At 40.1% G+C, this 72,089-nt stretch overlaps 1 protein-coding gene across 2 annotated transcripts; it reads left to right on the forward strand.

Annotated features, from left to right (window-relative positions):
• Positions 1 to 4,913: 4,913 nt before the first annotated feature.
• On the forward strand, positions 4,914 to 34,762 carry LOC126188823 (39S ribosomal protein L16, mitochondrial). Of its 2 annotated transcripts, XM_049930438.1 has the most exons (6): positions 4,914 to 5,075; positions 5,183 to 5,254; positions 12,169 to 12,326; positions 12,423 to 12,554; positions 12,627 to 12,737; positions 34,491 to 34,762. In XM_049930438.1, the coding sequence occupies exons 1-6, from the start codon at positions 5,042 to 5,044 to the stop codon at positions 34,704 to 34,706; spliced, it is 723 nt and encodes a 240-aa protein (XP_049786395.1). In that variant the 5' UTR covers positions 4,914 to 5,041; the 3' UTR covers positions 34,707 to 34,762. The 2 variants fall into 2 exon arrangements, with proteins under 2 accessions (XP_049786395.1, XP_049786402.1); XM_049930445.1 differs by lacking the exons at positions 4,914 to 5,075; positions 5,183 to 5,254 and adding an exon at positions 11,196 to 11,215 and having other exon boundaries at positions 12,152 to 12,326.
• Positions 34,763 to 72,089: the final 37,327 nt, after the last annotated feature.

A 72,089-nucleotide genomic window follows, 5' to 3' on the forward strand; every position in this document is an offset into this window, starting at 1 on the left:
AAAGGAAGCAATATCTTGGCCTACAAGAACTTTATTTCATTCGAATTAAATGGTGAACTTAATGAAATTTGTGGTGTTGTTTAGTCTTGGTGTTAATGAAACTTTCTATATCTGGATTGAAGCTTGTTAGCTTTTGTCATAAATCGTTTTCCCGCAAAGTTTGTTTTTATATTTGTTTTTTAAAACAACCAAGCTAGAAAAAGCACATTCACATAAGTAAGTAGTTGTGAAACCCATTAGTTTCTTCAAAGTTTTTTTTGCAAACACTGGATACTCTCCCTTTAATTTGATCCAAAATGGGATTAGGCTTAATTCTTGAAATAAAGTTTTGAAAGAAGAATCACTCGATAGTTCTATCAGGGAGTCTTCTGCAGATGCCATCAGTTTTTACTTTTTAAGGTTGCCCTCTTCAGACGGATTTCTTATCCATAGCAGTTCATCATGAATTCTTTGAAAGTAATACCTACAACAAGAAATCAATATTAAGTAACAATATTGAATAACCAAACACCTGTCAGTAGGATTAACGTGAAACTATGAGATTCTCTTGAGTTCGCTATGTGGGGACGGCCTAACTATCATTTTGAAAATGGAGGAGGTGGAACTTAATTGATACATTTCTATATTGGGAGAAAAACAATAACATGAAAATTATAAACATATTTAATAAGGAATTTTCAAATTTAAGTGCTAACTAGAAAAATTATTTCAGAATAAGTACTTGAAACTTTTGGCCAGTGCTTCAAGACGTTCCTTCATGGCAGCTGCTGTTTCCTCGTTAACTTCGATTCTGTATGTTTCTAAGAAAGCATTGAAGAAAGGGAATGCATCAAAACAGTTCTCTTTCACATTACTGGACCATCTTTCAAGTTCTTTTAATATTTGCTTCTATTTTATCTTGAACATAGAACTTGTGGACATCCTTCCCTTGCAGTGATAAATTGAGGCTATTAAGAGCACTGAGTATGTCACTCAAATGTGAAAGATGTGTTATACAGTTTTCGTCATTTAACACGTCCAAGAAACTGCACACAGATTTTGTATAATTTTTGTGCTCCAACAGGAAGATTCTCAGCTCACCTCGAAGTTCATACAACCAGCGTACTTCACATTGCAGGAGAGGTGTTTTGTGCTCACTGCCCATCTCATTGCACAGAGTGGCAAACAATCTTGAATTTTTAGGTCTAGATTTCATAAAACTAACAATTTTCACTGAGTCATTAATGATTATCTTTAGGCTTTTGGACAGACTTTTATCTACAAGATTTCTTCCTCTATACTCCCCCATCGAATTCAAATCTAACAAAAGCTAAAAGAATAGCCTCGCCAGCTATATGTGTGCTTTCATCAAGCTGAAGTGAAAAGTAGTCACTTTGCTTGAAAACTGTGATCATGGATTGTTTTACAAATTCTTACATTTCATCGATCCTTCTCTTCCTTGTTTCGTTTGATAGGACTATTTCATCAATTAGTCTTGCTTGCTTTTCCGCTAAATAAAGAATCATATCTTATTCTGGCTGCTGGTGAAATAATATCCTCTCCTATGATGTGAGCTGCCCCCTTTTTGGCTATCAATAATAACAATCGATATAAAGCTATTGTAGCTTGCTTATTTTGTTCCCCAGAAGTCGATTTTGTTATCACACAGTTTGACTTTAAAAATTCTCATTTTCTGTTTTGGAAAAAATCGATTGACTTACTTGCATATTCTGGATGTTTCTTCAATAAGTGTAGTTTCAGTTTTGATGGTGTCATATTCTCATTAGCAAGTACTTCAAAGCACACAACACACTGAGGAAGTGGCTCTTGAAATGCTACAGTGAGTCCACTGAGCAAATGGGCCCTAACTTCGGCAGTCAAACCTGAATATACGCCAGACCTAGCAATGACACCCTCAGTCATCACTGCAACATATTTTGTCCACTCCATTTCATTTTCTATCATAAAGCCACCAAGACATATAAAAATTTCCTTCCCCGTTGCTGTCATTCTCAAACATTTACAAAAGGGCATTTCTTCCTCTATACTCCCCCATCAAATTCAAATCTAACAAAAGCTAAAAGAATAGCCTCGCCAGCTATATGTGTGCTTTCATCAAGCTGAAGTGAAAAGTAGTCACTTTGCTTGAAAACTGTGATCATGGATTGTTTTACAAATTCTTACATTTCATCGATCCTTCTCTTCCTTGTTTCGTTTGATAGGACTATTTCATCAATTAGTCTTGCTTGCTTTTCCGCTAAATAAAGAATCATATCTTATTCTGGCTGCTGGTGAAATAATATCCTCTCCTATGATGTGAGCTGCCCCCTTTTTGGCTATCAATAATAACAATCGATATAAAGCTATTGTAGCTTGCTTATTTTGTTCCCCAGAAGTCCATTTTGTTATCACACAGTTTGACTTTAAAAATTCTCATTTTCTGTTTTGGAAAAAATCGATTGACTTACTTGTATATTCTGGATGTTTCTTCAATAAGTGTAGTTTCAGTTTTGATGGTGTCATATTCTCATTAGCAAGTACTTCAAAGCACACAACACACTGAGGAAGTGGCTCTTGAAATGTGCCAGCAAACACAAACCCAAATTTCAAATAGCCATCATTGTATTTACGAAAGCAATATTTTGCCTTCTTCTGGATAGAGTTAAGTTCACTAACTTCACCAACACAGTCACCTTTAGTTGTATTATATGATGCACTGGTACTGGATGTGGAAGGCTCATTGTACTTACATGAAGTCTGTATTTTAAGGCACGATCCAGTTTTAATCTACACGTCCATAGTGAAATTAAATGGTGCAAGCCACCTTAATAAACACGCATGCACACACTATACCAAGAAACAAGCAAAGCATGCTCTCACAGTCATGAGTCACACTGTCCCAAGACCCCTAGTAGAAGGGAAGTGGTGTTGCATTATTGCAATTACCGATGAGTCCTGCGCCTGTACTGTTCTCGTTTTGCCACAGCACGTTATTAAGCCACAATAGTGGCTTGCTTAGAATGATTTTGTATATAATTTTTCAGATTATAGAACTTTCCTTTTGAAATAACATTTCATATTTTCAGTCGGCAGGATATTTTACTTAGTTATTTTAAAAATTGTTTGGTGACCCACCTGAATAAGTCTCGCGGCCGACTAGCGACTCGCGACACAAAGTTTTTGAATCACTGACCCCAGAGATCTCCATGCTGAAATCACTGATGACCCAGAGTGCTCTTCAGTTGTTGCTAACTTCAAAAATGGCTCAAATGGCTCTGAGCACTATGGGACTTAACTTCTGAGGTCATCAGTCCCCTAGAACTTAGAACTACTTAAACCAGACTAACCTAAGGACATCACACACATCCATGCCCGAGGCAGGATTCGAACCTGCGACCGTAGCGGTCGCGCGGTTCCAGACTGAAGCGCCTAGAACCGCTCGGCCACCTGTGCCGGCATTGCCAACTTAACTCGACATGAACTCTATTCTGGAAATGACTAACCGAGGAATAAAATAGCGACATACAACGCGTATTCCAAGTTAACAAGTGGTTAACCTGTTCCTTGGTTTGCTAGCGCTGGATGTATCCCGAGATTTTACCACTGGCGCTATGTTCAGTTCAACAGAACGGGACGGAAGGTGACTAGGCGCCAAAACGCGGTGGTACACACTAGACGGAACGCCAACGCGTAACTTCGCTCAATCAGTTACCGAACCGCGACAGAGAGGTTTCGAGATACCATTTGTGGTGTAAAACTAGGAATATAATATCACATCAACTTTGTTTGCGCCGACCGTAGTGAGAGCACACGAAAGCGTAGTACACACATTTATAAAATAAATGGCGCGCAGTCTCACCGTTATATCCAAGAACTATAGAAACCTCCTAAGGGGTGTTTCCTTCTCCTTTGTTGCCAGAACTCGGATGACGCGAAAGCCTGGTACGATCGTCTGCAAACAGATGGCGTGATGCGCTATTGGCAGTTATTAAAATAATGGGTGGTGTCAGATGAGCGGCAATAACAGTAACCACTACTTCTCAGTAACCGGTTATTTCTATCTTGTTAATTTATTCTGTGCCACCTCTATTAGACAGTTGTTTAGAGTTTTGTTGGGAGTATGGGTTATTGCCAAACAGGATGTGAGGAATTGCGTCGTCTGCTATGGGAGGCTGCTGTGACACTCTGTAAGAAGACCACAGATGTAATGAAATTACTAGTTTCCTTTGAGAATAACTTTAACTTGGAAAACATTCATCACTTGTTGCCGCTCTTGTCAAATCTGCAAACTGTATCCACACTTGCCGCCTTGAGAGCCGCACGCTCGATATGTGTCGGTCGGAGGCGACTTCGTTATGTAAACTCGAAAATCGATTTACGAAATCCGGTTTTGGAAGTCCAATGTAAACTAGACGACACATTGGTTTGCGAACGTCGCCTTTTTGGTGTTTTGCGAACAGAAATCTGACTGTCACCGTGTTTTTTAATCCTGTCTGTCTATTTCCTAAGTGTTTCTAATCAACACCACTGACTCCGGTTTTTCTTCACAACTTTTTCGCCATATACCAGTTTTAAACATTACCCCTTTTGTCACTTCTTTTTATTGTTATATCTCCTCATTATGTTTTTTTAACTTTATCTGTAGGCTGCAGAGCGATGTATTACGCTGCTGCCAGCCCGCACCCCTCTGGGGGAATCAAAATATAATAAAGAAAAAATAAATTGATTTCCGGAGTGTTGATATTGATGTAGAAATTTCCGGAGTGTAGATATTGATGTAGAACTTAGCAGATAATAGCACTCAAACAGCAGCGTCCCCTCACCAATGTCAGTGTTTCAACTTCCTGTCTGAGGATAAATGACGCTTCGTTCTGTTCGGCGTGCGTGAAATTTTTGCACCTTTTATCGTGTGTATGTTGGCTGCTCTGGGGTTTAAGCACTGTTTTGTTTTGTGCTATGAAGTTGTTGTTATAGTGGTAGTGGTAGTGGATGTTGTGTGTTGTTTAATATAACAGTTAATTAAAGTAACATTTAATGTTCTGCGAACGATAGAAGAAGCAAAATGATGCGATCGAACTTGGTTAAAATTTTAAACAGTATGTGCATTTTTTTCTGTAACATACCTTATTGGGTGTAATTTGTATTTATCAAATGGGAAACCTAAATGAATATAACAGTTTTAATAGTTTCCTTTGTTTAACAGGCTCATTTTCAAAGATTTGCGCAGAACAGACTGCAGGCATGAAACATTTTCCTCCACCTCCAAAATACGATGGTAAGCAGGATATTGATTTTGTTTCTCTGTTGCTGTATGTGCCAGAGACATTTTAAAGTTGTTAGCAGAATGTCGTTCATCGCACGCTCAACCACCAATTCAGTTTTTCTTTCGCAAATGTCATCCTATTTTGCTCGAACTGTTAAAGTGTGTGTGATTCACACAAACTATATGTATAAAGTGCAAATCACTATTATTTGGTAAAAATTACTTTCGTGCGAGAAAGAGCTTCTCTCTTGTTTTGTTAATAACGGATGTTCAGTTACTGTTTATTTTTTGACTATCAGCTCGGAGTAACAGTCATTCGTTCCTCCTGTTCACAGGTTATAATTATGCTTTTACTTGTGGAAGCTTGTACCACAGTTTTAATGGTTTCATCCCATTTTTGTGTGTGGACATTGAGAGGAACCTTTAGCTTTCGTTTTGATAAGGGACTGCTGTGAGTGAATTGGTAAATGTCATTTTGTGCTTTCATGAGAAATAGAAAGCTGTTACATGTTCTGTTATCGTATGAAGACTTTAAAAGCTCTTGCCACTGAATATGTATGGTGCCATGATATATTTTCCTCGAGATTCTGTTTGGGTCTCGGACAAATGAGAGAACAGTTGAGGGAGGCAAGAAATGTTACGTTTATTGTGTTACACTTTAAAGAAAGCAAGAAATAATGTGGGACTACACAGCTCAGTAATTATTCAGTTCTTGCTTATTTGATGGCATATACACACTTTCATCTAAGGTAATCTTAACTTAAACTGGTACTTTGGAAACATAATTAGGGATTAAAGGCTTGTTGATGGCGAGTCGTATTGGATTAAAGAAGGGTGAAACAGGAATCTTCCCAGCATTTCCTTTTCAAAGGTACCATGCCCAGCATTTACCTGAGCAAGTTAGAGCTACAAGGGATAATCCAAATCTGATGCCTTGCTTTAGTACATGCATTTAAATGGAACAAGATATTATGCTTTATTAAAGTCATTCATTTCTCATTATTAATACCCAGACCGAAACTAAGAGTGTGAAGGAAACTTCTTTCAGCTTTTAAATGAACATAATGTGAATGAATGAAGTAGAAGAAAAACATCTCAGTTTCTGTGGCAACATGCGGATCAAATGAACATTGAACATGGTTACTAAATTTCACAGTGCCACCTGTCACAGTGGTATTAACACACTCCTTCTTCTGAAGTGTTAGTTCAGAGGCAGACCTATCAATATTATGAACTTGAGGATTTGTTTCTATGGATATAGGGTTAAATCTCATGCTTGAAAGAAGAAACATGCTTTGAACTAACAAAGAACATACAATGAAAAGCAATGGACAGGCATAACTATCACAATGTACTCAACAGAATAGTGAACTGTGGTATTTATTTCCATTTAAATTAAATTGATTTAAAGCTGCATCCCATTCTGAGTAGTTTCTGTAAGTCACATTCAATAAAGAGCAGCCCTCTTTCGTTTGCCATGATGAAAATGTACATTCTCTAAGTTTAAGTGCAGTGCACTGCCACAGTGTCTGGTGCTTCCTACATGATTCTCTCCCTCTCCCTCTCTCTCTCTCTCTCTCTCTCTCTCTCTCTCTCTGCCACAACCACTGCACTGCTGAACACAATACCCAAATCAAAATACAATAAAATTAACTGCATTCAAAACAAAAAAGCTGAGCCATCAGGAAACAAAACTAAATAACACCTCAACTTACCCTAACTGCCACCAAAACATGCCCCATCCCCCACAAACCAAATCATGAACACCCTCGCCCCAACCCAACCTACTCAGTTCACAACCCTCGGCCTATCCATTTTCCCCACTGCCCTCAGAAAACAACGAATTGCGCAAGAATCATAAGGGACAATCTTTCACCTGCAGTATTCATCCAAGGATGACAGCAGGGTGGAAGAGCACCTTTTCTCCATCTCTATAACTGATTTAATAAGCCCCCAAAACCCCTCTATTAAATTGGAACATGCCTCAGTACTGTAATCTTTAAACTCAGTATTGTGATTGACAACAGAATTATCATATCCCCGTTTGACAAACCCTTATATGATGAAAAACCATCTGAAACTACAGTAGTTGTCTCATTAATGTATTCTTCAATCAAGCCCACTAAAACCCTTTTAGTTCTGTTCTGAGGCACCTAAAAACATCATCTGAAACCCCCCACCTGATATAACAGCTCCCCATACCCACAAAGCTGCATGAGGAACACCCCTCCTGTACTTTCCTTTTCCTGAACTATGACATTATTTCCAGCACTACCCCCCCCCCCCCCCCCCTTATAAATGTAGACTCTTTTGAATGTTGTTAGGCATACTTGTTACCAGGTTGCCCAGATAAGTATAAGCCTGTTGGATATTGTCCCATTCATTCACAGCAGCCCCTTTGATGTCCTGTAAGGTTTCTGGTGGAACAGGTTGAATGACAGTTGCTTGTTTTAGTATGGGCCGTGCATTCTCTGTGCAATTGATATCTGAAGTCATTCCATTTGACCGATTGATATGTAAGCCATTCTGTTTGACTGATTCTTTGCTCCACTAGGAAGGTGCTCACAAGATTGTGACGTTGGGGGTGTGCATTGTAGTCTATCAGTGTGATTCCTACTTGAGTATGTTCAGCAAATGGAGCCTCAATGCATGCAAGGGTGTCATTCTGATGTTTTACAGTGGTCATCCTCCTATGTATTGGCACAAGAGGTGTCCTGAAGCCATACATGATTCCACCCCAAAACATGCACCTTGATAAGGGGGACAGTGTGTGATACATTTAGGATGTAAAAATTGTCCTCGTTGCCTCCCCACACAAATACCAGTATTAATGTGGGTATCATCAGAAAAGAGTGTTGTCCCACTGCTGCCAAGTCCAAAAACTTGTTTTCTTGCTCATGTGAGCCAAGTTAGAGGAGGAGCCTTGAGAGGTCTCCTGGCATGTGATCCCTGCTCATGAAGCCTACTATGTATCCTTTCTGTTGATACCTGCACTCCTGTGGCTACTTGCAATTACTGCCATAGACATATGCTATTGTGTACTGCTGTTATACACAGATATTGGTCCTGCACGCCTGTTTTATTTCTCCTTGTCTATTTATTTGATGATCCTCAACTAATCCTGTTGCTAGAAACTTGTTCCAAATTCAAGAAACATCACTTTGACTCACAGTGACATTCACTGCAATGTCCAAATGTCTCATTCCATGCTTCATCAGAGTGACTTATATGGAGTTTCTTATTGTACGTAATTGTTGTCCAGACCATCCTGAATCAACACAGTATCAATATTCCAATATTTACAGGTGGCATGGTGGCCATAGACTGCACATACTGCTCCCTCATGGGCTGTTTCCACTAGAATTACATTACAAACAAATCATTGTATTGACATCATAATGAAGTTCTCGGTCACAACATTCAGAATTAAAGTTTCAGCAATATGCAACCTTTATTTTGATCGCTGTACAATAATGCATGTCTGAGAGCTAAAGTTTGAGGTGCCAATCCTGTTATATATTAGTCAGTCACATTACAGCACAGTAAAAATAAGTAATGCTTACAATTGTGCATGTTATTGAACATCTTCCACTATCTTGACATTCAGCTTGAAGGATACTCCCTGGGGTGAAGGGGGAGGGAGGCAGTTGAACTCTGTGACTGTTCCGTTATTGTGTATAGTCTGCACACTGCAATGTTTGATCCCTGAGATTACAGACCTGGAAAAGGCAATTAATGTTATAGTATAATGCGGAGTAAGGTACATAATATTAGCAAGTTAAGTTTGAGATGCAAGTGTACTGACGTGGTGTCAATAGCGAAATGGGAAACAGAGCTGCCCAAACGAACTGCTTGATAAAATCACATTTTACGTGCTTTTGGGTTTTTTATGTTTGGTCTATAGAAAGTACAAGATAAACAAAATGGAAAGCATATAGTGCGTAGCTTCTTCATTCTTCATATTTTCTTCAGAGGCCTTAGGTATCAAGGGCCATTTGCATATTGTGAAAATGGGAGTCTGTAAAGTGACCAGTAAATTGCTTATTTTGTGCCAGTTATCTGAAGTAGCTCCATTAATGTTCTGATGGTTACCTCTGGTTTTTTTCCCAGGCTCGGACTGGTTTTCTCAGACACTTCTTTTTGTGACCACCTTTTTGTTTTGGATGAAAGAGGCAGCCAGCTAAAAAGAACAATTCTGTTCTCTTTTGCACGCTATTGCTGAAGTGTTTATTGGAGCTTGATGTTACTGATTATTGATATAGTTGTCTTACTGAGGTGATTGTATATTCTATATAGTTTATATATATTGGGCTGTACAAAGTCAACAAACTATTCTGTGAAGAATTCGAAGCCCAGCTCTGCACTGTCCAGAAGCACGGCTACTGTGATGATTTGAGGATATTTTTGGAATCAGAATAGATTTCTTGCATGTTGTGTGCATGCATGGAACAATAGTTCACTGAGGAAAATAATAGTTCAATGGAAAATAATACGTTTTTCAAGTTGAGATTGACATGCTGTTCAGTAGAGGCATTGTTCATCCCAGAGCATCTCCTTCATGGTGACATATTTGGCTTGTTGCTCAGCCTTCTGAAATCAGCAGCGAATCTTTGCTATTGACCTGGGAAGTGCAGTTTCCTTTGCACTGGAGTGTGAAAACAGATTTTTTTATGATATGGGCACTACTTCATTATCCTTGGCAGGTATTGTAACATGCCAAAGGCTGTTTTGCAATCCTACCGAAGACTTCAGTTTCTTGATATCTGTCTGTTTACCGTGATGGATTGTAGTCAGGAGCAACAAATCATGTTGTAAGATACAGTTTGTTGATAAAATGGCTGGGCATGTTGCAGATATCCGACAGTGAGTTGTGTACTGTCATTGGCTATTGGGGAGCAACAACTGAGGGTTAAGGACAGCAGTACCAGGTTTTTTGGTTAATGTAGGCTACCATGTAATGCAGTGATGGCTCATGGCTGAGAAGTTAGGTGAAGAGACAGCAGGAAAGGAAAATATAGGTATATTTACACAAGCTTGTCTTAATAATTGAACTTGTGCAACAAATCAATTCTTTGGTCCTTTAAGGCTGCAAAATTGTTGATGATATCTGCCTAGAATGGCTGTGTTTTTATTAACTGTGCTAGAAGTTTTTTCTGAATTGAAATATTCTCTAAGAAGAAAGTCTCTTTTCTGAAACTGCATTTACTCAGGTATGTTTTTATGCTTCGAGCAAGAAAAGCTTCATTTCACAGATGCTGTAGAGAAGAGATGGACAGAATAAAGGAGAACAGTGTAAGTATCTGAAAAATGTCCTATTCTATTAAGCATTTCTAATGTCTTTCCAATGGATATATTCCTGCACGTCTCATGGGGAAACAGAATAGGGAGTTTTGCTTCTTGAGTGTTGTATCTCGGAGAATACAACCCCGAAGAAATTTTGCATGTTTTCAAGTGCACAAGAAGGAAAACATGCACTTTTCTTCAGACATTGTGGTATTGGCAAAGCAAACAAAACCTCTCATTCATTCCGATCAAAATGTGATCCAAAGTTTTGGAATAAAAGGCTTGATAGAATGTGAAAAGGGTGTTTGTAATAAGATACACCCTGGATTGTACGCAGCATTCATATTTGAAACATACACCACTAAATGCACTTCAGATGGAAGCATGATCCATGCATGCAACTTTCACTGCTTTATAGCCTGCTGTTTTGAACTGAGTAGTCGGCAATAAAAGCTCCATATCTACTTCACTGCATGCCCCTTTCACAGGCAAACTCGAGCATGTGATGTCATGGTTGGTATAGCAGCCATATAGCTATGCTTGGCTGTGGCTGCACCAATGAGCTTGAGCTGTGGGAAAGGGGAAAGCCACTTTGCCTGGGTAAAATCATGCGCTTGCTGCTACAAGACAGTTGTGTGGAGTACCAAACAAAACAGGGAAATACATTTGGAGTAAAAACCAGCATATGTGGTAAGATAAATAAACTTTTATAAAAATATTGGTGAAGTGCTACTTCACCTACTACTCTTAAAACCTCTGATGTAATGCATTGAGCTGTATGTTCTGTTATGAAGGTGTTTGTCAGTTTCTGAACTAGTGACAGTGGTAGGGGCCCATGTTATAACATTATTAATGTGACCGCTACTTAAAAGTTTTCTTTTGGTATGTGTTATTATTATTATTATTATTATTATACAGTGATATGCAAAATAAGAGTTCCCTTGTTAACAATAACTTTTCTTCCTGTAGCTTATAGAAATCGAGCTCTTACCAGAGCCATCCTACCTGGTAAGACAATATATTGTTACCCCTGATTTCAGCTAGTTGAAAGATAATGTTAAGCCCAGTGGCCCTCGTCATCATTCGTAATGGTTTTTTTTTTTTTTTTTTTTTTTTTTATTGCCACAGTTTTGTGAAATTTAGTTTTTGTATCTTTTCAGGTTTTGTAGTTAGATGTTGTTATTTTTCACATGTTGCTTTAAATTTGTGCAGATTTTCATCAATATGATCATCATAATCATAACTTATCTCATAGCCCGGATGTTTAAAACACTCAGTGGCACTGTTAGTGCTATTTTATAGTAGTAGACTATGTGCCCCTACTTCCCCTCTCCCGCCCCCCCACCCCACCTCCCCTCTCTTTCTCCCCGAATGTCTATATACTCATCAAAGTTATCTACATTCAATAGATGCACATAAGAGACAATACTCACGGTATAATTATGTAGGTCAAATGCTAGTGTACACAAAGAAATAACATTTCAAATTAGGAAACTGAACCTCGTACTCAGGATCTCCCAGCTTACAGTGCCAAAACACTTGACCTGTATTACCTTTTATTTTTATATAAGGAAAAAATCTTAATTTTCTGTGTTGTACTTTTTCAACAACATTGAGCAGTATCAGTTTTTATTTTTTTCCAGACATTGAGTTTCCTGAAAGAGCAAGGTTGCGGTTCATGGATAAAGTTCCTCAGTATCCACCAAGTGTTCGACCGCCAAAAATGATGAAACGGTTGCTTCTTATGCGGGGTCCAGAACTTGTGCATAATGAACTTCTTCATAGACAGTATGGGATTATAGTAAGTCTCTTAAAGTTCATAAGTTGAAATTTGAAACTACTTTCTGACTTTTATTACTTGTGGAAGCCCTGTTTCAGTGCTTCATTTTGTGGCTAGGCTACAGGAGGTGGCCGTCTGAAATGGGGTCACTTTGAAATGATACGTCTAGGAATTCTGCGGAAGATGGATGATTCAAGAATGTTTGCCATATGGAGGATTGATGCGCCATGGCAGTCTGTTACGAAAAAGGTATGCTTCCCATTTTTGCACGTTTTTAAGCTTATCATTTGGATTTTGCATAACCATTTTAATCCATTGCAGGGTCAAGGACAACGAATGGGAGGTGGGAAAGGTCCAATAGATCATTACGTGACACCTGTAAAAGCAGGACGTGTGATTGTTGAAGTTGGAGGAAAGTGTGAATTTGCGGAAGTAAGTTAGCCATTTTTTATGTACATAAATATCAGCAGAATTAGTTACTGTACTGTGTTTAATGCAATAAGGTACATACTTGATAGCTTCTACTAAAGTATTAGCAGTTGTGATGGTGTCTGAACTGCCAAGAAGTGTAGCAGTTGTAATGGTGTCAAACTGGCTGAGTCAGAAGCTTTGAGAATAGCAATTGTGTCACCTCATATGTTACACAGAGAATAATTATGTGTGCCTCACAGTTATCTGCGGGGAAAAGAAACTAAAAACTGGTGCATTCACAAAATGTATTTGGGTGAAAGAAAAGTGTTTGTTTCAGCCCGTGTACGTACGAAATGGGAGTATGAGGAAAGTTCAAAAATTAAGTTACAAGTTATTATGGGAGGCCAGGTAATTTTATTGAATGCTGTACTACACTTCCAAATGATGCAAATGCAACACTGTCACTAAAAGTCATTAAGTTTCTGTAAGTTGCTAAAACATTTAACCAATTGCTCCATTCCTTGATGATAGAAATTCACTCCTTCATCACAGACTCATTTGAGAACGTCACCCGACTTCATTTTTATTTTATTTATTTATTTTTTTTTCAGTTGGAAGTATAGTAATTTCTTCCAAAAGAAATGGATTCAACTACATTTCGATCTCCAAAATCCAATAAATAGTTTTGAGGAAATAGCAATATGTAGAACCTGGTATTTCTTTTTAGTATCAAACCAATTTCTGTCTTGCGTGAAAGTTTGAAACTTTGTGCACAAATAAGAAAATACGTCATTTTGGATGAATCATGGATTTTAATTATGTATGAGGCTGACTGCAAAACATGTCTGATAATATTTAGGAGTGACAATTTTAGCTCATGCTATTAATATACCGGAGACTGAGTGGATTTCCCATAATATGTTTACATTGGTCCTGCTGATTGCATGGAACACCAGTGAGAACACTAAATTTGAATACTGAGATTACCAGTAAGTGTTCACATATATTATTTATTGATTAACAGTTATTTCATTCTCAGTAGCCCACATAACTTGTTAACTGATAGCTGTGCCAGCCCTTCAATAGGAAACCAGAGGAGATGTACACTCCTACTACATACTGACATAGCCATAGCCTAGGAAGTTCTTTGGGCTATTTGGAATGATGTAATTGTTAACAGCTGCTTAGCCAATAAAAATATGTGTGAGCAAGAAATGTTAACATCAGTTTTTGACAATGAAATTCTCCAAACAGCCATGCAATTGAGAAGTTATTTTATTTTTATGACCAGTTTTGGCAATTCATTATGCTGTCTTCACCTCGCGTATGCAACTCTCAAAAATAATTGATATTGGCATAATGGGGGCCATTTGTTTCTGGATGCTGTGAATTCTCATCTGCTTCCTTTGAAAACTTGACTGCAACTCCAATAATAGTTGCTCTCAAGTCTTCAAAGGAGGCACTGCACGACTGTTTGATGAATTTCATGTTAAATATTTGACCAGCGACTGTCCCATGTCCACAGTGGGTCAACATAATTAACAACAGTAGTCCCACATAATAGTTCCCTAATACACTCAGTGTATTTGCTACTGGCTACCCTTCAAGTGTCCTCATATGGGAATTCTATAAATTATGAAATGTGTTTTACAATATATTAGTTCCAAATCACTTTGGAGACAAATTCTGTAAACTTTAAATGTACGCCACAGCTTTTACCTGTTGAGGAAGGATAGGATTGTGGCTTGAATTGAAGCACACATGTTCCAATGACAGGAATTTTGCTCATTATTTCGCTCTGACTTGGTCCTGTTAATTTATTAGAACAGGAAATAGTTGTAAATTATTAAAGGAATTGCTGCTCAGTTTGTTACTAATGTCTATTGGAATAGCCAAGTCTGCTTCCAATACATAATTTATAATGATTGGATCACAGATATGTGGCACTTGTCAATAAATTTTAGAGAATATTGCTTGGGTCTACATTCAGTGTATTTCTTTTTTTCCTCTCCAGAGATTCTCATAGCATCTCTGCTACGTATGATGTGGACTACCACTATTCTATCATCCACTGTCTTCTGTTCTTGTGTTTCATTCCTACAGATTAGCATCTCTATAACTAATTATCTAGGATGCGGCTCCCAGAATTTTACATTTGTGCATTATCATTTAAGTTTTCCAGGGATATATCAAATACCCTTTACATCAGCCTCATGGAAAATTTAAAACAGCAGGTAGAGTGGGGGTGGGGAATAAAAAACACACTGTCTGTGCTAGCATATGTCACAAAGTGGTTTTCCCAATGTCAGCTATTGAAAATGATCAACATATACGTAATTCTGCATCTATAAATGCTAACACAGTAAGTTGTCCCTTACGGGAAATTGCATATGGAGGACTATGTTAGATGAACTGTTGAAGTAAATCCTGCAGTTTGTGCTTCTTATTTGATTGCTTGTTTGAGAAGAAGCCCCCTTATCTCTTCTGAGGCTGTCGTGTTGTCTCCACTTCTGAGGCTGTCGTGTTGTCTACATTGGAATTCTTCTCCGTTAGATCGCGCTTTCTAGTTGCTATTTGTAACAGTGAAATTTAGTGTGGCGGTTGGTATTACCACTATTGTTTTTGCACTAATGTCCAAAGTCATTACTTTAAGAAGAGGAATGCCATCTTATTTATTTGTCAAAGTGAAATAAGGACTCACATCTGGTGATGTAACAAAATCAGTCCTGTGTGAGAGCCAAATGAAGTTCATAAACTAGTGTTAGGATCACAGTTATAATCATACAGCATTATTTCTAGCACTGCGAGTAATGAACGTTATTTCATTATCCTTTCGCCCTAGTCGTGTAAGGTTAAATTAACATTTCATGAAACGAAATAATCTTTTATATTACTTACATGGAAATAACTTGCCCATTCTGTCAAAAGTGAGTCGTTCATATCACCAGATATGACTGATAACTGACTTGGACGCTCGTGTCACAGTGGCTAACCGATGACTGATCCAAGACTAAGAGTAATCTAATTTTTAATAAATGAAACTGTAATTATAAAGCATTAACATAGACGAAGACTTCAGGATTGTTAAATTGATTTTTAATAAGTCAAACTTTAAAGCAGCTCATTGTAAGAGCTATACCACACTGTGGGTTCATGTGTCATGACCATCTGTCACACCTGGAGTGAGTAACCTGTCTCTCTATCAGCGTACTTGGGGACAGAAGTGAATCGGCAAATACAATTCTATACATATAAAAATATATGTACAGAGTGAACATTAATAAAACTGACAAACTGCAGGCATGGATTCCTGACTGGAAATGGAGGGGAAAAGATCCTATTAACATTTGTCCAAAAATGGACAGTAAGCATGCAATGACAACAAATTGTTCCAAAACACAGTACAGAACTGAATCACATCCACATCACAACAGATGTTTGGTGTGGCCTCCATGGGATTGCAGCTAATAGGAGTAATAGTGGTTGTCATGCAGGATACACGTAATCGTACTTTGGGTCACACTGTGTATACCATGTTGAGGGGCCACTTGCCTGAGCTTGTGCTAGGGTTTGTCTCAGTATCCTGTAGAACCTGGTTCTCCAGATTTGTTGTACACACCATCCTCTGCATCCCTGCATGTTCGTCTGTCTGAAAGGATCCATGGTTGCGCACACACCCAAAAAGGGCTTGAAATGTTATATGATGTGGTTGGTGTCTGTAAGGGTACTTGTTTTGGTATAGCCTTGCTGCCTCTCAATCACCTCTATCTGCTTGTCTGTACGCAGGCACAATCTTGGCTTGTTCCTGACATGAATACTGGACCATTTTGTTGCTTGCAGTATGCTGTCAGTCACACAGCCTGAGACACACAAGGGACAGGTGTCAAGTGGTCAGAGAACTGTCATTCATCAGTGTCATCTACTGTGGTAATGATGCATTTCGGACACATATTTGTAGGACCTTTTTTCCTTTATTTGTCGTCAGGAATCTGTCCCTGCAGTTTGTCGGTTTTGTTAATGTTCACCCTACACACACACACACACACACACACACACACACACAAACACACACACACACACAAACACACATACACACACTCTGCAATGTGGCATAAATGCCACAGACTGCTGACACATTTGAAACATTGGATATTCTTGTCAGTAAAGGCAGTATTATCTACACCTACTGAGGTTGGGAAAAACAGAAAGAAAAACTATTTTGTTTGTTATGTGTGCTGCTCTCGAGACCATACTACAGTGAGAGATCTTGATCTGCACAGTTTTATGAATGTGGAGGACTTTTTTAATGCACGGCATTTGGAACTGTATCTTTGCACATGCTGAATTTTAATTGATTTTTATGCATAATCAGAAAATCGTATAGTATCTCCTTAATGGTTCGACATTTTCATTGTTAAACATTGGGGGGAAGTGACGTAATATGAGTACAAGTGGTCTCTTTATTCAAGACCATCTTGAGTATGTTAGGTCAGCCTGTTCTCAATAGGTTGAAAAATTTACCTCAAGGCAGAGGAATCTCATTGAAGATCAGTGGCAAGAGAGAGCAGAAGGCAAAGAGAACCCACCATGTTACAGAGCCTTAAGAATCTCTGAAGTTTTGTTACCAGGAATAAATAGTCAGAAGAAAAAAAGGGAATCGGAGCCCAGGGTCTGGTAGTGGAAGGAACTATGTGAGACTTCTCAGATCTTCAGTGAAATGCTAGGTGAAAAAAAGTGAGATAAGAAATTGAAATTGCAATATGGGATAAGAGAACACTACTGAAAACTGAAAAAATTCTAAAAAAAATCAGGAAAGAGGCTGATTAGATATGTTTGATGTACCAGAAACTAGACAGAAAAATAATATAAAAAAGGGAACACGTCCTAATGTTCTCCAAAATTGTATTTATTCAGTCACAAACTGGTTTTTGGCTTCTTAGGCTGTCTTCAGGCGACAGCTGTATGTCTCAAACACACATAAAATGACGTGTGACTTACAAAGATATTATTTCCACAGAAGATGCAAAAAAGATGACATTGAATATTTCCATAGGAAGATATTTTTTTGTCATACAGAAATAATTACATTCAGTATAAAAGGAAACAAAGTTTTTTTTTTTTTTTTGTAGAGATACATTTAACATCTGATGGAAAATAATTTGGACTTTGAAATTTTACTCAATGATTTGTAACAAATGTAATCTGACGGAGAGGGAAAAAAGAAATTGAGTTTGATCATTTGATACTAAATTGGCATTCTGTCTTATGTTTGTTGATTTCCAGTACATCCAGAATGGTCATCTTTCCATTTTTTGTTACAGAATGTAATACTTCACATTCAGCATCATATTAGTAGTTGTCTGTTATTAGATTATAGGCAGATGTTGAATCTTTCTTAATCTCCAGCTTCTCTTGCATTCAGATAACCTAATTGCCATAGATCTGCCTGAGTGACCAATATATACTTTCCCACAGTGCTGCATAGGATTTTATGTAAACCACTCTGTGCCAAGAGTTGCATGTCTTTATTACAGAATAAAAATTATGGTGCACTGTTGATATTATAAAATCCATGTCTGTAGTTGCCAGACTTCAACTTTCTGCTGAGGTTATCTGATATTTGCCCACATGCGGGGTGATGCGTCTGTTTCTGTAACTACTGACTGGTTACTATTGGCCTACATACAGAATGGTATGATATTAAACATACTAATATTGCTTCAATTTATGGCTACAGCTCTGCTTTGATTGGTAATATACTAAAAATGTGTAAAAGTACACCATTTCTGTATGCTGGCCAACAGGAACCATTCAGTAGTTGCAAAATCTGATTATCATCCCAGATACTGGCAAGATTTCAGATAACCTCTGTAAAAAGTAGAAGTCTCACAGCTACAGAAGTACATTTAATAATACCAACAGTATATCAAAATTTTTATTGAGTAGTAAAGCCAAATCGCAAACCTTGGTACAGAGTGGTGCATATAAAATCACTTGCAAGCACTGTGGGAAAGTATGTATTGGTCAGTTAGGCAGAGCTGCTGCAATTAGGTTACCGGAGATTAAGAAAGAAAGAAAGAAAGAAAGAAAGATTTAACTTTCACCAAATGGCTAATAACAAAAAACCAGTCATTTTATGTAGAACGTGAAGTATTACATTCTGTAAAGAAAAGCTGAAAATGAACCTACTGGAAATTAACAAATGTATGACACAGAATGTCATTTAGTATTAAATAATCAAACTTTATTTCCTTTTTCCCTCTTTTAAATTAAGGTTTAGTTACAAATAATAGACCGAAATAGTAAATTCTTAATTTCTTTTTTGTTCATCAGTTGGTAAATGTACTTGCACAAAAAACTTTTCCTTTTTTAATTAATGTAATTATTTCTGAGTGATATCTTCTGTGTAAATAATATTTGTGTAAGTCAAATATCATTTTATCACTGTTTGTGACATTCAGTTGTCTCGTAAAGTGGCCTAAGAAACCAAAAACCGGTTCATGAGTGAATAAATGTTACTTATCAGAACATTAGGAAATATTTCTTTTTCATATTATTATCATGTTCTGCCAAGCACTGATGGAAAATTCAAGTCATTAAATAGAAAAAAAAAGTGGGAGATATCATGTCAGATGACTTCAGAAATATTTTCGTGTGGGAAAGGAAAATCAGACTGTTGCTGCATATGTGTTTTGTATATTGTGGCACTGTGGCTCTGTAGTGAAGTGACAGACTACAAATCCAAAGGGCTTGGGTTTGATCTGTGGTCAGTTGTAAGGTTTTTATCAGTCACTTATCAGTTCAGTCTCCTCTGGCAATGTTAATGTCAAAAAGGTTGATTGCTTTGTGGTTCTGATTCCACATTAAAATGACTTAAGTCACTTCAAAGATCAGGGAAAGTCAATGGCATAGCACTCCAATAGGACAATGCCTAGGAAAACACTGTGGTGTTCAAACCGATCTTCAGTTTTGTGTCAGCTTTACATTATGTTCTTACTTGTAAGAAGATGAAGCCTCATCCATGAATTGCTGCCAGTATGAAGCTACCAGTGTTCATGGTCAGCATATGCTTAGTTTTTTCCAGAAGTACAGTTACTGGTGAGCTACATTTTGAGAAGAGGACGTGACTGCAAAAATTTTATTGATTTTGATGTGAATTATTTTCCTTTGAACCATTATGCAATAATGATACTGTTACGAGGAGTTTTAGTGGATAAAGTTTGTCAGTGCTTTCCATGCAGTGCATATTGTTATATGAATATATTTCTGATGATGAAGACATGTATCTTGAAAACACACAAAAGAAAGTGTCTTTGTGTTGTGAGTAGTTTCACCTACATTTTAGTTTTCAAGCCAGAACCGAACATCCAGTCAAGGGTAAAAGAAGAAAATCAACCAGTGTCTGTTGTTAAGGATATAATAGACCAACAATATAGTTAATACCTTCCATGTTAATAACAGACTATTTCTGATAAAACTAGACATTTCTCCAGAATTCAGACAAAAAGAATGTGTTCAGAAGATGGAGGATCATATTACATGTGTGATCCACCAAGCTGCTGAAAAATCTATAACAAAGTCTGGCAACCATCTCAGAAGACAACCTGCTCTGTATGCAATAAAAAATACAACTTGAGAATCAGTTCCAGGTGTGAAGCTCTGTGGAAATTCAAATGTAATCCAACAGCAGATCATCTTGGCAACTTCAGGACTGTGAGATTGAAAGTGAGGTAAGTGGTTAAATAAAGGAAGAGAAACTTCTGGAAGGAATTAGTGAATTCCAATTATCGATCCACATTGACCATGCAAGTTTCAGAGCCAATAAGAAGAATTACAGGCAAGGGCAATACACATCCTCTTCGGCCACATTGTGGATAGATTCTTTGTGGACTCATCTTGAGATTTGGCTCAAACTATGGCTTAACACTTTTTTAATATCACCCCATCAATCAGACAGACTCATGAGTTCATGGCATTCCACAAAACTGAAGAGATCAGGTGAAGTTCCTTCTCATATACGAGGAAACTTACAATACATACTCCATGTGAGAAATGGAATCATATCTGTCCGCAGCAAGAGAAACTGCCCCAGGTTTGGATCTGATTCATTATAGTGTGTTGTGATATCTGTGCTCGGGAGACAAAGACAAATGCCTATCTAGTTTCAATAAGATCTGGTTTGATGGACCAACATGGAGAGGAAGAATATTAAATCCTTTGTATAAATGATGCAAGAATCAGATCATTGCTAACAGTTAACAGATTAGATCTTACCAACTGTATGGGAAGACTCTATAGCAAATGGTGCACTGCCATTTTGTGTGGTTCCTCAAATTCAAAATCTACTGTGCTGCTCCCATTGCAGTATCAGATGAAGCACTTCCACCCTAGATGACTTAATTCTTTAAGTCAGTGCGGTTTTTACCTAGAAAAAGTACGTGACTCCACTTAGAGATATAATATTGTTTGGCAGCTTAATGAATGTGACTTTGGGAACAAAACTGCCAGTTCCTAATCAGTCCTTCTTTGATAAAATGTGCTTCCACTGGTCATGTCAACTCGTGGTCATGAATTTCTCAGGGAAAAATTAAAGTTCCCACTATGTAGCAGCAGTGATAGCCACACTTCAGTTCTAGTAAAAATGGTGTTGGGACAACAGAAAGCGTTTTGTGTTCTACATTTTGCGCACTGTGGGTCAGTAATAACGTTTAGCAAGGCTTTCGTACTAGGTATGGTGTGGATCCTCCTGCAGCACAGAGCATTAGCATGAGCAGCTCCGAGAAACAGATTGTTTGTGTAAAGGCAAATCGCTGGGCCATCGCGGAGTGTCTGACACAGACGTCGAATGCATCTGCCATATTTTCACTAGGAATCTACAGGAATCCTGTCGCCATGCAGCTCAACAGCTCAACATGTCCCCAGTGTCCATCTGGCATGTGCTACACCAATGTTTACACATAAAACCATACAAAATTTGGCTACTGCAAGCTCTTCGTGGAGGTGACAAACAACAATGTGTGGAGATCTGTAATTTTGTTCTTGGCAAGATGAAGGATGACAGTTTTCTTCCACGCTTCGTGTTCAGTATTTAGTGAGCAACATTCCATTTAAATGGAAAGGTGGACCATCATAATGTAAGAATATGGGGTATGGAACAACCATGTAAAGTTGTACAACATGAGAAGGAATCTCAAAAATTTATTGTGTTGTGTGCAGTTTCATGGGAAAAGGAGTATGATCCATATTTCTTTGCCGAGAACATTACAGGAAGCACATATCTCGGTGTGCTTGTAACTTTGTTTTCCCACAGTTGGAGACTGACTTGAAAGACTTCATTTAGCAACAGGATGGGGCACTGCCACACTGGCATCTGGAAGCGTGGGAATTTTTAAATCAAAGGGTTACTGAATCATGGATTGGTCACACTGTACCAAATGATTCAGACTTAAGACCTGATTGTGTGTGATTATTTCTTTGTGGGGGTTTATAAAAAGACTCTGTTAATGTGTCTCCATTACCAGAAGCAATGAATGAACTGAGACGTCTCATAACAGCAACTGTGGAAGCTGTAACTCAAGATAAGCTCCCTGCAGTACGAGAACAATTTGAATACTGCAGTGACATATGCTGTGCTTCTCAAGGGGGGCCATATTGATCACATATGAAAAGGCATAAAAAAAACAAAATACATTGTATATGTTTATTAGTGTCAGAAATATAGAAATGCCAAATTGAATGATTCTTTTCGATATATATAATAAACCACAAGTACAGGAGGCCTAGCAGATGTTTTGCGTTAAAGCTCCGTCGTAGTGTGTTGAGATTTAGTTGACACCCACACACTTTTGGGCTTCCTTTAACAAATCTAAGATGAAAATATGAAATTTAAGTTAATTTTTCCATTAAATTTTTTTTTCCTGATTTGGAAAGTCACAGAACGCTATCTTTTCTGTTGTATTACCAGTTACTGCGGATGTAATTTTAAACTGTATTTTCTCCACTCCAACTATCTGTATTATGTAAATATTTATTACTAAAAATGTAAAAAAAAATGTATTTTTATGAGTTTTTATGAATTATTTACTTGAAAAATCTCATCCGAAAACTTATAAGAATTACACAAAATATTGTTTGGTTAATATGTTAATAGTCAGTGCAAACACAGTGGGCAATATTTTGCTGTGTAAAGTGTTACAAATTTTTCAACATTCTGCATATTTCGATTCACTGAATTTGTACTGTAAAATATGCATGTTGGCAACACTTTTTCCAGTGCTCTTCTGTTTGTAACAAATGAGTGAAAACTTGCACATAAACCAGTCTGCATCAAGTTTTGTATTTGGTTTGAACTTTTTGTTAGATACAATGTCAGTGAGGAAAAACAGTAGTGAAAGAGTGAGGTGTGTGGACTATGAAAAAGACACATGAAGGTGGTGTCCAATAAAAGTGAAAAACACTTCACAGTTGTTGGAAATTTGTCAGAGGTATTGCAGAAATATTTCGGTCCTCAAGTAAAGGTATTAGCATCACATCCGTTGTGCAGGAATTGCTGCACTCACTACAAGAAGAAATTTAGTGATAACCGACTGAACGATCACCATCACATGAATGTGAAACTTAAGAAGACAGTGCAGATGTGTTGAATGATAGGATTTCTTCTATATCCCCTACTATATCCCCCCTTAAATGTCCAGGAAAGGTAAAAAGCCCAAGAAGAAAACAGTATGTAAAAAGAAAAATGGAAGAAATTGAAACAAGTTTTACACAAGCAATCATCTACAAAACTTTGTGAAGTATATAATGTACACTTTGTAGTGATATGTACACAAAATGTGATGTGTGGTTTCAAAACCTAAATACTGCTATCTCAGCAGCCACCTATACTGTGAAGGTACATTTACTGACACTCATACCTGGTAGCTACTCTAAGCAGCAGAAACAGAAATACATACCCACTTCGTCACATTATTTGATTTCAAAATCCCGTAAAATAAAGAATGGGAAACTTATTTGGGCATACCCAGATTGTTACTGTGGCCTTCCGTTGCAAGATGATATGCTTACTGTTGCTGTGGAATATTACCTAAGTGATGACAAAGATTGCAGCAGGAAAAGTCCTAACCAGGCTAATGTTATCTCTGTTAGTAAAAATGGTGAAAAAATTATAAAGGCAAAAATATATATGACAAGATCTATAAGAGAAGCATAATTCCTAATGGAAAAAGAGAACCCAAATTTAAAAATTGGTCTCTCAAAATTCTACTCCTTGTGACCAAACTGGGTAAAATGCCAGCCAGTGAAGGATTTATGCGTGTGTATGTACTGCACTAATTCGAAACTTGTTTGTTTTGCAATATGCAGTGTCACAGGAAAGAAGTACACAGAGATGGGCCTGATGCTTTTGTTTATGTGTCGAGAGTCACAAGATAACTGTTGGTTGTGCAGTATGTCCTAGTGCTGAAGTTATGACTGTTGAAGCATTACACCTTCCGGATATTGACAATGACATAACCTATTCATTGTGGGATGGAGGAGATTTGACAAAGAAGACAGTAGAGCCAGAGAAGTTTGTTACTGAGGTTAGGCATTGTGTTATGAAAGGAATAGCTCACCATCATATCCAGAGGATTCAGAGACAGGCCATAACAGAAGTAAAATCAGCCAAATCCCAGAATGCTGTCACATTAGTTCTTCATTTTGACTTTGCTGAAAACTGGTCTGTTGCTTTGCAGAATGAAATTCAAAGCCACCACTGGCACACATCAAAGCTATCAGTATTCACATGTGTTGCTCACTTCCTTGGAACATCACGCTGTTTTGTTATTGTCAGTGATTATCTCATTAATGACAATGCACATGCATGCTACACTGTCAACATAATAATTGATGCCATAGCATTTAGAGACCGTGTAGTTCCTAAATGTGTGTATGTAACGGATGGTGCAGCATCTCATTTTGAAAACCACTTTCAGCTTTTTGAGCTTGGTCAACACTGTAGCACAGGAATTAAGACAAAAAAATGCATATTTTCAGCAACAGGTCATAGGAAAAGTGCATGTGATGTGGTAGGAGGTCTTTGTAAACATCTTGCAACAAGATTTAATCTCCAGCATGAAGTTGTTGATGCTATAATAGATGCTATGGGACTTGTACACATCATATCAGTAACAATCATGAAACACTTAATTCTAAATGAAAGTACATTAAGGGAATTCCATTTAAAAAAGAGAGAAGAGTAGCCTGCTATGAAGTCTGTGGCAGAAATTCAATCAAGTGACTAAGGGGCAAATACATTGCAAGAATGGTTTTGCATGAAATGCAGCCTGTTACTGTGTGTGAAATGCAGAGACCACAGTATACATTAGAAGACTTTGTAGTGAGGCATTTCATTGCTTGTGCGTATGACAATCAGTGGTGGGTGGGACAGAAAATAAGTGTGTCTCATGAACTGCAAGATGTAACTGACTCCTTTATGGCATCTTTTGGTGCGGATAATGCTTTCAAATTGCCATCATCTAAAAAAGATCAGTGTGCAGTTCGCATTTCCCAAGTACTGCTTTTGTTGGATCATCTTTGTCTGTGTGCAAATTCTGCTTGGTTATACAAGCTCAATGAGAAGCAGATGAAAAAACCAAATGAACTCTTTTGAACAGTGTCGTGTTGATTGTTACATTGTAGACAATTTTAATTCATGGAAAGTCATGAAGTAGTAAAATCATAACTGAAGACAGTAATAATATCATAAACAGAAAAATGGATATAAATATCGTGTATCTCGTCTTTGTTATAAGAAGCTTTCGAACAAAATTATAAATTATTTTCCCATTCACTTTTAATGCTGTAAAGTTATTATTTTGTTCAGAAATACCAGTTTTTCATGACATTTACTTAAAATCAGTGATCAATTGAAATATTTAAGTGTCCATGATATTTTGACCTTGAGGGTAGAGCTAGGTCTGCCTAAAAAATTTCTCACATTTTGTACAGACAAATATTGTCCACTCTGATTGGACATGACCTATGTACAATGACCAACTAACATACCATGAATTTTTTAGAACATTTAGGATGGAGGTTTTGGAGAAAATAATTTCTAAATAACCAAAAAATTTCAGATTCTTTCATCTTTATGTACAAATATTTTGACAGTTTAAGAATTTCGTGCATTATTGTCATAGCTGACAGTTATCAGTCCTTCCACTTCATCATTCGTGAAGACAGATAACATTCTGTGACTATTCATATTTTCAAAACATGATATTGAAATTCACAAGAAGTTAGAAATTTTCATAGTTAATTATTTAAAAAAATCCATCTTAGAAGTGTGTATGTATTAATGATGTTTTTATAGTATTGAGAACAAAGTATTTATTGAAAATAAATTCAGATCTGTATCACTTTTGGTTTCTTTATTACAATTTTTCTGTTTTCCCTTTTGTCACGACATTTCACAAATACTCTCATTTAGAGAGGTCTGTAGCATTTTAACAAATCCTCAGAAAATCAAATTATTGTAGTTTTGGACAGGTATCATGTGGAACTTCAACATATATTTGTTTCAGCAAAGTTTGAAATAGTGATGTGACACATTCACCCTTGACCTGTATGATTTGAGGTGAAATCGCCCCACTATATTCAAGAGAATAAAGTCCATCAAGGCAGTGCAACACTTCACAATAGCTATCAATGGCACCCTTTCTGCAGTCAGAAGCCCTGTTAAAAGTTCATTGTTTGTGGATGCACAATTTTCTGCTCTTCATCTGATCTTGCAATGGTCGTGAGGTAACTATGGCTGACCACCAGCAGGCTAGACAAATGAGCTAATAAAACTAGTTTTAGATTCTCATTGGAGAAGACATTGTGTAATTTATAACCATGCATGTCAAAGTTTTAATCAATCAGAGCTTAAACTGTGGACAATATTTTAAATTTTAAGAAATTTGTGGACTTTCTGGGCCTAATGTAATGTGAAATTAACCTGGCTGCTGCACTTAAAAGATCTACAAACAAAGAGCATAAAATTGTTGAATGTTTTGAAATGTCAGCAGAAAATGTGATTTGCCAACAGCTCCCATCTCCTACATTTTTATAGAGCATTTGTCAGATCTGGACAAGATTACGGCAACTGTTATGGATCCTACCTCAAGATGTTAGATGATCTCCACCAGTAGGGTATTAGGCTATCAATTGGAGCCTCTCGAACCAATACAGTTCAGAGTCTGTGTGCAGAATTTGGTGGCACCTCCATATGCAAAAATAACCCCCGAAAATATTGGCAGTGCCTCAGTCGTGTGCATTTGGTGTGGTGGAGCATTCAAACTGAGTGAGAGGCCAGAAATTGGCCACATGTGACCAAGTCATTAAGAATATGTCCTCCAGAATGTTTCTTGGATCCGGATGTATTGGACCATCAAATAAGAAGCCAGGGATAGAGCAAACTGCTGCCTTGGTATCTTCAGAGGCCCAAAGTTATTGTAAACTTGCCAGAGTGCAAGAAATCTTGTACTTCAGATTACATTTGTAAAAGTTTGTTTTAATTAGTTTTAAGACTGTACAAAGATTTTATCCTTATACATATATTGCTACGTGTGCAGATGGATTTAAACAAGGGAATGCACATGGCTGTTCAGCAATTTTTCCTGGTATGTTTTCAAGAGGTTGCCTACAGGAACAGTTAACGAATCATGATGCGGAGGTATATAGAGTAAGGAAATCACTGGAGCAGATTGAAGGCATCGCAGCAGGCAGATCGAAGGCATCACAGTTTCTCACCTGCTCTGACACACTCAGTGGCCATCAAGTGGTACAGCAAATGTATCCAGTAGAAAAAATGATTTCAGACCATCCATGATGCCTTACAGGAAATCGAAAACCTGGCAAGGGGGTGGTGTTTTTGCTTTGTTTCAGAACATGCAAGTATATAGGGAAATACTACACCTGATGAAGCAGTCAAAGAAGCATGTAGAAGTGCAGTAGTTTAGTGTACCACCTTTCAACATGAAATCACCTCATTACTGACAAAAGATTCATATGTCAGTGAGAAAAGAACAGCTGGAAGTTGTACATAGGAAGCTGTGGTCATTTAAATCAACAACAGAAGCATTGGCAGACCTCATGCCAACCACACCAGTGGAAGGAAGTAATGCTCACCAGACTAGAAATAACACTTTTATTGACATATGGTGGTGTCATCTGGTGGGAGAAGCTTATAATATGCCACTTTTGGTACAGTTTGTTTTACTAGGTCTACAACTTTGATTCTGCCATTTTTTCTCGAAGTTCGGGGCTTTATTGTGAAAAACGTACAAAAAAAAATATGATTCATAGTATTGCCCATCGCTGGCCACTACATTCTCCCATCTTTCGGATAGCGTATGAATCCCGTGGCAGAAGAACTGGGCGTTTTTTGTGGGGATCCATGAATTGATTCAATTTTGAACTTGTTCATATGATCGGAAGTGCTGGTCAGCCACACTGTATGCCACTGATCAAAAAAGGTGGAAGTCAGAGAGAGCAACGTATGGGGAATAAGGCGGGAGGGATAGGACTTCTCATTTCAATGATTCCACTTATATTTTGCTGGGTTTTACGACATGGGGTCAAGCACTAACCTGCTGCAAAATTACTTTTACGTGTCTACCGCTGTATTGCGGCCGTTTGTGTTTCAGTGTTGGGCTCGAACACATCAATTACTCTTGATAATGATGTCCTGTGACTGTCTTCATCTGTTTTAGTAGCTACGAAAACGTTCTATCTTACACCGCCATGCCGGTCTTCAACATCAAAATCACCGTTCTTAAGGCATTGAAAACATTCTCTGCATGTTCTTCCACTAATACTTCCCTCACCATTGGTCTTACCCAGCATTTTAAGAGTCACAGCCACAGATTTCTTCATGTTAAAACAGAAAATTAAAACTGCCCGCAAATGGCGAGAAATGGGGACGTAAGTTGATGTACTTAATCGAGCATAACCTTATGATGCAATCACAAATCGACTAATATTTTTATGGCATTATGTTTACAGATGCCTAAGCTTATTGTATTACACATACAACCAACCACCCGAAGCCCACTTGCCCTACTGCCGTCTATTGCAAAACGGCGGAAGCAAAGTTGTAGGCCTAATAACTACATGTATTTTATATGCTGACATAAGTGCAGCCCTCTGTTTAGTCAGATCTGTCACTTGTCCTTGTTGACAACAACGTTGTCACATATGTTGTAAAATTCTGTGAAATATCAGGCCTCACCCCAGAAGTGCTAAGGATGTACAGAGTGCTCTTGGATGGATGACCTGACAAGGCAGTTCAGCATTTTTATCCATTGGCTGTCGGTGTTGTGCATCTAAAAATGGTTTTTACAGTTGATATAAGCAATTTACCTTGTGAGGATAGACCACCCCCCCCCCCCCCCCTCCTTCCTCCCCTCCGCGACACACACACACACACACACACACACACACACACACACACACACTAGAGTTTTGTGCGAACACCCATTGAGGTCACTGATGATCATGCTGTTGAGCACCCCAAATTCATCATCATCATCATCATCATCATATAGAGATTTCTCCAGTAAGTAGATGCATAATACAAGCCTACTTCCCAACAACAATGAAGGAAGGTGAAGAAATAGAAGATACAAGAAATCAAATAGTAGAATTACTCAGAAGAAAAAAGAAATATGATAATTTCATGTTTATATGAGATATTAATTCATTTGTAGACAGTCTCCAGAATGGGTTAGCCGGGGATATTAGAAAGAATAAATACTAGAGATGAAAGGCTATTGAAATTTTATGACCACTGTGAAATGTTCCTTACAAAAAGTCCAGATTGGAAGGGAAAAGCTCTTGAAAGTACTGGGAGGGAATTCTAGATTGAAAATAACTTTAGTTGAGCAAAGATATAGAATTTAGTAACCCTGCTGGATGTATTTTAAGTTCGGCTTCACCTCTACAAGTGAACTGAAACTGCTGTTGCTGTTTATCAGGACCTATTTGTACTATTATAATTTAAAAATGTGCTTATAACAAAGCACTAGTGCTTGGACTGACATCAAATTCAGTCAGGATGTACTGCATATTAATTTCCAGCTAGAACTATTATTGTTTGGTTTTGTGCACTGATAGAAATTTTAATCAGTTATTATAGGAAGTTCGAGTTCAGTAAATATGATTGGCCCTGAAGTGAGGATTATAACACTGAAATCAAATTAAATCTACACTGGTGTCCAACATTAAAACAATAATTTGAAATATTGCAAGATTGTGTTTACTTTGCCACAAAACAGTATAAACAGGTGATAGTAAAGTAGAAACAATGTAAAGAATACAGAACATACTCAACTGCAACATTCATAATGATAGACAAAAATGTTCTTTGTTTTTTTTTTCCAACTTGACAGATTTGCGCACACATTCTGACAACTGGTTAATGTGCTCAGTGTGGGGGTGTGACCACCTCTGGCACCAAAACAGGCCTGACAACGATTAGACATGATGCGAATGATGTGATCAATCTCATGTTACGGCAATAATGCCCATTCTTCATGCAGAGCTGTTCACAAGTCTTTGAGAGTGGTTTGTGGATGCTGACGTGATGCAAACAGTCTCCCTAATGCATCCCAGACATGCTGTATGGGATTCAAATCAGGAAAGTGAGCAGGCCATGCCGTGCGTGCAATATCTTCCATATCCAAAAAAACATCAACTACCCGTGCTTTATGAGTTAAGTATTATCATCCATCAACACAAAGTCTGGGCCTGCAGCAACTTGCAACAACTGCACTTGAGATCCCAAGATCTCCTCACAGTTCCTGACAGCAGTTAAATCCTCCTGATTCACCTGTACAATTTCATGAAGAGGTGTTCGAGAGATCAACATAATTCCTGCCCACATCATTAGGGATCCTCCTCAAAGTTTGCCTCTTTCTACAATGTTTGGGTCCCAAAATCAGGTTTCATGTGCTCTCCAGTTGCGAATCCATTCAGAATCACTCTTCAGTCCAAATGGGACTGGTGTGAAAAGAACATTGGCCCACCGTTCGACTGCCCACGTGGGATTTTGATGGCTCCACTCTAGACGTTCTCTTATGTGAAGACATGGCAGAGATAAACAGACAGTAGGTCTCCACCAATAAAGGCCACTCTACTGAAGCCTTCTGTGCAACGTTTGCCTTGATACAACATGTCCAGGGGATGCTGCGAGGTCAGATGCCACTTACAGTGCAGTAATAAGGCAGTACCGTTGTGACCTTACAGTCAAATAATGGTCCTCTCTTTCTGATATCACATGTGGTCAGCCCTGTCATGGTCTTCGGGATACTGTTTTGGTCTCTCCAAACTGTCACCTCATCTGAGAAATAACAGAACAATTCACATTAAGCCATTAGGCCACATCAGTTTTTGACTCTTCTGCTTCCATTGTTCCTATGGCCCTCCACAGCAGTGTGTCTGTAGGTGTCTTCTCTGTGCCATACTGTCTGTGACTGTGTACAGTGATTTGGGTGTGGGACTACCCTGCAGACACTACCCTATTTGTTAGGTGCCCTGACATCATTGCTGGAATGGTACTCCATTGATCGGAAATTGGAATGTCATCCTCCATGCAGAACACATTTGTAATGACATCTGTTGACAGTTTTTATGATTATATCATGAATTTGACACAGGACAGGGAAATAGTAGTTTGTTGATTTAATTTTGGACATCAGTGTAGTCATTCCTACCCAAGTTTGACATTGATAGTGGCCACTTAGTAGTTACAATAAAGTGCAATTATATTATAGGTATAGAAAATAAAAAAGTAAAATTATTTAAGTGAAAAATGAACACACAGCTGAAGATTATTCACGGTGTCCATGGAGGAATGGTCAGCATTCAAGACTATGATGGGAGTGATAGAGCCCATGTTCACTAGACTTTCTTGTTTGAAAGTCTAGTGAAAGTCTAGTGAACTTTCTTGTTTCAAAGTCTAGTGAACATGGGCTCTAAACTGCTACCTGAAGAACTATGAGTACTAGTTAATCTTTGCTGCTATGAAACACATCTCTTCTATTGTACAATGCTTGTAGCTCGTAAGGCACCCATTTTAAAGCCCATGTTTATTGACTTTTTTTCTTCGAATGATCATTCCTGTCATATCCCTCAATGTTGATTATTCCTCCTTTGAGACCTGGTAAAGATGAGGTAAACAAGATAAGCAAGGCACTTGAAAGCTGAAAAGAAGTAAGAAAATGTGGCAGTGGAGTGACAGACAAATCCTAGGACTGACTGAGCACCGAGCAATGAAAAATTATACTAAAGGATTAAAAATTAGTGAGAAAGAGACACACTGCACTATTTATTTATGCTTGCATTCATTTCATGCAGCAAAACTAATGCCTTGAGGTCCTCTTTTTTTTATACCGAGCGAGGTGGCGCAGTGGTTAGCACACTGGACTCGCATTTTGGAGGACGACGGTTCAATCCCGTCTCCAGCCATCCTGATATAGGTTTTCCGTGATTTCCCTAAATCGTTTCAGGCAAATGCCGGGATGGTTCCTTTGAAAGGGCACGGCTGATTTCCTTCCCAATCCTTCCCTAACCAGAGCTTGTGCTCCGTCTCTAATGACCTCGTTGTCAACGGGACGTTAAACACTAACCACCACCACTCCTCTTTTTTATGTCCAACCAGACTTTCTTCGAGAGGTAATGTGCAATATGCAAAGTACATGAGTTAATAATAAAAAATAGGAAAATAGTCAGTTATCAGTCTTATTAACATTTTGTTAAGTAATTTTTTCATAGCATAGCATTCCTGCAAGGGGAAGCATTCACATGATAACAAAAGGAATAAAATCTGGAATTAACTGGTGTGGGGGAAGAATGAGAAAAATATGTGGTAGGTGTTATGTTGTACGTAGAAATGTATTCTAAATTTTTGAATTCTGTCAGGCAACAGAGATTTTCTGCATCCTGTTGTTCTTGTTTTCTTGGATACTTACCCGAGATTATGCCAATACCTTACTTTTTTTAATAGGGTAGCTGGATAATAGGAGGAACTGTTTTGTGAAACTTTTTACTGAGAAACTTTTGTTGAATAGAAAGATCACCTGTGACTTCTTAGGATTTAGCTTAAGATCTAGGTTTTGTGCCTATCTTAATAATGAACAAAGGTCATCGTTCATATGGTATGGCAAAAGCAATGATCTTTGGGACTGGTGCTGAGATATAGCCAGATATTTTCAAGATATAAGTGATAGTTACGAGAATATATAACATATATAAAATGTAGTTGATGTACATGGAGGTAAACACTGTACTTAGAACTGCACCCTTTTACCATGGGGAAATCCTGAGGTTTCCAGCATGACTCTACTAGTTCACTGACAGCTCATTAACATCAGGTTTCAAGGTAGCTGCTGAACCACAGTAATAATGCACTGTGTCAGAAATTCGGCAGTTTCATTTTCGTAAGTAATATCTCAAAATCAACAGTATTAAAAGCTTTCCTGAAACCACACAGTGTTAAAATGATCTATATGTGACAAGTTAAATGTCCTCAGTCACTTTTATTGCAGAAGTGGTTGTGCTGTGATGTTTCCAGATGCCTGAATGATATTTGTAGTACTTATTGTAAGTTTTAAGTTGGGCTGTTACTTTTTATGATCAGTGAATTGCATGAATTTGGGTACTGCAGGTTATATGCTTATTAGCTTGATTTTGAGTTGTTATTCTTTGTTAGTGGTCAAAGTAAGCTTTATTTTCAGTCAGCAGTGTATGTAACCTGAACGAGAGAGAAACTGGAAATGTCAGTATGAACTGGAATAATAATTTCAGATCATTTTCAATCATATCTGTGTTCACTCCATCATTACTTACTACTTCAGAAGAGATTCTTCATATGGTTTTATATGCTGTTTATGTCAAAAGATGGCTGAAGGAAAACTCATTCTTCATAAGAGTGCTGTCTTTTGGCCGATAGTGTATTGTAGCATGAAAGGTTCATGTGCAGAGGCATGAAAATAATATTTGACTTTGCTTTTGCTATATCAAAGCTGCAATCTTTTTCCACAGAGCTGCAGGATTCGACTTTCTGCATACAACTTAGTGGGCATGCTGGATTTTGGCGTTGTGTACATTTTGCTTCACTTTATTCCAGTTTTCTGTATATTTCATAAAGTTCAACTGTTGGGTTTTATTTGAATCTTCCATGCAGAGTCTTGTCTTTTCATTTGGTGTAAGTCCATAATCAGCCATTGAATAGAAGCTCATTTTTGTTTTTACTGAAATCTGAGAGGCATGTTTGCCACAAATTGCCGTAAGTTTGCAAGTAATTCTGAGGCTATACCAACAAATTCCAGCCCTCTGCTATACCTTGCCTTGAAATGTGCAAGATATATCTTGTTTTGAGATGTCTGAGCAATCCTTGTGTAGTGCATCTTGGTTGACCTGTTCTGAAAGGTGAAACTTTCTCTGTAGTCTGCATGGAGAACATTAAGAATATAACACCTTGAAGAGAAAGATCAGGAGCAGGAAGGTGGCACAAACTACTTTCTGTCCTTTTCATTGATATTATGAAAGTGTGGGTGTATACGCTACTATAATTATAATTTGGATCAGATTCTTTTAAAATCTCTTTCAGAAACTTTGAGTTCTTAGAAAAATTGTAATTTATCCATTTTGAATGACAAAATTAATAAATATAGCAGTAGGTACTTTTTGTTAAAAAAACTGTACATATTTTTCTCAATTTTTTGAACTGTGAATTTCTTAAATAAATTCCAGGTTAAAGGATTTCTGGAAATGATAGCTCAAAAGTTGCCATTTAAGGCTAAAGTGGTCAGCCATGAAATGCTTCAGAAAATGAAAGAAGATGAAGAAAGAAGAGAAAAGGAGAATATGAACCCATACACATTTAAATATGTTATACAGAACAATATGGGTGGATATAGAAAGTGGTTGTCAAAAGCTGATTATAAGTGGTATGGAAAGTACGTGTAATTCTGGTGCAGTGTCTGTAGTATATTGTTTTTATATTAAAATAATTATGAAAAATTTTCTGGAATATTGGTTTCTTACTGCCCTGTTTCTTTACACAATTTACACGTGTTTTACATAAAACATATTCTGTATACACATACTCAAACTTGATTAACTTTTATACCAATTTCTCATGCAGTTTTTATCTTTTTTCGTCTTCTTTGTTTTACTTCTGGTGTTGTTAGGAACTGTATCAAACAGTGTAACTGATTCAGTTTTACCTACATAATTTTATTTACTTCTCACTGTATTTGGTGCTTCAATATTAGACTTGTACATTTATTGATTCATGGAGATGGTCCACATGCCAGTGAAGGAAACAAGCCTTTTAACTGACAAATTCCAGTGTGAAAGTTGACATCGGTGAGTGCCAAGAACTGGACAGATAGCCCTTAATCACATCTTACTGAGGACTTATGGATCAACAAGGGTATATCACAGTATCCAGTCCAGATGTTGAGCCTGTTCAGCTATTATAGTTGTAGTCATGAACGGTGGTGGTAGAGTTTATACTTGTTCTGCACTCCTGTGTCACACATTCTCTGAGCGTTCAGTAGTGTTCTGAGAGCTCTGCTGTGAATGTCGTAGCCAATGTGAGCATTAAACACGATTGTAGCGAGTTATTTACTGAATTTTTATTCCAATTGTTGTGAGTTGTCATCGGTGATGGTGATGCTGATGCTAAGTGACAAATTGTACATAAGCAAGTGAGAGAGATGATTTGCAGGATACATGCTTTCTTAAAGCATAGAGCACTTGTATACACATGTTGCAGCTGTTGCTTGCAACTGGCAACACGGTAGTCCATTTCCATTTCCAGACTTGTGCAAACATCCATTGTTTGTGAATTGGACTATATTACCTGAAAGATAACAGTCTTGATGGATAGCTCTGCGGGAAACAAATATGGATAATCTGTTCACCAGCTGACATTGCAGACATAAGGAATCGATCTGCTAACCTGTGTGCTACGTGTGACATTAAGACTTACTTATAAATGACAATTTTGACACAGTCATCACTGGCATGATCAGCATGTAAACCGGTGATGATTATTCCTGGTACTGCACCCAGGCCTGGGCTGAGACTGCTGTTAATACAACTGTGCTGAAGTTTAGCACTATTCACAGAGCCCATTAAATTCTTTTTGCTGTTGTAGGCTGTTGTACATGGGTATGGTTGTTGACCCTACCACAAGGTTAGAGTTCCTAGGAATTAGTATTCTGGTCTCAGAGAAAGGATAATGGGAATAGTGGGCTGAGAGAACTCGAGCAATAGCTTCAGGCCATGGCGTTTGGCCAGTTTCTTCTGCCCCCAAACTTTGTATTTCAGATTAGGTTAGAAGGACAGTAAAATGGATGTTAGGAACCTACTGTTTCTGTTGATATTTGTTTTGGGACAGTGAGTTGCAGAAACTTAGGATATAATAATAAGCTCTGGGGTAAACACACACACACACACACACACACACACACACACACACACACAGAGAGAGAGAGAGAGAGAGAGAGAGAGAGAGAGAAGGGGGGGGGGGGCAGCATCTCACCTGAGAGTCGTCAGCTGCATTTTCTGTGATGCTTTGGCAGGTACGAGGGTGGTTAGAAAAGATCTTGGAATGGTGTAGGAAAAAAGTACTTACATTACTGAAACTTTTTTTAATTTTCCAATGTAGTCTCCTTGTAGAGTAATGCTCGTGGTCCAACGATGTTCCTGTGCCTTGATCCCATCTTGAAAATGAGTTTCCTCCAGGCCTGCAAAATAGTTGTCAACTCCGGCTATCAATTCTTTGTTTGAGGTGAATCTTCATCCACCATGAAAAATTTTCAGTTCTGGGAAGAGATGGAAGTCTGACGGACCCATATCAGGTGAATAAGGTGGGTGTGGCAACAATTCATTCCTTAGTTCATGTAATTTGGCCATGGTGACGGCACGTGTGTGGCGCGCATTGTCTTGATGGAAGATGACTTTCTTCCTTGCTAAACATGGCCTTTTTTTGCGTATCTTTCGTTGCAATTTGTCCAGGAGATTAGCATAGTATTCTCCAGTAATTGTTTGCCCAGTGGGGAGATAATCTACAAACAGAATCCCCTTCGCATCCCAGAACACTGATGCCATGACCTTTCCCGCTGAAAGAATTGTGTTTACTTTCTTTGGTGGCGGAGAATCAACATGTTTCCACTACTTTGGCTGTTGTTTTGTCTCTGGGATATAATAGTGCACCCAAGTTTAATTTATGGTCACAAACCAGAGCAAAAATCTTGTTCGTTTCTTCTAAAATGGGCCAAAAATTGTTCCGATATGTCCATTCTCATGCGTTTTTGATCCGGTGTGTAGAGTTGCGGCACTCATCTTGCAGATAAGTCTTTCATTTCTAATTCTTATGTGATATACCCTCTCAGATGACATCTGGCAAGTGTGAGCAATTTCACGCACTTTTAATCGGCGTCCTCCTGGACGATTTTGTGCACTTTTATAATGATTTCTGGAGTAGTGACACATCTTGGCCGATCACTGCACAGATCATCATCTAAGCTCTCCTGACTAAATTTAAATTTATTTATCCTCTGGGCAACAGTTTAATATGAAGGACCAGAGTCCCCCAGTGTATTCTGGAGATTGGCATGAATGTCCTTTGCTTTCATACCTTTCTTTACGAAGTACTTAATCAATGCTGGAATCTTGATTTTTTTTCCATCTTTGCAAATTGCTACGCGGGAACAGCAACAGAGCCAAGTCACCGCCACAGCTCTTTTCAAATAGCACTGACGTGGTATGTGTTTACAGGTGACAGTCCAATGAACATCTCATGAAAAACTCGTTGCGCTATCGTTGGCCTCTTGTGGTGATTCCGAGAACTTTTCAAACCATCCATGTATTTGCAGTTTGAACCAAGGACCTTGCCATTGGTGGGATGGCCTACATGCCTCAGCAAAACAAAAGCCAGACAAACATGTGGTTCCTGAGAGATGAAACAGTGAAGGCAGAAGAGGATCAAACAGGTAAAAAGGAGAGGCTTAGTAGAAATCCTTACACTGAATTTAATTGATGAAGGAAGAAAATATAAAAAAAAAAATGCAGTAAATGAAGCTGGCAAAAGGGAATAAAGATGTTTAGAAAATCAGGAAGTGCAAAATGGCAAAGCAGAAATGATTAGAGGACAAATGTAACAACTTAGAAGTGTATTTCACTAGGTGAATATAGACATCACCTACAGGAAAATCAAAGAGGTCCTTGGGGGAAAAAAGAAGCAACTGTATGAATATCAAGAGCTCAGATGGGTAACGAGACCTAAACAAAGTAGTGTACGTTGCAAGTTGCAGTTAAAGAGGGTCTATATCCTTGTACTTCAAGAAGAATGTAATAATTCCAATTCCATAGAAAGAAGTTGCTAACAGTTGTGAAAATTACCTGCCAATCAGTTTAATGAGTCATGGTTGCAAAATGCTAGCACAAATTCCGTATAGAAAAATGGGAAAACTGGTAGAAGCTGACCTTGGGGAAGATCATTTTGGATTTCAGAGAAATGTAGGAACAACCAAAGCAATACTGTCCTACGATTTATCTTAGAAGACAGATTAAGTAAATGCAAACCTACATTTATAGCATCTATAGACTTAGAGAAACCTTTCGATAGTGTTAACTGGAATACTCTTTGAAGGTATAAGAGGTAAAATACAGAGTGTGCAAGCCTATTTACAACTTGTACAGAAACTAGATGGCAGTTTGTAAGAGTCGAGGAGCATGAAAGGGAAACTGTGGTTGAGAAGGTGGTGAGACACGGTTGTAACTGTCCCCTATGTTATTCACTCTATATATTTAACAAGCAGTACAGGAAACCAAAGAAAAATTTGGAATAGGGATTAAAGTTTAGGGAGAAAAAATAAAATACTTTGAAGTTCGCCAGTGACGTTGTACTTCTGTCAGAGACAGCAAAGGATTTGGAAGAGGAGTTGAATGGAATGGACAGTGTCTTGAAAGTTGGATATAAGATCAACATCAACAAAAGCGAAACAAGGATAATGGAATGTAGTCAAATTAAATCAGGTGATGCTAAGTGAATTAGATTAGGAAACAAGAAACTTAAAATAGTAAATGACTTTTGCTATTTGGTCAGCAAAATAACTGATGATGGCCAAAGTAAAGAGGATATAAAAGGTAGACTGGCAATGACTAGAAAAACATTTATGAAGAAGAGAGATTTGGTAACAGTGAATATAAACAGTTTGGACAAAAAGAATAGAAGCTTTTGAAATGTGGTGCTACCGTAGTACGCCAAAGATTAGATGGGTAGATCTCGTACTAGTGAGGAGGTACTGAATAGAATTGGGGAGTCAAGAAATTTGTGGCACAGCTTGACCAAAAGAAGGGATCGGTTGATAGAATGCATTCTAAGCCATCAAGGGTCACCAATTTAATATCGAAGGGAAGTGTGAGGGGTAAAAATTTTAAGAGGGAGACCAAGAGATTAAGAGACTCTCACAGGACAGAGTAGCATGGAGAGTTGCATCAAACTAGTCTTTGGACTGAAGACCATAGCAAAACATAATGCAAGTTCAAAGAAACTGAAAAAGAGAGAATTTCAAATAGAGCAAGTGAGCAATTGAAGAGAGGGTGAGTGTTTCAAGCGTAGAATAATGAGTGTGTGACAAAATGCACTGAAAGGTTTTCAGGAATGCCTTTATGTGAGAAGGTACATTGAAAATTTAGTCAGAGATGCTATTCTCAACAGTTGGATATAGAAACGTATGTTACTGTAAAAGTAAGATGATTGGTAAATCCTAGAATTGAAACTTCCTGGCAGATTAAAACTGTGTGCGGGACCGAGACTTGGAACTAGGGACCTTTGCCTTTCGTGGGCAAGTGCTCTACAAATCGAGCGACCCAAGCATGACTCACGACCCGTCCTCACAGCTTTAATTCTGCCAGTACCTCGCCTCCTACCTTCCAAATTTCACAGAAGCTCTCCTGCGTACCTTGCAGAACTAGCACTCCTGGAAGAAAGGATACTGCGGAGACATTGCTTTGCCACAGCCTGGGGGATATTTCCAGAATGAAATAGTAACTCTGCAATGGAGTGTGCACCAATATGAAATTTCCTGGCAGGTTAAAACTGTGTGCTGGACCGAGACTCGAACTTGGGACCTTTCTTCCAGTAGTGCTAGTTCTGCAAGGTTCCCAGGAGACCTTCTGTGAAGCTTGGAAGGTGGGAGATGAGGTACTGGCGGAATTAAAACTGTGAGGATGGGTTGTGAGCCGTGCTGGGCTAGCTCAGATGATAGAGCACTTGCCCGTGAAAGGCAAATGTCCCGAGTTTGAGTCTCGGTCCGGCACACAGTTTTAATCTGCCAGGAAGTTTCATATCAGTGCACACTCTGCTGTAGGGTGAAAATTTTATTCTGGAATCCTAGAATATATGATGAAACCTAAGACTTACCATCACTGTGTGGTAAAAGTCTGAATTTTTTTATTTCGTGCATAGATTTCGAATTTTTACCAAGAGACGTTTGTAAATATTAGGATGTACCCATACCAACTGGTAAAACTGTATTCATTAAAAGAAATCAGCTTAGCAATGAATTGAAACAGTTTCCATTTATTGTAAAACTATGTATTTTAAACATTCTTGCATTCCAATGTGATTATAATGAGCAATATTCCATATTAGTGAAAAATGTTGTAAAAATGTTACCTTGTGAATGTTAAGTTTTGTTACAACAAGACTGACTACTGTGGCATTTCGAATTACATAACATGAAAGATGATTTACATAAGCATTGAGCACTTTTTTAAGCAATTGCACTATTTGAACCCTTGTCCTCCAACAAAATATTGTTTGGCAACCACTTCCTGTAGACTAATTTCTTCTCTTGCTACTTCTTCAACATTGTTAAAATTGTCCTTGCACAATGCAAATGGTTCCTGGTGTACAATGACTTCAGTTTACCAGCTTTGGAACCAAGTTGATAAAATTCATCATCCTGAATGGTTATCACTACTGCTATTATAGATTTTGCATCAATTTTTGCCCTGTCTACATCTGATACTTTAATTCTCACATTCTGTCCAACTGAAGGTTTTGGAATTTTGTTACATGAAGCTGCTTTCATTTTCTTTGCCTGCAATTGAAGACCTTCTTCGGCAGCTTCTCAGATTGGTCTCACTTTATTAACACTGTTGGAACTTGTCAGCGTCTAGTCACAACCATCAGCTGGTGCCGGTGTCTTGTTGTTAACTGTTGTCAAATCCTGTGTGTCTGGTGCTTTCTCACCTGCTGCAGCCGCACTTTCTACCTCCGTTCCATCTGTTCCATTATCGCATTCACTGGCATCAATTCCTGGGCTGTCATTTTCAATTTCTTGTGAGTCAGTGGAAGTGGTATTTGACATCGTTCCCAAGCCTTCTTCAGTGTTTATATTTTTTATTAAATTACGTGTAACAACTGAGGGTGCAATGCCCAATTTTATTGGAACCTCAAACATGGCTTCATACGATGAACATCTGATCCCTTCATGATAATCCCTATTTTTTATTGCTTGTACAAACCTCAGCCCTTCAGATCATTTTCAAGTTTCCTTTGTTTCCACCAAGCCGACAACATATTTTCAATATCTTGATTGGCTCTTTGGACTGATCCCTGACACTAACTGTGCCTCAGCTTCCCAGGGACTATCTTCATATCACTCCACAACTGACATAAACTTTGAATGAGTTGGTTACAAAACTCACGACCATTATCAGAATGAAAGATATTTGGGGCACCAAAGGTGGTAAAAATGTCCAATACATGGTATTCTACTTCATCAGCCCTTTTCGAAGTTAGTGTGTGGAAGGTAACAAATTTTGTCAAATGATCTTCTTACACAGTTATGAACGTCGTTGTCTGAGTTTGTGTGCATGTCAATTAAGTCAATTTGGCATTGTGAATTCAGTTCACTGTGAATGATAGGTTTCACTACAACACCCCTTTTCAGTGTTTTTTGCTTTTTCTGATATGCCTGACATAATCTCAAATAAGTAATGATTGATGCAACAGTAACATTTTTGTACTTACGATTCTGTTGAGAACATCATATCGCTTCAAATGTATGCAGTGAACAGATTTTTTTATTGGCACAGATTTGCGTATTTTTCACATCACTTAACATAATATTATATTGCTCAGCATTTACATAAAAATTCTCCTCCTTCTTATTCACTTAAAAGTTCATAAAATCTGTTACGCATAACATCACTCATCTGATGCAAAGCTGCAGAAGAAACACCACTTACATGAGTCGCAAAGATGATGTACGCACAATGCTTGACACTGACTGAAACTATGTAGTGTTGAGCAGACTGAGAACTCACAATTGCCAACAAGGAAACTTATCTGAACACAAAATTTGCAACAGTGAAACTTGTCCGAAACTGCACGATGGAGGCGGGAGTGTTCGATCCAGCTATTGCCATTTTAAATTGCTAAATACTGACAGAAAAGTGTGACGAGATAGAGAAATTAGAGAAAGGTGGAAAATATGATTTGATGTACAAAGAACCAATGGATTTGGCATTCAGGGAAAAGAGAAACAGCAGAAGGTAAAAGTGGTGAGTGAACCCAAAGAAATAATGAGAAAATGGGAAGACAGCCGACAAAGTGAAGAAGACCTTGGGATCGGATAAGAAGGTAAAGTTGCAGATGATGACAAAGGAAATGCAATACTAACTAGTGAGATGCAAGAATCTATGAAGGAGATGAAAAATGGAAAGGCAATGGAAATTGATGAGATTCCTGCGGAACTGGAGAAGGAAGGGAAAGGGAGTTGATTGAATTGTGTAATCAAATATACATGACAGGAAAATGGCCAAAGGACTTTACAGAAAGTATCTTAATACCTATAGAAAAGAAACAGAACAGCAAAAAGTGTGAGGAATGTAGAACAGTGAGCCTGATATCGCATTCAGCTAAAGTCTTGCTGAAGATGCTCAACAGAAGGCTACATGGAAAGCTGAATTGCGTAACAAGAGATGAACAATTTGGTTTCAGGTGAGGAATGGGAACTAGAGATGTCATTGGGCTACTGAGAGTGATAGGGGAGACGTACATGTAGAAGAAAAGGAAGGTGTATGTTGTGTTCATTGATCTTGAGAAGGCCTTTGACTGTGTCAGATGGGACAAACTGATGGAAATCCTAAGGTAACATGGAGTTGACTGGAGGGACAGACGGCTAATTAGAAATTTATATTTGAACCAGAGAGTAAGAGTAAGAATAGGAGGTGTGATGAGTGAAGAAATTTAACTGGAAAGATGTGTAAGACAAGGTTGTTGTTTATCACCAACGCTGTGCAACATATATCTGGAGGAAATTATTAGTGAAAGTTTCGATGGAAGGAGAGGAGTTTGTATAGGGGGTTGGAGAGTGGAGTGTATAAGATTTGCAGACGACATGGTTGTGATGGCAGTGTGAAAGAGGGATGGAACAAATGTTAGATGATCTAAACACAAAATTAGAAGAATGTGGAATGAAGATTAACAAGAAGAAAATGTCGTAGGGCTTCATTGTCCTCCTCAGTCCCTGAGACTGAATCAGTGAAGACCTCCCACTGGGACAAACCTAAGGGGCAGTGAGAGAAATAAAAAAAGCAAAAGAACCCCAAGAGCCAAGGCACTGCCGTGGCACCCACACCACCATTCCGTACAAGCTCTGCATCTGAGGATGAGGTGAAGATTCTGGCGTCTGCTTAGAACTTAGATCTCACCAGATCCTCAGACATAATAAATACAGACTGCTCAGGCAATAAGTCGGTTGCGGCAGGTGACCCTGAGGTGTAAACCGCCTCATTGAATGTTCAAGGCTTTTCCAGCCTCACGATCCTATTATCCTGCAGTGGAATTGCAGCAGTTTCTTCCACCACCTTGCCGAGACCTGACAACTTCTCAGCCTTCACCCTTTCTTCTGCATTGCTCTCCAGGAAACTTGGTTTCTGGCGATATGAACCCCCCTCCTCTGTGGCTATTGGGGTTATTATAAGAATCGGGCAGCTTATGAGAGGGTATCTGGTGGAGTCTGCATCTATGCCCTTAACTCTCTTTACAGCATATCCCTCTTCAAACACATTTAGAGGCTGTTGCTGTTAGGGTGTGGATGCCTCAGGCTGTTACTGTCTGCAGTCTCTATCTTCCACCAGATGGTGATGTCCCACAGCATGTATTGGATGCACTGATAGCCCAACTGCTGCCACCTTTTCTGTTAGTGGGCGACTTTGACACCCATAGGGTTATGGGGGTGGATTGGTGGCAACAGGCCGAGGCACTGTCATTGAGGAAGTGTTGGCATGCCTCGACTTTTCTCTCTTAAATAATGGCGCCTCCACACATTTCAGTGTGACACATGGCATGTACTCAGCCATCGACCTTTCATTCTGCAGCCCTGGCCTTCTACCATCCATCCACTGGCGTGCATGACGACTTGTGCGGTAGTTTTTTTTGTGGTTTTAGGGCGCACAACTACAGTGGTCATTAACTCCCAGACTAAATTATGAATCCACTGGGAGGCACAATGTTAAAACAGCAACTAAAAAGGACAACACTATAAAAGGCACATTAACAGGCAAGGGATTAAAAGAAAACAGCATAATCAAATGTTCTTAGACAGGTTTGTGAAGTGGATAAAAAAAATGGGAGCAACTGCTCCTGGGTCATCCGCTAAAATTTCATCCAGAGTACATGGCAGCCCAAGATCAATGTGCAGTGTATTAAAATTTGGACAGGACGTTAAAATGTGGCGTACCGTCAGAAATCGCTCACATGGGCAGAACGGCGCTGGCGCAGCCGTCAGCAGATGGCGGTGGCGGAACCGGCAGTGTCCAATCCGTAACCGGGCCAAAACGTCCTCCTCCTGCCGAGAAGGGCGTGAAGAGGTCGTCCAAGCCGTGGAGAGAGGTTTCAAGGCCAGAAGCTTGTTTTCAGTAAGCGTAGACCAACTGGCATGCCACAGCGATAAAATGCGCTGATAAATGACCCTGCTAAAATCAGATGAAGGCACACAACAAGAAGCTGTCCGAGGCTGGAGGACCGCAGCCTTGGCTGCAGCATCTGCAGCTTCGTTCCCAGGGATACTGACATGGCCAGGAACTCACATAAAGGTAACTGGAGAACTGTCGTCCGCCAGCTGCTGAAGAGAGCGTTGGATCCGGTGCACAAAAGGGTGTACCAGATACGGATCACAGAGGCTCTGGATGGCGCTCAGGGAATCAGAGCAGATGACATAAGCAGAATGTCGGTGGCAGCGGATGTAAATAACAGCCTGATAGAGGGGAAATAGCTCAGCTGTGAAGACCGAAAAATGGCCATGGAGTCGGTATTTGGAACTGTGTGCCCCAACAAAAAAGGAACACCCGACACTGTCATTGGTCTTAGAGCCATCTGTTTAAATGAAGATTGTATTAATGAACTTCGAACAAAGTTCTACAAACCATGAGCGGTATACCAAAGCTGGGGTAACCTCCTATGGGAGTGAGCTGAGAAGTAGGTGAACGCGAACCTGAGCCTGAAGCCAAGGTGGCGTTTGGTTCTCGCCCACTCTAAAGGTTGCAGGGAGTGGAAAATCAAGTTGCTGAAGGAGGCGACGAAAGAAAACTCCAGGGGGTACCAGGGCAGATACATACAATTCGTATTGACGGTCAAGAGAGTCGTCAAAAAAGGAGCGATAAGACGGGTGGTCGGGCATTAATAATAGCTGACAGGCATACTGACAAAGCAGTATATCGCGCCAGTAGATTAGTGGCAATTCACTAGCTTCAGCATGAAGACTCGATGGGACTAGTATAGAACGCTCCGATTGCAAGACATAACCCCCGACGCTGTATAGTGTTGAGGCGGCGTAAGATGGACGGCCGTGCAGAGGAGTATACAAAGCTCCCATAATCCAGTTTTGAGCAGACGATCGACCGATATAGGCGAAGTAGGACGGTTCGATCTGCTCCCCATGACGTACCGCTGAGAACAGGGAGGCCATTTAGGGAACAGGTACAACGGGCAGCCAAATATGACACATGTGGAGATCAGCTAAGTTCCTGTCAAATGTAAGACCTAAAAATTTTGTTGTCTCCACGATTGGGAGAGCAACGGGACTGAGATGTAAGGATGGTGGGAAAAACTTTGTAGTGCCAGAAGTTAATACAGATCGTCTTCTCGGCAGAAAAACGGACCCCATTGGCGACACTCCAGGAGTAAAGACGGTCAAGACAACACTGAAGACAGCGCTCTAGGAAACATGTACGATGTGCGCTGCAGTAGATGGTAAAATCGTCCACGAGAAGGGAGCCTGATACATCAGCTGGGAGGCAATCCATTACTGGATTGATCGCTATGGTGAAGAGAGCGACGCTCAAAACTGAGCCCTGTGGCACAGCATTCTCCTGGCGAAAGGCGTCGGACAGGACAGAACCCACACATACCCTGAACTTTTGATCCATTAAAAATGCACGAATAGAAAGAGGGAGGCGACCGCGAAACCCCCATGTATGCAGGGTGTGGAGAATGGGTGTTGTAAGCCTTCTCCAAATCAATGAACACAGCCACTGTGCTTCCGCAAGAAGTTATTCATAATGAAGGTCGACAAGGTAACCAGATGGTCAACAGCAGAGCGGCGCCTACGAAATCCACATTGTACATTGGTAAATAGGTGTCGAGATTCGAGCAGCCAAACCAAACGAGAGTTAACCATTCGTTCCATCACCTTACAGACACAGCTGGTAAGGGAAATGGGTCAATAACTGGAAGGCAAGTGCTTGTCCTTCCCTGGCTTAGGAATCGGGACAACAATAGATTCGTGCCAGCATGTGGGAACATGACCCTCAATCCAGATGCGATTATAAGTACGAAGAAGAAAACCTTTACCCGCAGGAGTAAGACTCTTCAGCATCTGAATATGAATAGAATCAGGCCCCGGAGCGGAGGACCGTGACCGGTCAAGTGCACTTTCGAGTTCCCACATGGTGAATGAGGCATTATAACTTTCATGATTCGAGGAGCAGAAGTTAGGTGGCCTTGCCACCTCTGCCTGTTTTTGGGGGAGGAAGGCAGGGTGGTAATGAGCGGAGCTCGAAACCTCTGCAAAAAATCGGCCGAAGGCATTAGAGACATCCTCAGGGGCCACAAGGACATCATCCACGACCGTCAAGCCAGAAAGTGGTGGGTGGACCTTAGTGCCAGATAGCCGGTGCAGGCTACCCCAGACAACAGAAGAAGGAGTAGAACTGTTGAAGGAGCTTGTGAAAGCAGCCCAGCTGGCTTTCTTGCTTTCTTTAATAACACGACGACACTGCGCACGTAATCGTGTATAATTAATACAATTCGCCATCGTAGGGTGGTGTTTAAAGCTGCGTAAAGCACGTCGACAAGCACGTATAGCGTCTCTACATGCTGCGGTCCACCAGGGGACCGGTACGCGACATGGAGAAGAAGTAGTGTGAGGAATGAAATATTCAGCAGCAGTGAGATTGACTTCCGTGAGGTGTGCGACCTGACTATCGCAGCTTGCGAAGTTTTGATCCTGAAATGTCGCCCTGGAAGAAAAGAGCCCCCAGTCTGCTTTGGAGGTGTTCCAACTAGTTGAGCATGGAGATGGAGTATGATGCAGGAGATGGATAACACAAGGGAAGTGGTCGCTCGAATACATAGCAGAAAGAGCGTACCACTCAAACCGACGTGCAAATTGGGTAGTACGTATAGAGGGGTCTAAATGGGAATAGGTGTGAGCTGTGTCCGAAAGAAAAGTAGGGGCGCCAGACCCCCATCAGTGTACCTGGTATTTCTCTGAATGGAGCAGTCTGTACTGACTACGACGTGGTTGCAGAACTCTTAGAGGAGCATTATACTCATAGTTCTGCTTCCATGCATTATCTGCTGGCCTTCTAATCCCTGAAAGAGTGGTTGGAATGTTGGAGCCTTTCATTCCATATGCCCCACCCCGAATTGTACAATGCTCCATTCAGTGAGTGAAAATTCCAAAGTGCCCTAGTCGCTTGCCCTGATACAGCTGCCAGGCCAGATCGCATCCACTATCAGATGCTCAAACACCTCTCAGTGGACTGCCAATGACACCTCCTAGACCTTTTCAACCATATCTGGGTTGAGGGTGAGTTCCCGTCTCACTGGCAGGAAAGCATTATCATACCAGTGTTAAGCCTGCCAAGAATCCACTGGAGGTGGACAGCTACCACCCATTAGCCTCATCAACGTTCTGTGTAAGTTGCTCAAACGTATGGTGAGCCGGAGGTTCAGTTGGCTACTTGATGAGTCTCGGGGCCTTCTGGCTCCATGTCAGGGTGGTTTCTGTAAGGGCCACACTGCCACCGATAATATGGTCTGCCTGGAGTCTGCCATCCGTACAGCTTTTGCCTGCTGTCAGCATCTGGTTGCCGTCTTTTTTGACTTGTAGAAGGTGTATAATATGGCATGGTGACATCACATCCTCACCATGCTTCATGGGTGGAGTCTTAGGGGACAACTTCCGATTTTTATTCAAAATTTTTTATTTCTTCGTTCCTCCCACATGCAAGTTGGTTTCTCCCAATATTCCTCCCGAGTCCGGGAGATTGGGGTCCCACAACACTCTGTCTTGAGTGTCTCCCTCCTGTTAGTTGCTACCAATGGACTAGCTGTAGCTGTGGGAACGGCTGTATCAGCATCTTTGTATGCTGATGACTTTTGCCTGTGCTGTAGCTCCACTGGCATTGCAGTTGTTGAATGGCAACTAAAGGGTGCTACCCACAGGCCGCAGTCTTGGGCCGTCGCACACGGCTACCAGTTCTCAGCTGCCAAGACTTGCATCATGCATTTCTGCCGATGTCGCACTGTTCACCCTGAGCTGCAGCTTTATCTTGACGACAAACATCTTGCTGTGGTGGAGACGCATCAGTTTTTGGGCTTGCGTTTGTATACCCGGTTCATTTGGCTCCTTCATATTTGGCAGCTTAAACAAACGTGCTGGCGCCATCTTAACGCTCCTTGTTGCTTGAGTCACACAAGCTGGGGTGCCAATCGGTCTACCCTTTTACGACTATATCAAGCGTTGATTCAGTCCTGTCTCGATTATGGGAGCCTGGCTTACGGTTTGGCATCGCCTTCCACATTGCGGTTGCTTGACCCGTACTTCACTGCAGGATCTGACTCATAACTGGTGGTTTCTGCACAAGCCCTGTAAACAGCCTACTTGTGGAGGCTGGTGTCTCTCCATTGCAGATCCGATGCGACTACTGGTCGCTTATGCTGCACATGTTTGTAGCTTGCCTGGGCATCCAAATTACCATCTCCTGTTCCCCAACTCGGTCGTCCATCTTCTAGAACGGCGGCCCTGGTCAGGGGTACGATTGCATTTCGCATCCAGGCTCTTCTCTCTGGGCTTGAGTTTATCCCTCTCCCACCTCTTTTCTGGACCTATATACATATACCCCCATGGCGTGTGCCCCGCCCATGCCTTCGGCTGGATTTGGCACAGGGCCTGAAGGACACAGTCCCTCGTGAGGCCATCCGCCATCATTTTCTTTCCATATCTGCCGCATTTCACGGCTCTGACGTGGTCTATACCGATCGTTCAATGGTTGCTGGTCAAGTTGGTTATGCTAGTACTCTTGGGCATCATTCTGAACAATGCTCGTTGTCGTCTAGCTGCAGTGTTTTCACTGCAGAGCTGGTAGCCATCTCTCACGCCCTATAGTATATCCGCTCCTGCTCAGGTGAGTCCTTCATCATCTGTAGTGACTCCGTGAGTTGTTTACAAGCTGTCAACCAGTGTTTTCCTTGCTCTCGTCTGGTGATGGCTATCCAGGAGTCCATCCATACTCTTACCCATTGCGGTTGCTCCATGGTTTTTGTGTGGACCCCAGGTCATGTCGGTATCCCGGGTAATGAACATGTTGACAGGCTGGCCAAACAAGCTATCAGTGCCCAGGGCCTGGAGATTGGCCTTTTGGAGTGTGACCTCCAGTCAGTTTTGTGGCAGAAGGTACTTGGTACCTGGAGTGATGAATGGCACACCCTGACTTCATGCAACACACTTCAGGTCGTCAAGGAGACTACTGGTGTGTGCCGTTCCTCCTTGTGGGACTGTCACAAGGACTCTGTTGTACTCTGCCGGCTACATATTGGCCACACCTGGCTGACACATGGTTATTTATTGCGCCATGAGGACTCACCTCTCTGCAGCTGTGGTTCAGCTTTGACGGTGGTCCACATTTTGTTGGACAGTCCAACTGGCTACAGTATGAATATCAGGTGCAAAGAAGTCCATGGTCATAGTCGGCGCAGAAAGCGACACTGCATAGTGCATGGCGGAAATCACACCCAGGAATGTATCCTCACCCCAGAGATGGAGAATGAGCAGTACTGCAATGTGACAATGAGAAAGGGGGCTAAAGATCTCAACGCACGATGGACACAATGCACTATGTAAGGCGTCCTTCTCCAGTTGGCCCACTTCTCAGGAAAATTTTGAAATATGAAGGCCAAACCCTACAGGGGACCATCACATTAAGGCCAAAAATTTGAGACTCCTTTTAGTCGCCCCTTACAAGAGGCAGGACTATTGTGGGCCTATTCTAACCCCTAGACCCGCAGGGGGGACTCGCGCAATTACAGAAGATGCACCCACACAGGAGCAAAAAAATCGAAGGAAAGGAAGAAAAAGGAAAACGAACAACAAGAAGGGGAACTCTTTCACGCCAGAACAAACAAACCAACAATGAAACATACAGGCATAGATACAGACAGACAGACAGACTGACCGATCGACCGAATGGTGCAGCTGCAGGTGAAACAGCGATCATCATACACAAAGACATAAACACATACACATCAAGCTCCCTGTAATTGAAAATTTGAGGCCATGGCCATCAGGGTCAAGTTCAATAGAATGAACACTACACTGATATTGATATACAATCCCCCTGGCATCATCATAACACGACATCAGCACAATACTCAACACAGCACCACAAGTAATAGCTGCTGGCGGCGTCAACACTAAACACACTGACTTGTACTCACACATACGAAATGCCAACGGCAGGAAACTGTATTGACATGCACTAGGCCAAAACTATGTCACATAATCGCCAGCTGAGCCGATGCTCGTATTCTATCAGAGGGCACACAGACAACATGTGACAGATATGGCCCTCATCAAGGGCATCACAGTCACACTCAATGCTGAAGTTGTAAACACGCTGGTCTCAAACTACACACCTGATACACTTCACATGGAAGAGACAATTCAGTACAATGAACAACGTAGGATACTGAACTACAAGCATGTAAATTGGGCACTGTTAAAGGAAACGCTTGACAGTCGTATCCCAGAGACTCACGTTCAGAAAGCCAGGGAAAGACCACTTCCTCGCACAAAATTACCGATCCATCAGCCTGCTATGCTCTCTCAGCAAGGTTGTTGACAAGGTAATTCTTAAACGTCTCACTAGACACCGAATCACCAAAAACACGCTGAGGCCAGAGCAATTTGGATTCAGGAATCGCCACTCAACAACACAACTCCTTCGTGTAGTGGAACATATCACACACAGCTACAAAACCATCAAAGCAACGCGAGTTGTGTTCCTGGACATCAGAAAGGCCTTCAATAGTCTGTGGCACAACGGTCTCATTCACAAACTCAATGATGCTGGTTTCCCAAAAGGAGTCATGTGTCTAGTATACACATCTCACAAACAAATGCTTCCACACTGTCGTTCAAATGGTCAACACAACATGGTATACAAGTGGGATTACCCCACAGCAGCCCAGGAGTCTCCTTTTGTTTTACTAATCAGTCAGCTGGGAGATGTGCAGTCAGACTATGTGTCAAGTAGAAAAGTTAATATCTTTTTGAAACTGACAGCCAACTAGCATCACCACAAATAAAAACAGAAAGTGCAGTCATTTCAGTAGTAAGTGATGTACACAATAAGATTATTGAGAATCAAGGAACAGCATGTCCTTAGTACGCACATAATTTTCTATACTACACACTGGTCTTCAGGGACAGTTAGAACCTACTGTGTCAACTTTGCAAAGTGTAGATAACAGTACAAGCAGCGTCAAGTCAGTTTCCTGCTGAGTCTTTAGAAGGCAGCATTGCTCAACAGGTTGAAGAGGAGGTCACACTGGCTTAAGAGAAATTCAAACAGGTGATGGTTACAACCACATAACAGGTAGGCTGACTAAATGATTTTGTGTGCCAATGCCAGAGAAGAAGGCGCACTTGCACAGTGAAGTAAGCTGATGGCAGTCGTGAGCCCTCTGGCCAAATGACAAACTATGTGAGAATGACTATTACAATACATGCTGGCATATCCACTCAAGTGTTTCCAGCACTAAGTGTAAATATAACCCCACATGTGAGAAAGACAGAGGTTTCAGTTCACAGATTCACACAACAGATTTTGTCAATGATTTGTGGCCTTGTTTGAGACAACCAAGCTGAATAAGGCCCAACAAATCGGCTTATTTGGCTGGCACCTCTTATCAGAGGGAAAGCTGCTGTTATTGGACAATTTTGTTGGACACACAGAGCATTGTATATTGATTTTTTTGTCACAATACTGGAGCACAGTGTAACAGTGAAACTTTATCTAAACGCCTGTGCCCCTTAAACATCTGAAGTTTGGAACACTGCAAGGATTTTTCAAATCAGATATATCTGCTCCCCATCAACATGAAACCCAAATGGCACGGAAGAATTTTAAGGGGTGTTCAAAGAGAACTGACACTTTGGTTGGCAGATATACATTTCCCGATTTGAAGGTACAGGACCCCAAAGCCCTTTCAATGTAGTCTTTTTGGGAACTGACCAAAAGTTACACAAGTCCAATTGAGGGGGGGAGGGAGGCAGGGACCTGATTAATGTTGTATTTGGTGAGGGTACTCCGAATCATATGTCAGAATGAGCCAGTACATAATCATGATGGGGCTGCCAAAGTTTTGCTGTACAGCATCACAAAAACAACAAAGGACCTCCTGGTAGCATTATCTTGTGATGGTTTGGCCTTGTGCATACTTGCAATGTACTACCCCATGAGTTGAAGGAAACTGTCAACATGACCTGGAGATTGCAGCAGACCTGCTGTGACTTTTTAGGAATCCAGGATATCAGATGTTTCCACTGTGATGATTGCCTGTGATGATGGTGTTCAGGAAGTTGGAGTTACTGTTTGCATGGTGCAGCACATCCTGCAAAATTTCCAGGTTACATTGTTTCTGCATCATTGTCACAAATTTCACGGACTTGCTCCTTATGCACAAATCGTTAGTCAAAATCGAAAGCACTAATTCAATGCTCACACCTATCTCGTTCATAAGTTCTCGTACAGAGATACAACTGTCTTCCATGACCACAGTCTGCACTTGGTCCATGACATTTGTCATTTTGGCTTGTTGAGGGTGTCTGACACAGTTTGCTGTCCATTGATGTGCAGCCATCTTTGTAGTGTTGCACCACTCTCTCATATGTGAGTTGCTGATGGCATCATCCCCGAAAACTTGTTGACTCTTGCATATTGTTTCCACTTGAATATTGCCAAGTCTTTGGGAAAATTTGATGGAGCAGCACTGCTCAATTTGTTCTGTCATTTTACAACCTATTAGAATCCTATGAGCATTCCGCACTTCATGTTCTGACACTTTCTGCTGGTGGGAAAGTATTACTCTCATCACATTACTCCCTCAGTTCATTGGTTTATGCAGGAAAGAAAGAGGTTCAATATTTTTCGAACATCCTGTGTAAACAGACACATGCCAGATTGGGTGTGGCATCCATTTAGAGCAGGGCTTAACAACTCGCGTCTGCTCAGGCACGTGCTCACGACCAGGTACAGGGTCGCGGAGTAGGGTGGGAGGGGAGGGAGGGGAAATGCGCGCGCACGTATGAATAGGACCGCAGTGTGCCTATTGAATTCGCGCCGACTGTGTAACGTTAAAAGTACTATGATCAGCTCTAACAGTCACTTCGCTGGTTAAGAATCATGTCAAGTCGCCGTTGTGTAACCCCAACCATGCTTTCGCAGTTCAACCCCCATTGGGAGGAATTGTATCTGATGGTGTTGCAAAATGTTTAGTATGTCACAAAACGCTGAATTCTTTTAGGAAATTTAATTTACAGCGACATTATATGTCGTACCACGCGAAAGACTATGGAAGTGGAAAATGTGATGGACCAGATCGTGCACAGGAAGTTATTAAACTTAAAAGGAAGCTATCCGAAGAAGATCTGGATGACGAAGAAAAATCAACTGAGGCAGCTCTCAGAGTGAACTACAAAATTGCTTTGTTTTTAGCAAAATCTCTGCGCCCCTTCACTGATGGCGATTTGATAAAAGATATTTGGTAGTTGCAGCGGAACATTTGTGTCCATCTCAAGTTGAACAGTTTCGGATTGTGCCATTATCTGACATGACCATTATGTGTCGCATACAGGACATGGCAGATGACGTCCAGAGCCAGCTTGCAAATATCTATAAAGATTTTATGGCGTATTATCTAGCTCTGGACGAAAGTGTTGATATCACTGGAACAGCGCAGCTTTCCATATTTATTAGAGGTGTTAATAGAGATCTTCAGCTAAGGAAGGAGCTCCTCGATGTAGTAGCCATGAAGAACACTACAACCGGAGGTGATATTTTAAGTAGTGTTGAAGAAAGTGTTGAAAATATAGGATTGTCGTGGAATTCTTTAGTTTCAGTGTCTACAGACGGTGCACCAGCGATGACAGGGAAAAAATTAGGTTTCGTTGCGCTGTTGAAGGAGAAAATGCAAAAACTGACCGTGCCGAATGAAATAAGGGGCGTTCACTGTGTGATCCACCAGGAAAACTTATGTGCAAAGAGTATCACTCTAAAAAGTGTGATGAGTGTTGTTGTTCGTACAACCAATTATATAAGGAGGCATGGGTTACAACACGGACAATTTAAAAGCTTTCTTGAGGATGTAGAAAGCCAGTATGGTAGCCTGCCTTATTACAGCGAGGTTCGCTGCATTAGTCGTGGCGAATTATTAAATCGAATTTTTACCTATTAGATGAGATAAATATGTTCATGGAAACAAATAACATGTGTGTTCCTGAATTGAAAGAGCCTTCATGGAAATTTGATCTCGTGTTCTTAGCAGATTTTAACTAGCCATCTGAATGCTTTGAACATTTCACTACAAGGTAAAACTCGAATACGAGCTTTTAAAATGAAATTGACACTTTGGGTGAGTCAACTGGAAACAGGAAATCTAGCTCATTTTCCTAAATTATCATCCATGCAAGATGTTCACAAAGACTGTGAACATTATTCACATAGTTTAGTTGCCCTTAAGGAAGAATTTTATCAACACTTTCAAGATCTGACAGCACTAGACAGTGATTATGATCTGTTCTCCTCTCCATATTCAGCGAATATTGAAGAGATTCGTCCTGAGCTGCAACTAGAAATTATTGACCTGCAGTGTGACAGAGAATACTGACAAATTTCAGAAGAAGAAAAACATTTTGGAATTTTACTGACACTCCCCTCAGGATAGATTTCCTCATTTGCACAAACTGGCGGCTACAATAACATCGATGTTCGGTTCCATGTATGTTTGTGAATAACTGTTCTCTGCAATGAAATGTGACAAGACGCGCCTGAGAAACGCATTGTCTGATCGAAATTTAAACTGCACGCTGCGCCTACGATGCACAAGAACAATTACTCCAAACATAGATGCAATTGTGAAGGGCAAAAAGTACAAGATAACAGAGAATCCCACACTTCAGTGACACCTTTTATTGTGTAACAGTTCACAAATTAATACGTATGTAGAGGCATACACTAAGCTAATAAAATTATGTGTCACGTGTACATTCTCCTTTATTTGTTTCATTTGTCACAGTAATAATTTGTGAGTGATATCCCTGCAGGTGGCTGCGGATTTACATTGACTGGCAGCAGCTGTTGTGTGCCCCACGTGACTCTCCCCACTCTCCGCTCTGGTCCGGTAGTGGGGGTAGCGTGCTCTCGCGCTGCTCTGTGCTCGCGCCTTGCTGCTCACAGCTTGCTCCGCGAGCACGTATGTTGTGAAGTCCTGATTTAGAGTGATTAGTCATGTGTTGGAACTTCTGTGGCCAACAGATGAGTTCCATGTGGTTTGGAATGTAGCATAGGGAAAAGATGTCTTGTTAAGGAGTCCATGGCCCATGAAGTTCAGGTTCATACCGATACATATGGCAACTGAAGTTAAATCACACATCTAAATGGGTGTTGTGATTCAATAGGCCAAGCTCCAAACATAAAACTTGGAACTCACGACCCATGGTGAACACAGATTTCAACTCACGACCCATGGTGAACACAGATTTCAATCAGCAGAAACATAAACTACACCTTCTCACTCTATCAACCAAGATCTTTGCCTTTGACCAATCTCCACCATGCAAGGAAGAGAAGTAAACTGTGCACTAATCCATTAGAAGAGCCTCTGGCTTTGGAAGATAAAATTAAAGGGAGGGTATGCAAATGTCCTTGTATTCTGATGGTGTTTTGAGGAGCCAACAGAGAATATGACCAACACAGGAGCAGTTGTTTTGGCCCAGTGACCAAGTATTATTATACCCACATACATGACAGGACAAATCTCATTGTTATTTTATCATCACTGCAGTTAGGAAAAATCATCAACTGAAGTTAAAGAGTTCAAAAAGCGAACAGAGGAAGGTCATTACCTAACAGAAAACAGGTCCTTTTACACTTCATACCCAATCATCTTGAATGGCACCAACCGCCACTAGTGGTCTCAGGTCTGAGAGTGATGCAGATTCTCAGCACAGACTGACGATACGATCTGATGTGTTATCAACAGTGAGGCAGGGCTGTTCATGTGGCAAGTAAAGGAAGTAAGGTGCTGCTGCCTTTCTGTGAAAGGCTTATGTTGTTGGTGATGGGGATCCTGACAGGAGTAGTCATTAGGGAGATATCCATACAGATGCAACAGGTAAGAGGTCAATGATCTGGTCTATGAGAAGACCTCAGAGGGGAGCTACTTAAGCAAAGAACAACAGGATCAGGTGATAGGAATTTTATTGCAGTAATTGAGGAACACCACACTGACTAATGAATTACATGTGCCACAGGAAAATGATACTACATGAATGTTTTTACTTCAAGCCACACTCCATGCCAGTAGTGAAGAGGAGAGCAGCACAAATGGAGATTGACCAGATAAGGGAATGGGAAGTAATAATCCAGGCCACCAGTGAGTGTGACAACGGAATTCTGTCAGTAGGGTTGGCAGATGGCAGAATATGAACCACATTAATAATAACTCCATGACAGAGACTGAATGCCTGAAATGGTCAAAGATCTGCTTGCCCCATTTGAAGCTGCAAAACATTTCTCTACCTTTGATGTAACGACCTCCTGTTAACCATACAGATATCGGAAAAATCATGAAAGTATAATGCCTTCATACTAAACAGAAACGCCTATGAGTATATCATTCTCACTTTTGGTTGGTAATGTGAGTTATAGCTGCCACAGGAATGAATTTTCAGTTGAAAAAAATAGTTCGAGGTTTTCAGCAATATTCAGGTCAGTGAATGGGGTAGTTCTATGCTCCATCTTTAACCCATGCTTAAAAGTCTTTGTTAGCTCCACGGAATGAATGTCCGAAAGTTTGGTAGCTATTTGACCCTGTCACTGCTCAGTGCCTTGACTTTACAGTGAGTGAGTACCTCCACCTCTTCAATTGTTTGTCAATGTATGTGTTACTGTAAAAATAAGATAATTGGTAAATCATAGAATTAACTGGTGAAACCTAAGATTTACCATCACAGTGTGGTAAAAAGTCCGAAATTTCTCATTATATGTATAGATTTTGAACTTTTACCAAGAGACATTGGTAAATCTTAGGATTTACCAGTACTAGTAGTAGTAGTAGTAGTAGTAGTAGTAGTATGTTATTCTGCCTTACGGCAGGTCTTGTCATCGTTTAAGCCTCTTCCACTTTTGTCTGTCCATAGCCAGTCTCTTTATTTCTGAATATTTGTCTCCTTTGATATTGTCCAGCATCTGATATCTTCTTTTTCCTCTTCCTCTTTTCACTCTTTTCCTTCCACCATTCCTTCTATTTCTTCCTTCAATAAACAGTCTCCTCAAACAGTGTCCAATCCAGTTCCGTTTTCTCTTTCTGATAACTTTCAGCATGTTTCTTTCTTCTCCAACTCTTCTTAGTACTTCTTCATTCCTTACTCACTCTTGCCATTTCACTTTTTCCATTCTTCTCCATATCCACATCTCTAGTACTGCCATTCTTCTTTCATCTTCCTTCCTTAAGTCCAGGTCTCTGCACCATATAGTGCAACGCTCCAGATGTAAAATTTGGCAAGTCTTTTGCTCAGATCTTTGTTTAGTGGTCCACAAAGTAATTTCTGTTTCCTTTTGAATCCTTCTTTTGCCATTGCACTTCTTTTCCTACTTTCTGTTGAGCAACACACATCATCCATCCATTATTACACTTCCCAAGTAATTGGAGTTATTCACTTTCTCTATTTCCTCTCCCCCTATTTTCATACAGCATTTTCTCCCCTTTCTTGCAATTACCATGCTTTTCGTTTTCTTCTTGTTAATCTTCATTCCACATTCTTCTAATTTTGTGTTTAGATCATATAACATTTGTTCCATCCCTCTTGCACACTCTGCTGTCACAACCATATCGTCCGCAAATCTTATACACTCCACTCTCCAACACCCTATACAAACTCCTCTCCTTCCATCGAAACTTTCACTAATAATTTCCCCCAGATATATATTGAACAGTGTTGGTGATAAACAAGAACCTTGTCTTACACCTTGCGACCTAACTGCCGAATCCTTCTGTCAGTAAATGGGGTATGTTCTCAACTGACTCGGTTGTTTTAACCCCCTCCCCCGACGGAATGACCTGCTTCCTAATTCCGTATGTATATCACCAATACGGACTAGTAGCTGTCACGCCTTTGCGCTTACTGCTACGTATTTTAACAGTAAATAGCTCAGTCCTAATGGTAAGAGGTAGTAGTGAATTCAAGTTGTTAATATTTGAATACAGCACAGCTGTCACACGCTCAGTTCACTTTTACTTCGCTCCTACTCTCGCCATTGCACAACATTAACTATGTGCTACTTGGACCTTTCTAAGCTATTAAATTCACTTGCGTGTACATTTTGACCGTTACTTGCCAGTATTACCTAATGATTAAAGCACACTCCTAACCGCACTATTTCCCAAAGAGCTGTGATGATTGAACAGATTCGATCCACGGCCTACAGTGCCCTACAGTTCACATGGTAACACTGCCTACCTGACCCACTTAACTTGCTTATGAGCTTATGTATCCAATCATCACTGCTAGCAGCAGTGGATAATCCTATCAGCACGACGAGAGCAGCAGACTTACCGTCGACTCCTCCTGAAATACTTATAACTATGGTCACCAGCTCTGAAGGAGCTAAAGAATAAATCAATTTTTGGCTCGTTTCAAAGTGAAATGGCTTGAGTTGAATTTAAACTTAATTTTGAATATTACTATTACTGATCACTCAAGGTGATTCAACAAAGCAAATACTTTTTCAGTTTCTGTGTGTTGACTTGGTAATTACTACCAAGACTATTTATGCAACTAGGGTTAACAAAATTCTATCCTTCAACTTTATTTAATGATTTTGGATATTACTCTTTGAACAATTGATATAGAATTACTTAAGTGACGTTACTTAAAAAGTTAATCAGAAAAATTTAAGTTAACTATAAAATGGCGACTCATTCTGGTGTGACCATTGCTCTTTTCAACATTCTTATACGCTAAAGTATTCTACAACAAAAAAAAATTGTAAATGAAAGAGGCGACAGTGGCCTCAGTCTGATTTCACTATACTATGTTTGAGGTTACTACACTTTACAATGAACAACATGTGTCGTAATTTTATTCATAACTGTATTCTGTCCTCTGCACGTGCATAAAAAGAACAACTGGTATTCTCCTTTTACATTTCTATAAAGTTCGAATGAACAATTACAAGCAGTCTTGCCTTGGGTAGACGTACCGGTGCTGGTGGTGAGATGTATGTGGATAACGCAACTCTTCACGCCTCATGCCCTTAATGGCGGCTGGAACTACGAGCCGTAGCACTCGTATAAGCTACTGCACGTTCGCCATAAAATCTGGGCGCAGGAACTCTTACAATCAGCCCCAGTGGCATAGAGGCGACTTCGATAAACATTCGTGCCGTTTTACTCCACAAACGGCGACGATATTCGCCTCTTCGCCGTTGCACAATCACTTTTGCGTGAGCACAGTTACACACGTCCGATCACGTCAACACCACCCAGGCCATTCCATTGTTCAGTCCCTGTGTCTCCAGCTACCACGAGCGACGCTCGTATCGCCAAGAGTGGGGGCATCCCCTACCACATTTTTATCGAAATCATTTACTGTTTAAGAAATTTTACATTTATTACCCTGGAGTTCATACCAGTCATAATGATTTACTACTAGCGCCTAACAACATTAAATTATACAGTAATAACTTACAATTAACAAGAAAAAGAATACATTCGAGTCCGAGAATTTAGTACATTGTCTGACAGATAGCGTGGTGGTGCCCTTCCGCTAGTTCCCGCTGATGTCAACTCGCGCTAATTCCCGGTCTCACCAATAGATGGCATCAGGGTGTGCTCCCTGGTAGTCTCACGCCAGCATGCCCGTTTCCGACGCGCGGGCTCCAAATTACTGGCAGCCTACCACAATTTCAGTTCCATTACAACCTCTGCCCAGTTCAATTTCTTCACTCATCACACATCCTGTTCTTACTCTTACTCTCTGGTTCAAATATAAATTTCTAATTAGACGTCTGTCCCTCCAGTCAACGTCATGTTCCCTTAGGATTTCCATCAGTTTGTCCCATCTGACACAGTCAAAAGCCTTCTCAAGATCAATGAACACAACATACTCCTTCCTTTTCTTCTACATGTACCTCTCCCCTATCACTCTCAGAAGCACAATGACATCTCTAGTTCATATTCTTCATCTGAAATCAAATTGTTCATCTCCTGTTACACAATTCAGCTTTCCATGTAGTCTTCTGTTGAGTGTCTTCAGGAAGACTTTGGCTGAATGCAGTATCAGGCTCACTGTACTACGTTCCTCACACTTTTTGCTGTTCTTTTTCTTTTCTATAGGTATTAAGATACTTTCTGTAAAGTCCTTTGGCCATTTTCCTGGTCATGTATACTTGATTACACAATTCAATCAATTCCATTTTCCCTTCCTTCTCCAGTTCTGCAGGGATTTCATCAATTCGCATTGCCTTTCCATTTTTCAACTACTTTATAGATTCTTCCATCTCACTAGTTAGTATTGCATTTCCATTGTCATCATCTCCAACTTTACCTTCTTCTCCGATCCCAAGGTCTTCTTCAGTTTGTCAGCTGTCTGCAGTGTATAGTCATTCTTTCCATCTTCTCATTATTTCCTTGTGTTCACTCACCATTGTACCTTCTGCTGCCTCTACTTCCTTTAGTACATTGTTGTTTCTCTTTTCCCTGAATGTCAAATGCATCGCTTCTTTATACATCAAATCATATTTTCCCTTTTTCTCTAATTTCTCTATCTTGTCACACTTTTCTGTCAGTATTTACCAATGTAAACTGGCAATTTCTGGATCGATAACTCCTGCCTCCATCGTGCAGTTTCGGACAAGTTTCAGTGCTGCCAATTTTGTGTTCAGATAATTTTCCTTGTAGGCAATTATGAGTTCTCAATCCGCTCATCACTACGTAGTTTCAGTCAGCGTCGAGCATTGTGCGTACGTCATCTTTGCGACCCATGTAAGTGGTGTTTCTTTTGCAGCTTTGCATCAGAAGAGTGATGTTATGCATAACAGATTTTATGAACTTTTAAGTGAATAAGGAGGAGGACAATTTCTATATAATTGCTGAGCAATATTATATTCTGTCAAGTGATGTGAAAAATACGCAAATCTTTGCCAATAAAAAAATCTGTTCACTGCATCCATTTGAAGCGATATGATGTTCTCAACATCAGAGGTGAAGAGAAACTCATAGCATCAGTGTCTGCTGGAAAAGAAGACATTCGTTATTACGCTCGTGTTGATGAACTGTTTAACGTACTACATGAGACCCACATTGCTATAGGCCATGGCGGCCGAACACAGATGATGCTGGAACAGAATCGTAAGTACAATAATGTGACCTATGCATCAATCATTACATATTTGAGATTATGTTAGGCATATCAGAAAAAGCAAAAAACACTGAAAAGGGGTGTTGTAGTGAAACCTATCATTCACAGTGAACTGAATTCACAATGCCAAATTGGCTTAATTGACATGCAGACAAACTCAGACAACGAAATTCATAATTGTGTAAGAAGATCATTTGACAAAATTTGTTACCTTCCGCACACTTCGAAAAGGGCTGATGAAGTAACATACCATGTATTGGATATTTTTACCACCTTTGGTGCCCTAAATATCCTTCATTCTGATAACGGTCGTGAGTTTTGTAATCAACTCATTCAAAGTGTATGTCAGTTGTGGAGTGATATGAAGATAGTCCCTGGGAAGCTGAGGCACAGTTAGTGTCAGCGATCAGTCGAAAGAGCCTATCAAGATATCGAAAATATGTTGTGGGCTTGGTGGAAACAAAGGAAACTTGAAAATGATCTGAAGGGCTGAGGTTTGTGCAAGCAATGAAAAATAGGGCTTATCATGAAGGGATCAGATGTTCACCGTATGAAGTCATGTTTGGGGTTCCAATAAACTTGGGCATTGCACCCTCAGTTGTTACACGTAATTTAATGAAAAATATAAACACTGAAGAAGGCTTGGGAACAATGTTAAATACCACTTCCATTGACTCACAAGAAATTGAAAATGACGGCTCATGAATTGATGCCAGTGAATGAAGTTATGGAACAGAAGGAACGGAGGTAGAAAGTGGGGCTGCAGTAGGTGAGGAAGCACCAGACACACAGGATTTGACGACAGTTAACAACAAGACACTGGCACCAGCGGATGGCTGTGACTAGACGCTGACAAGTTCCAACAGTGTTAATAAAGTGAGACCAATCTGAGAAGCTGCTGAAGAAGGTCTTCAATTGCAAGCAAAGAAAATGAAAGCAGCCACATATAACAAAATTCCAAAACCTTCAGTTGGACAGAATGCTAGAATTTAAATATCGGATGTAGACAGGGCAAAAATTGATGCAAAATCGATAATAGCAGTAGTGATAACCATTCAGGATGATAAATTTTATCAACTTGTTTCCAAAGCTGGTAAACTGAAGTCATTGTACACTAGGAATCAATCTGCATTGTGCAAGGAAAATTTTAACAATGTTGAAGAAGTAGCAAGAGAAGAAATTAGTCTATGGGAAGTGGTTGCCAAACAATATTTTGTTGGAGGACAAGGGTTTACATATTGCAATTGCTTAAAAAAGTGCTCAACTAAAAAAAATGCTTTCGGCAAATCATCTTCCATGTTATGTAATTGGAAATGCCACAGTAGTCAGTCTTGTTGTAACAACAATTAACATTCACAAGGTAACATTTTTACAACATTTTTCACTAATATGGAATATTGCTCATTATAATCACATTGGAATGCAACAATGTTTAAAATACATAGATTTATAATAAATGGAAACTGTTTCAATACATTGCTAAGCTGATTTCTTTTAATGAATACAGTTTTACCGGTTGGTATGGGTACATCCCAATATTTACAAACGTCACTTGGTTAAAATTCGAAATCTATGGACATAATAAAAAAATTCGAATTTTTACCACACAGTGATAGTAAGTCTTAGGTTTTATCAGTTAATTCTAGGATTCCAGAATGAAATTTTCACCCTGCAGCGGAGTGTGCGCTGATATGAAACTTCCTGGCATATTAAAACTGTGTGCCGGACCGAGACTCGAACTCGGGATCTTTGCCTTTCACGGGCAAGTGCTCCTCCATCTGAGCTAGCCCAGCACGACTCACAACCCGTCCTCACAGCTTTAATTCCTTGTCTCCCACCTTCCAACGCAGTGAGGCCTTTTTCGAGCCGAGTCATGTCTTAGTTATGGGTGGCGAGTGGGATGATGATGACTATGGGAACAGTTGGCATCCCCGCCTCTTGTGCTGCAGCTTTGGTGTGAGTCACTGGAGGAGACATGCAGGAAAGATTGGCTATCTTCCCTGCATAAGGATACTTTATTTGGAACAGTTTCTGAGTTCATCGACAATTTTACTTCTTCTGAAAAAGCATTTTTTCCTTTTTGTGCAAATACAATTTTTTGTGTGCCTACATAAGAAGGAGGTTGGTGGTGGTCCCGACAGCCTATCAGCGCGAAATGCAATAAGCGGTGTAAGAGAGCATGGAAGGAAGAGAATAGCCTTTAGTGCGTGGGGTTATCCGATGTATGTGGGCCCCGGGCACTGAGATACCGCACTAAAGAACGGGAGAGTCCTGCTAGGGAGTTCGTGAATCCGGGATTGCAGGAAGTTGAACTGGAACTCTTGCTGCGTATTGCGGGGAAGCGTTCTGGAGCGTAGGGTTTTTCGTGGCGTTCCACGCCAGTTTCTGCTTATTTGCGGCCACTCCATAGAGCTATCATCAGGCAGTTACGCCAAATGCAGGAGCAGGCCTCCGCCTGGGTCGGCTGCTCAGCTGCGAAATTCACACAACATGTATTTGGACACTTAGGGCAGTTTAATTTTTTCTTTTAGTAGTTCCAGTGGTCAAATTCTCGTGCTAATAGTGACCGAACGTATTTGGAAACTTAAAAAGAGTGACGAGGATGGGTAACAGAGCCCTCAGTTGGTCACGTGGAAATGAAATTACTGAGTGGCCTTCTAATTGTCAGCATTTATATTAAACGACATGCAGTGTCTGATCCAGCGAGAAACATGAGAAGGATTAAACATTGTTGCTGTCACGAAACTAGCCACTAAAGTTACAGCTGTATTAAAATTTTGTACTGGAATGAAGTCGCCATGCATGGCATTAGTTATTCTTAACAAAAGATCCTGATAAACTGATGAGCTATTGAAGCTGTTGGAACTACTGTTGATACAAGGAACGAGATCGTTATTAGGGTAAACTAATGAATTAGCGAAATAATGTAGTGACAGCAATTTCGTTCTCAATCAAAAATAGTGTGGGCTATCGTTGTTCCTACTAGAAGGAAATTCCGCGTAGTAAATACAGCTGACAAACCATCATATTCCACTTTTAGCCGGATGTATCAGAGCTCCCATTTTAGGAGCTGCAACTCTACAGCAGCTGATGGCAGAGCACAGGCAAATGCAGTGATTGAATTCAATGTTGGAGATGGATACAGAGAATGCCAGCAAGCTGTCCTTTAGTACCACAGTACATTTCTCACATATAAATCACAGACTACTTATGCTCAGAAGAAAGATCATAAATGTGTAACTGTATTACTAACAAGAGCTCGGTCTTACGATAAAACCTCCTGGCAACTTCAAACGAACTGAGGTTGGGTTCCAATTATTAAAAGTTTCGATCCCAAGCAAAAGACAAATCTCTATGCAACCAAAATCATCTTTGAAAACTGTCATCACACGATAGGTGAACCATTTAGATCGATGGAGGTCTCCTGATGTAGTCATGAGCACTCTGTGGAGGAAATTGAACTTCTAGATGGCGTTCCACCCCTAATTTGCATTTCCATGTATTAAAATCATTCACATCTATATCATAGTCCACAAGTCAGCTCTTGGTGTGCGGCGGATGGTGCTTCCAGTACCACTAACTGATCTCCCATATCCTGTTCCACTCATGAATGGCACGCGGAAAGAATACTTGCTGATAAGCCTCTATATTGGTTTTAATTTATCAAATTTTCTTGTTGTGGTTTTTACGCGAGATGTTTGTAGGAGGAAGTAATATGTTGTCTGACTCTTTCCGGAAAGCGCTGTCTCAAATTTGAAATAGTAAACCACTCCGTGATTCACAACGCCTCACTTAAAACGTCTGCTAATAGTTTGCCGAGCATCTCGGTAACGCTCTCTGCGCCAACTAAATGATCATGTGACTAAACACACTGCTCTTCTTTGTATCTTATCTCTCTCTCATTCACTTGGTAAGGATACGATATTGTAGAACAATACTCAATAATCGGTCGAACAAGCGTTTTGTAAGCCACTTCCTTAGTGGATGAATTACGTTTCCTGAAGATTCTTCTTATGAATCTACGTGTGGTATTCGCTTTTCCTACCACTTGTTTTATGTGATCATTCCAAAAAACGTCGCTCTGGATAGTTATTCGTAGATATTTTACAGTAGCTACTGTTTCCATCAGTTTCTCATCAGAAGTGTAGTTGTACAGTAATGGCTTTCTTTCCCTATGTATGCGCAATATGTTACATTTATTTACTTTCAGAGTCAACTGCCAGAGCCTGCACCTTTCATCAATCCTCTGCAGGTCATTCTACGAATCGATACTGTCTTCTGGTGTTGCTACTTTATTATACACCATCACATCATCTCCGAACACTCTTAAGAGTTTCCCATGCTTTCTACTAGATCATTTATATGCCTTGCAAACAATAACGGTCCTATTAGACTTGCTTAGGGTACTCTGGAAATTACCTTTACACCCGTCCATTTTGTTCCATTAAGGATACAGGGTACTTTTCTGGCTCAATATTATGTAAAAATCAACACCTATTTATGTCAGGCACTGTTTACAATGTATATGTTTTACAGATTTGTTTGTCGGTATCAGGTAAACAAATTAGAAGTATTTTGAATATTTTTGAACTTGCTCGGGGTTACTAAAATGTAGACTTTCACGGCCGGAAATGTCATGCCCATTATAATTATCTGGGCTGTTATGCCGTGGTCGGTTGATGAATTTTGTCTCCATTCCCAACGTTTCGTCTCCGAGACGAAACGTTGGGAATGCAGACAAAATTCATCAACCGACCACGGCATAGCAGCCCGGATAATTATAATGGACATTGCGTGGGGTTATTAAAAAATTACGAAGAAACTGATGCAATTTCTTTTCCAAAACACTTCCTCAAATTGAGGTACCACTTATTCCGATGTTATAAATTTGAAGGAGACCAAATTTTTACCAGATATGCATGGCATCATGGCTGAGGTACTAGACCTATTTAACTCCATCTATTATGTATATTACAAGGATAAAAAATATCACATCTTACGTTTTAATTTTTATAGTTTTTTTCCTAATAAAGATGTTATTTTTTCTATAATTTAGTTGATTCTGCAATAAAGCTTAGGTCTACTACATAAGTATGGACTACTGAAAGTTACAGAAAAAATTAGAACATTGGTTTATAAACTTTAGGTAATATATGTACCTGAATTCTGAAAAATGCAGCCGGCCAGAGTGGCCGTGCGGTTCTAGGCGCTGCAGTCTGGAACCGAACAACCGCTACGGTCGCAGGTTCGAATCCTGCCTCGGGCATGGATGTGCGTGATGTCCTTAGGTTAGTTAGGTTTCATTAGTTTTAAGTTCTAGGCGACTGATGACCTCAGAAGTTAAGTCGCATAGTGCTCAGAGCCATTTGAACCATTTTTTTGAAATTGCAACTTGCGAGAAATTGCAAATGAAGATATGAGTCCAATTAAACTGTGCCTCAAAACATTCCTGAAGCATAGTGTTCATCCAGCACCAATTCTTCATCTTCAAGCTTCCTCTTGTCATTTCTTTTAGCACTTCTTGCTTCTTTGGTAACTTGAAGAGCATTCGTTGTCTGTCACACGTAAGCAATTGATCTTCCATATTAGAGCCACATTTTATGCCTAAATTTCTCAGGACTTCCTACCATCCCATCGCTCCATCATTGAAACATATCATTGCATCTAGTACACCAACTTTTAATGTATTTAGTCCTACAAAAACATTCGTGGGTTATCTTTCCCATATGGAATGGTTTAAACATTCATTTACATTCTGAATGCCCCCATGAAGACATTTACTAAGTAAAACAGGATCACTCAGGTCTCTAAAAATTGCTTTTATTTCATTGATAACAGGCTAAAGAAGAGAATGCTTATGACGGTATATTTGAACACTTCCTTTTGCTTTTTCGTAACCACACCAAGAATGTGCTCCTTTAGGGCACAGTCCATGAACAGGGTGGTCATCTTTGGACAACTTATGAAAGTAGGTAGCCCATACACTTTTTCTCATTGCTGTAACACCTTTCAGAGGTGCAGTTCGTCTAATGGCCCATCCATAATAACTCTGAAGAAGATTTATTTCAGTTTGAGTCAATCTGCTCGGGCAAACAGAGATTTTCCATCCGACAGCAACTTTCCTTTCATTTCTCTTCGTAGTTTCCTCAATCTAGCACCCATCCTCTTTTGCACATGCCCATAACAATCCAGTTTTGTTACCAAGGTATCACCATAAACTTTGAACTCATTAATTTCATTGAAAGCTTTGGAGCCCCCATCGCCTAGGTACTTAGTATATCTTACGATATAAGTGCGCACCGACCTCTGAAATATTTTTAGAGCTCCATTACACTCCATACCTCCACTGTAACCATCATAATTCTTAGAACACTGATGTTCAGTATGTCCTTCAGTGTTACCATGGCAGGTGTGGCAGTACTTAGATAAGCACTCAACATCAACAACTTTTCCATTCTCCAGAGAAATAGCACTTACAACACCACTCAATGAATGATGTCCTCAATGTTGCCACATCCCTTCAAGTACAACAGCAATGTCCCTGGTTCCACCCATATTTGCAGTTCCTTCTACTGCATGTTTCATAGAGCCTTTAGACACAGGCCGTCAAGGTACTTAAAAGTATTTTTGTGTACTTTCTGAACCTACTGGGAGGAGGAGGAAGGTTCATCAAACCACAAAACGTTTGAGCAGCCTATTTTTCCTTTTCCTATTGCATGCATTGCATACACTGACTTCAAATTCACATCATATGAATTGTGCACAATCTTCAAAGTCATTTTCGAGGTAGGTTTATTGCAGGATCTACACAGAACAACTAGTTTTGACAGTAAATCTTACTGCTACTTTGTTGTTCAGTTATTTCCAGACAGACTACACCATCACATTGTTTACATTTCACCACTTACTTTATCAAAGAAGATAAGATTCCCACATCAGCAACAACAAATCCACTACAAACAGCGTCATTGTTAAGACAAAAATTTGAATCACCAGGAGGCGTGCCATGTGGGACTATCTTGCCTGAAGAACTGATACATAGGCCACTTTCAACAATGTGGCTTGCTTTGTTTGTGAACTGGTTACCACGGAATTTCCTTTTATTGAATTTCTTGATACGTGTCATAGTTAGTATTTATTGCACACTAAAGGGTATGTACCTTCACAAATATATATACCACTTGGGCAACAAACATTCAGTAACACGTGAACAAACTGCTTGAGTGAAACAAAAGTAAATACTAGCAAATATAATCATTTACAGACACTAGAAACCTGCACTGTTACCAACATTTACAATGTATCATTCGTATAATTGCTGGAAACAGAAAGTTCACACTTGTTTTCGAAGTAATACTGGTTTCTGTAACAGAAATAAAGGGGGCATGGCGGCATACATGACAGTAACTTTAAGATTTGGTATATATAGCTCATTTTTCATTTCGAACCTTATAATGTACATAGAAATGTAATTAGGAAAGCCACAAAAAATTTCGATTTTTCCACCATCTATAAGTAGCCTGTAAGTAGTGGGACAACCTTTGTGCCAGCACACTCCGCATTGTTGCCAAATTTATTCAAGATGGCGGCGATGACGTCATCCAAGATGGCGGCATGTAGACTTGGCAACATCGCATGACGTCATCCAAGATGGTGGATTTTGGCGGGAGAATAAGCCAATTGTGCTACGTACACTAACCTAACCTCAAGAAAAAATAGCAGGAAATTAGGCCAATTGTGCTACGTCCACTAACCTAAGCCTCCAGAAGAAAAAATGGCGGGAAGTTTGAATTCCAACAGGATAACGCATTATTCATTATCATTTATTAACATTCATTATCATTCATTGTCATTTATTATCATTCATTATCATTTATTATCATTTATTATCATTCATTATCATTTATTATTATAGGCCTACCTCCACTAGAAAATTGCGCCAAATTCAAATTCCAACACGATATTGTCTCGAAAACTGTACTTTTATTTATTATTATCATTTATTATTTATTCAAGATGTCCGATTTCCTCGGTGAGAAAGCCATTTCCTTACATCCATAACAAAAATCTATCACAAGTTCAAATCCCAACACCGTAATTGATCACACGTACGAGCTTTCTCCGTCACTTACCTTTTTTCTCTGGTAGCCTATCATAATCGCATCAAATAATGAACTGCACTTATAGTAAGGTAAGTCACATCCTTTGATTTTTGGGGGGGGGGGGGGGGAAGGGACTGAAGACTTTATATCAAGCAATACGGGCATCACTTGTTCTCCAACACAGTCAACACACACGTCTTTGATATCGCAATGCAGTCACCATGACGTCTGCGCTCCAACTGAATTAGTTCAAATCCTTGCCACACCCTGGCCAGCGCATGGAGACACTGCCGACGCCTGTCACGTGAGGCGGCCGGCCACTCTCGCTGGGCGCGAGCCCACTGATCGCCCCCATGTCGTAAACATGTTTTTGCTGGACACGCTGGAACTTGCTGATTTTGACGTCACAGCGGCCCCTTGTCCGCTCACCACGTGTATTCGTCGCCTCCGCACGTTTCCCGCCAAAATTGTTTGCCTCTGTGCTGAATCACACAACGGTCGATCGTTCCCTGGGCAAGTCCGAACCTGCAGATACCGACCTCACACAGCCATTCGCCATCCACCAGGTGTATTTCTCGGACAAAAAACGCACTCTTGCACTTTCCCGCAAAAACTATATTTCCTTAAGACTGGAAACTTACCCTATTCTCATTTACCCCACTCCTGTATACTTGACTGATCGTACGTCCCTAGTCCCGTATGCAATCAATTTAATTTAACACAAAGTACCCATCACTACTTAATTAAATTCACCAATTAATTAACATCTCTCGTCCGAAAATGCAAAGTCCACCTAGACTTCGAATGAAATAGTTAAACTCCCTACCGACCGCTACATCCCCTTACCGATCCATGCTCATTCGCTAACATGTACTACTGTGTACTCCACTTCTAGCAAAGAAAGCCACTAACCTAAATCACCTTTGCCTCTCTCTCTCGTGCCACGAGCGCAAGGCTGTCCACGTCACAGTCTCCTCCTTTATACTCTCGTCCGACATATGCCTCTGTAAATATTCTAACCATGAACCAAATACTGTTGTTCAATCCACGCCATCTAGGACATGGCCGGAGCACGCCTTCCAGTACCTAAGCCGAGAACATCGCTCACCCCACATGCAGTTAACCGCGAAATACTGCAATCCATCGTGCACTCGTAGCTACTCCCCTCCGCAAGTCGATCTAACGCAAACTTCGCAACTCAAATCCACATCTACACAAAATAAGAACTGAGCCAAATTCTATATATCTGCTCACAAATACTTAACCATAATCATATCCACACGTTCTAAATCATGTCCTACATGCTTACTAACGCCATTCTTAATACAGACGCCGGTCGGTGTGACCGAGAGGTTCTAAGTGCTGCAGTCTGGAACCGCGCTGCTGCAACGGTCGCAGGTTCGAATCCTGCCTTGGGCATGGATGTGTGTGATGTCCTTAGGTTAGTTAAGTTTAAGTAGTTTCTAAGTCTAGCGGACTGATGACCTCAGAAGTTAAGTCCCACAGTGCTTAGAGCCATTTGAGCCATTTAATACAGTCAACCTCCAATTACATCTATATAAGATACTTTTTAATAATAAATCATACATCCTGACACATCTTATGATCTCAACTCCTCAATTCAATGTCCATTCTAAATACGATCAATTATTTTATAAAATGCTCAGCTCTCCCCCATGTCCTGGAAGCATCTGCGTAGTTCAGCTTTCAGCCACCAGAGTTGCTAGTGAACTCATTCACGACCCCCACACAACCCATTCGTTCATCCTAAGATCATGTGATACTACGTCATCATACTTATATAAGGAGTCACCCCCTGCTTATCTTTTTCATCATCCGTTGTCCGCCGCTTCGTTCATTTGTTTTTTCGCTGCTCGACAAGATGAAGAGAGCTAACTCAGTCAGCATGCCCTCATCAGCCAAGAGGTCCAAGGGCCAGGGTACGCCATTAACTAGTAAGTAAATAATTTCTCTTTCCTCATTATCCATTTTCCTGTATACCTTATATA

Source organism: Schistocerca cancellata, chromosome 1, assembly GCF_023864275.1.
Source record: "Schistocerca cancellata isolate TAMUIC-IGC-003103 chromosome 1, iqSchCanc2.1, whole genome shotgun sequence".
Lineage (NCBI taxonomy): Eukaryota > Metazoa > Arthropoda > Insecta > Orthoptera > Acrididae > Schistocerca > Schistocerca cancellata.

Excerpts from the sequence above, each read along its gene's own strand:
- LOC126188823 (XM_049930438.1), top strand. The coding sequence starts at position 5,042 with ATGATGCGATCGAACTTGGTTAAAATTTTAAACA. Across the intron at positions 12,327-12,422 it reads ATAGACAGTATGGGATTATA|GCTACAGGAGGTGGCCGTCT; the intron begins GTAAGTCTCTTA and ends TTTTGTGGCTAG. Across the intron at positions 12,555-12,626 it reads GGCAGTCTGTTACGAAAAAG|GGTCAAGGACAACGAATGGG; the intron begins GTATGCTTCCCA and ends AATCCATTGCAG.